This window comes from Anabrus simplex, chromosome 1 (assembly GCF_040414725.1).
Source record: "Anabrus simplex isolate iqAnaSimp1 chromosome 1, ASM4041472v1, whole genome shotgun sequence".
NCBI lineage: Eukaryota > Metazoa > Arthropoda > Insecta > Orthoptera > Tettigoniidae > Anabrus > Anabrus simplex.
Window position 1 is genome coordinate 1263293326 of NC_090265.1, and position 72089 is coordinate 1263365414.

Here is a 72089-nt window from a genome sequence, read left to right on the forward strand (position 1 = left end):
AAGAGGTCCGTCAGGGCATTGGCGAGTATCTCCCGTGCTTCCTGTAGGAGTATCGGAAGTATCTCATCTGGCCCCGGAGCCTTTATACGGTGAAACGTGTCGATTGCCCATTTTACATGGTTGTGTTTTATTATTCTGTTGGCACAGTTCCAGTCTCCTCTTCGAGCTCCGGTCTCTGTTCCAACCGTTTCTTCTTCTGTCATCTCCTCAGCCTCAGGAAAGTGACACGCCATTAGCATCTCCAGCGTATCCTTCCCCGCCTGAGTAAACGACCCATCTGGTTTCTCCAGTTCCCCACCTGATTTATATGGGTTGCTTTAAGAACTTTCTGGAGCCTTGCTGTTTCAGTGTGTGATTCCACTTTCTCACAGAAAAGTCTCCAAGATTTTATTTTTGCTCTTCGTATCTCTAGGTTATACTCACTGAGTTTCCTATGATATACGTCCCACATAGCAATTCTAGATGATATTCTATACAACATCCTAACCTTTTTTTCATTTTGGTTAGTTTGTTGTACCACCACTTTACTTTTTGGTGTTTTTCTTTTCTTTGAGAGGAATGAGTCTATAATGGCCTGTTCTAATAGTTCCACTGCCTCATCCAATTCTTTCTGTCCTCTCACGTTAGTTGGAATTTTTTGTACAGCCTTCCCTAGAACTTCTCTGTATCTATCCAAGTTAGTTCTTTTTGGGTCTCTGTACATCTCAGTCCCACATAGTCTCGCATCTATTGCAAATTGGATGTGCTGGTGGTCTGCCAATGATGGTTCCTCCAGCACCTTCCAGTCTTTAATAAAGTTTGCAATATGCGTAGTGCTTAGTGTAATGTCTATTACCTCCCTACGATTTTTATTTATAAATGTAGGCTTGTTTCCTAGGTTTAGTATCGTCAACTCAGTTTCGATAATAAACTCTACTAAAGACTCACCTCTTGCATTGCAGTTCGTGCTACCCCATGCAGTGTGGTGTGAATTTGCATCTGCTCCAAGGACTAGGTGTTCGCCTTTCCTCTTTGCGTTGCAAATTAGGTTCTCAAATTCGTCTGTTGGGGGAAGATCAGTTGAGTCATATGGGAGGTATGCAGAGCCTATGGTTATTTCTCTGGGACCTTCTCAATTTCCAAGTTTTATCTTGGCCGCCACTAAGTCCTTTGAACAATGTTCCTGCCACAGAAGGCATTTTAGTTTTCTGCTCACAAGTAAACATGTTCTAGGCATATTAGATGTAGTATCGTACATTAGCTTACCTCCAGATTTCGCCAGTCCTGCTACTCTGCCCTTAGCTACCCATGGCTCTTGTATAAGAGCCACATCGATAGTCTCGGACTTGAACTTCCTGACGAAATTGGCCACAGCTGATTTTTTATGTTGTAGGTTGACCTGTAGAACTTTCAGTACCATCCCTGCCAACTCTAGGTTTTGTTTTCCTTTAATTACTTGAAATATGATCTGCCCAAGTCCAAGCTTAGCCTTAAGGCTTCTCTTCTTGAGCTCTTCAAAATCTCTTTCATTAAGGGCCAAAACAATTGTCCTTCCTGTGTCATCAGTAGTTGTTGCATTCAGCACTCTCCACTCTTTCCTCGGAAGTTTGGTGTCATGCTGATGTATCCTGACAAGCACATCATCAACCTTCATCTTGTCAATTGGAGGAGGAAGCTTGGTGATGACCTTTGTAGTATTCAGCACTTTCTTGGCTTCTGCCACCTCCAAATTCTCCCCTTTCCAAGGGTTGCAATTGGCCACTGTCTGTTCCAGCCAGATTTTAGTCTCCGGATTTGCACAGATCAGTACCATTGCTCCACTTTCCAGCCCTGGAGATTCGAGGAAGTCTGGAAGGCACCCGTTCGACAGCGGTTTCATTTGCGCTATCAGAGCAGATGAAAGTTCCTTCACGTCTTCCTCCTTCAGTTTCCCGCCTGGAAAGGTTTTAGGTATTATTCCTACCTTGATTGAAGTTAGTATTTCCGAAAAGGACATGACCGTCCCTTCTTTCTGTTTCTTGGCGGACGGTTTTGTAGCCGAACTTGATGGCATAGTATCCCCCGACCTTGGCCTTTTGGGCGTTGTCGGAGGGATAGCCTCTCGCCGATCCCTGTTCCTTGGCTTCTTCTCCGTCCAAGTTCCAGCCGCTAATTTGGCTTCCTTCCTCGCTCTCTTCCTTTTCTTGTAATATGAACTGTTGCGAGGTGGTCTGTCGATATGAAATCTGTTGATTTACGATGCAGAAATCTTCAGTTCTGTCTCTACGGAGGTTCCTGGTTTGCTTGTGGTAACAATCTGCTGTACTGGAGCTTCTGTTGCCATTTCTTGTTTTGAGTCGGCAACAGCCTGTCCAATTGGGACTTCTGTCTCCACTTTTCATCTTGGCCTTGCTCCCGGATCTGCTCTTCTGGAACTTTCATGGATTCCCTTGATGTCGACGTTTATGAAGTTGGTTCTTTATAAGCATCCATATTTCAATCAATCATAGGGTTTTTTCCCTTTCTAGGGTCCTGAGCATCGTTTTCACCATCCGTGGTGATGTATACAGCTAGACATTGTTCTCCAGCAACTCAGGCATTCCGTAGCAGAGACCACGCCTCTCAGTCGTCCCCCCTGACCCGAACCTAGCCAGGTTTGTTCCCCCTTCAACAGGCCTACTCACGTTGTCTCCACTTGGCATTATCATGACTGAGTTCACAGCCATGACTTTCCCCCTAGGTTGGGATCGCCTCTTTCCCAACCCTCGGGTCGTCCAGGCTGCGTAGAGCAAAGTGATGTGTTGGTTCCAGCACCCCGCAGAGAGCCTTCACCTCAGTCACCAGCCCCACTTCACCTGAACCACCGTATCTATGTGGAGGAACCATGGATGCCTCTCTAGCATGTGTGGTCCAGGTCTCCACTTCCAAGCCTTGACTTGGGCTAGTAACAATCGCAATGCCTCAAGACGTTTTCCGACAATACCTGTTTTTGGTCCGCGGAGGGTATTTTATTTCCCTCAGACCCTTCTATCCGCCACCTGGGACGCGCCCGATAGGGGAACAGGTAAGAAAACCCATACGGAATCGCGCACCGTACCCTGAACTGTTTCGTCATGCAACGGAACTTTTTGAAATGCGTGAGATTTTCCGTTATCTCAGTACCGACTATTTTGGCCATTCAAATAACCTTTCAGATGGAACCATGCTTTATCACTCATAAAAGTAAGTGTGGGATCCACAATTCCGTCGTGTAAGGATTGAAATATCCGCCTGCAAAACTTACAGCGCGCATCCGGGTTAGTACGATTTAATTTATGAACCGCAGATATTTTGCACGGACGAATCTTGTTCATTTTAAGTCCTTTACAAGCAGAACCTATAGACTTGTCACATTCTTGGGAGAGCCACTAGATCGATATTCGGGCTCAGTTCCATCCTCGCCTCGGGTATCTTGAAGCCGTTCCGCGTTGACGCCTCGTTTAGGGCAATATATATAGAGACGATTGTAATGTTTTGGTTACGTATGCAAACCGTAGCTGCCACTGCTTGTGTATTATCTATAACAGCTTCTGCAAAGGGAATTGTACACTTAATTAATAATGTTGACCCACTGTATCCGTCTTCGCGGTTATGGCAAAGTACATGGTAGCCTGGGAATGTAACTGTTGTTCGTTGTCGAAACCATGTCTCTGAGATAGCTGCGATTGAGATATTTTCAGTTTGTGATAACCGTTGTAAGGATTCTTTATTCGTACTAGCAGACCGAGCGTTCCACTGAGAATTTTAAACTCCATCATTAGACGTGAAAAGACTCGCAATCATATCATGAATAACAGTCGGACTGAAGGTTGCTGGTGAGGACTGAACCTGGGTGAACCTGGCATCCTGGTATGTGGTTGAGGAGGATATGGATTATGAGATACAGGACTGTACGATATATATTGAGGAATAAATAATCGTTCTGAGACCGGAGGAAATTGAGGTTGATGAAGTGGATGTAGGGTAGGTCTCGGTGACTTGTACTGATTGACAAACTGGGCTGATGGGTATTTAATACTTGAATTCTGTTGCTGAATATGTTGATGTGGTTGTTGGTGTCGTCGTTGCTGTTGCGGCTGCTGCTGCTGTTGTATTTGTTGTATCTGAAGTGCTGGTGGATGTTGACGACAAATATCCCCTTTGTGTAGTTGAAAATGAAGAATGTTGCTCACGAGGTAACTGTTCCAATGGATGTCACATCTGATCGTACAGGGGCTGGTGGTTCTAGTGGGGTTATTACGTGTTGTGCTCAGACGGGAGGGAATTCTTGGTGGCATTGCCAGTTAAATGTGGGCTTATTTGCAGCCATCGCATATCGTCGGCTATTGTATATAAACTGAGTGCACTTTCTTGTGAAATGTTATTGTGAACCATTAATGTTATATTTCGACCCACTTTTAATATTCTGGACATTCCCGGTCGGTAGACAGGTGAGGTCCTTGACAGTGAACACAGACAGGAGCTACAGTTTCGAGACACGATCTTATATCGTGAGGGCCACTACAGCGACTGCAGTGTTGATTACTACGACATTGTGACGTAGAATGCTTGAACCGTAAACATCGTTCACATAGTAATACTGAGCGAACGTAAGGTTGAATGGCACAGCGTGTGCCTAGAATATAAACATTTGGTGATAGGCACTGTGCTCGGAGCGTGATTAAGCAGACCGGTATTGGGCGGGATTCCCCAGTCGATGCCTTCCTTGTAAAGCTTTTAATGTTCACGGTAGGGACTTCGCATTGAGCTTCTTGTAAAAGGTCTTTTTCACTGAGTGAAATATCTACGTCCTTAATAATTCCAAGCCTATGAATAACATTGCGAGGGATATATACATCAAGACGTCTATCTTTAAAAATCGGAGATTCTACTAGGTGACTGGCTATTGAACCTGATACAGTTTTCACACGTAATCTATTGCGTCCCGTTTTCGAAATGTATATGATGTTTTCTTTGGAACAAATACTTTCTTGGAATATTACCCTACCTATTGCCATTAGATGCAAATTACTCACAGATTTTTTTCTGTTCCTTCTATAATTACAAAGAAAGGGCCATTATCAGTGTTAGAATAACGGTTATTTTGACTACGACGGGGTTTCAACTGGTTAAGCACATGGGGAACCTCAAATGACTGAAATATTATTCACACACTCCATTCGCTCCGTATTGGCAGGTAACTACCCATTTCAGTGTTCCATCTGGGACTATCGCTGAATCTACAACGTATTAATGATTTGTTGGCACGAAAGCGTTTAGGTTGATGGCACATTGGATCACATACATCGGATGGAAAAAACACATTACCATATTAATGGTCGTTGTATAGGTTCGGTATTAGATGTGTTGGTTGTTATATTTCCTTGTGGTTGATGAATTTAATTTGACGGTTCCATTGGGGCGGCTGCTTGTTCATACAGAGGATGTTGTTGCACTTCCAGTAGAGACATATGTTCAGGTTGGGCTTCACCATAAAACGTCTGAGGGGCAGAATGCACTACCTGCCCGATATCGGGAGGATCACTCATATTCTACTTTCTGTTGCACTAAACTGCTATAAGCTATGGAGTGAGTAAACACGTTCCACTGCACTGAGTTCACACTTGGAGAGATAGCACGATAAACACGACAACCTGCTTGACCGGCTGTACGCTGTAAACTTTCTCTCCACAACTTGTGAAACCCTGAGAAATTGAAGTGTTTATTGTTTTAAGAAGAAGTGCCGGTACATCTGGACAAACATCCTAATCAGAAGGAAAATGGAAGAGGTCCGACACTTCGAAGAAATAAGGTATTCGCAAAAGAAAGGTAAGGGCCAGGAAGGGCATGAAAATAAAAGACTCGCCAAGCATCGCAATCCTAACACCGTTGGGATCGGAAGAGAACAACAGTTAACCAAGGGAGGTCGGATAGGAAAGATAAATGTGACGAGCCTGCCGCAAGTAAGACGAAGCAATGTCAGTCTAAGCCAGGGGGACCCATGGTCGCTAACCCTTGCTTCCAATATGAAACCCCTGATTCCCCTTTTAGTCAACTTCTACGACAGGCAGCGGATATCGTAGGTGTATTCTACAACCCCCATCCGCAAGGTGATATCCGATTCGGACAAGGGACAAGAGCACATAAATACGCATACATACAGTAGATAGAGCAGTCCGGCACAAATAAATAGTAGCTATGCCACAGTGAGTTAGAGTCATCGTGCGTATCACATTAGAGCCCAACTTTGATCAATAAAAAAGACAAATAATTTTAAAAGCACAGCTGTATTTTTTAAAATAATTCTTCAGTGATGGAAGATTGTTAAAGTTAAGCATGCTTTCAAAGGCGATAGATTTAACGACCCTCACTGTAACGCAATATTTTCAATTCATGACGACAATGTTTGACTTCTGCGCAAGTTTTTAACATGATGAATTAGGTGGAATAATCTGACTATTTAAGGGGAGATCACACAAAAAACAGAGTCGTCATGGAAAACTTGCTAATGAAACTCAAACAGCCATAGTTCACCCTATAAAAACTATTTTGGAGTTAATAAATTTCTTGAAAACAAGTTTAGGATTCAAGTATTGTTAGCGAAATTTCAAACTGACGAATTGGAAGCAAGATTTGGGCAGTACAGGGAAATGAGTGGTGCCTGCTACCATATTTTAGTGAAGCAAATCCTTGAGCCAGAACGAAAATCAAAAGCCATAACGGTAATAAATGCATACTCTGCTAAACACGCAGCCGTCCCTGTTAGTGACATTTCACTAAGTAAGTGTGTGGACTGCATGAGCTCAGATTTTAAAACTTTCAAACCTACAGATTTTTCACATTTTGAAAAGGTGGTAGTTGAGTTAAGTGATGTTATTGAGTCTGAAAAAATTGTGTTAAGTCTAGTTTATATTGGTGGATATATTTGTAAAATAATCATAAAAATGTGTACATGTATAAGTTGTCAAAATGTTTTATTGTTAAATAATAATAATGTAACGTCAGATGTGTTAATCCAGAGGACAATTATTATTTCAATATAATCGACAGGGGAGCTATGAAATATCCATAAGATTTTATTGTTAACATTTTGATCACGCAATTTAAATTATTTAGTGCACTTATAATTGATCAATATGAATCGATGTTTTTACATAAGGATTCTCAGAGAAACATTCTGATTTTTCTTGTCAACAATGTTCTGGAAAATGAAAACGGCATGTTTGAAACATGCAGGGATTGTAGTAGTAGTTTTAAATATTTCGTAGAAAAATGTAGGCCTAAATACAGTATATGTTTTGTAATATATTATTGAATAAGTATAGAAACGTTCTCGCAGACAAACTCATGGCTAAGAAAACTAAATCCTCAAGTAAGGGTGTCCATATATCGGCAAAGAAAAGAAAAATTGATAAACTGAAACATTAAGAATTGTTAGATAAGTTTTAAGCTGAAGTCTAATTTCTAAGAAATGTTCCAGACTATTGTTGTGAATTGCCATAATGTATTTGCCTAGTAACATTAAAACTATTTTATACGTATTATGGGTTTTAATCTTTTACACGAAATCGTGTTCCGTTACAAATGACAGATGCCAGCTCCATTTTACGTAAAGAAATGTACGTAAACTGCTCCGCCAGTTCCTCCCCACCCCCCACCCCGCATAAAACTCATGTAGTACACAAGCCTAAATAAAACCACAATTGAAGGCGTGTTGAATTATATCGTTAAGGTTCAATAAATGAACAATATCATGGTGACAGTGAGAGCGGGCCGTACACTACCATGCTGAATGTGGGCCACTTTCGTGACGTCACGGTCCGAGCCTTGTTGCCTGTCTATCTAGTGCGGCCTTGGTTCATTGCACTGAAACTGCACCTTGATCACTTCTTTTTTTAAATGGCGTGTGGCCTCCGAAGAGCCCGAGTGCAGGTCTTTCGAATTGACGCCGCATAGGCGACCTGCGCGTCTATGAGAATGTGGCCCTACCTGTGATGAATTCTAATGCAGAAGACGGCACACACACCCAGCCCCCGAGCCTTTGGAATTAACGAATGAAGGTTAAAATCCCCGACCCGGCCGGGAACCGAACCCGGGGCCCTCTGGACCAAAGGCCAGCACGCTAACCATTTAGCCATGGAGCCGGGCACCTTGATCACTGAATAGACACTGTTGAGAGGGAACCTTATGCTTCGTCGTAGAGGTTCAGAAGGGAGAGGGGTGCTTTATAGCCAAGTGGCATAGTCACTAGCTTCTCACCAAGGCAGCCACAATTTGAATCCCAGTCAATGCATGTGTGACGTTTTCAAATGAAATGTCGTGTCCCTTGGTTCAGTTTCCACATAAAACTGGAGGTCCCGTGTCTAGAACCACGGTATCAACAATCACGTAAAACTGCATGCTTGCTTGCTTGTTCTGCATTTCATGACAGTCAAGCGATTATAACAGGTGCTTGAAGGAAAGACGTGAAAGATGCGGAGATAATCCAGTATTGGGGAAGAACCTTCGTACAATCGTACAGTGCCAGATACAACAAACTTTGATCAGGTAATATGGGTGTACTGTAAGTGTAAACATCAGCTGACTAGCCTACATAATTATGTATACATGTGAATTAATTCCATCATTCCTCCACATGGGGTTGGCGTCAGGAAGGGCATCCGGCCGTAAAGACAGGGCAAAATCCACATATGCGACGCAGTTCGTACCCGTGGCGCCACAGGTGTGGGAAGAAGCGGTAGGAAAAGAAAGAAAGAAAGAAAGAAAGAAAGAAATTCCATGTCCGATAGAGTTGCCCTAACTTTGACTTAACGGTAAGTATTGTTGGTGTCTACTATTGTAGTCTTCGATCACTCACAGCATAACTGGTCATTCTGTAGAATTCATTTTCATGTAACTCTTTGATATAAAGAACTTTATTTCATGATAACGGATGAGTACACTTCACTTCCTATAGATTTTTTCTTTTCTCTGAAAGAAACAGATTTAAAAGGAAAATAAATTGTACCAAAATATCAATTATCTGACAACAAATAGCTTCTTAGAGTATACTCATGCTAATGTTTCCAAGTAATGTTCTTTTATAAAGGACAGATTACAACCAGGTAGTCAACCCCAACGACAGATTTATCAACTCTATAAATAAGGGAGTCTTGCTTGGCTCTTAAAATCTCCTCTCCATTTTAACTGAAGAGGCTTTGGGACTCTTCTTTCTTCTCCTTCTCCTGCATCAGATATGATGAACATTTTACGAAAGGCATGTTTGACGCGCGTTGTATTTCAGCTGTCACAAAATATAAAAACAAAAAATGCCAGTATGGCGCTATTGTGATACTATTGTCTCCACAAGGGTGGAGAGTAGAAGAAAGGGTGGCGATGCGGGACGGGAGCGGGAAGTGACACGCTACAGCTTGTCACAGTAGCTGAGGTTGAAGGCCTAGAACATGTTTCGCTTGAGATTCAACGCAGAAAAATTGAATCAAGGAAATGAGAAGATGAGGGAGCAGTGGGGAAAATGAGCAAAACAAATGGCTCTACGCAAAAGAAAAGAGCTTATAATTGGATTTTAGAACATTGAAGCTTCATTTAGGTTTCTCCCACAGATTTCAATCGAGGAACAGTCCCACCTACAGCTAATGTAACTTTCTGGATGAACATTTACAAAGCCATAATTCAACAAAATCGGTTATCAGTGAATTTAAAATCAGTAGATAAAATAGTACTCAATGACACGTGTGATATGTTTATGGTAATGTATCTGCAAACACATCAGTATGGCGGACAATCAAATTTGTACGGTAATAATAATACAGAGAAATGAGTGACGGATTATGACAGTGCCGGGGTGCAATACGACCGGGAAAAACAAAACGCAGTAGGTATACTATGTGTCTCTCTAATTAGATTGCTATTGTTAATAGTCTGTGTCTTTTTGGGCTCTATTCGGTAATCATGTAGATTTTAAGGGAAAAAATAATAAGCCCCTCTTCACTCTAATCGGAAGTGGAAGAGGTCTGGCCTTTCAAGTTTTTCTTCGCCACTGAGAGCTTGTATTCGGGAGATAGTGCGATCAAATCCCACTGCTGGCAGCCCTGAAGATGGTTTTCGGTGGTTTCCCATGTTCACACCTGGCAAATGCTGGGGATGTACCTTAATTAAGGCCACGGCCGCTTCCTTCCCACTCTTAGCACTTTCCTGTCCTGTCGTCGCCCTAAGACCTATCTGTGTCAGTGCGACGTAAAAGCCAATTATGAAGTACTATACAGTATCGATGGTTAATGATCTGCCTGAAACGAGATTTTCAAACTGCGCGGCGGATTTAATATTGTCAGTCTGGTGTCATTTTCTGAAATATTGGAAATGCGACCTCCCAGATTGAATTAAAAAGAGAGACGGCTTAGAAATTCAGAAGAATATGGGAGTTCCCGTATAATACGTTAGAGTCGACAACCCTAGTCGGAGCAAAAGGATATTTGGTAGTGGTGGTGATGGTGGTGATTATTGTTTTAAGTGGAAGTAGCCATCCTCTCTTAACAAGAATCAGAAGCGAAAAATGAAAAAATTAGCAACACTTCGAAAAATGAAAGTGTCAGCACGAGAAAGGGAAAGACCACGAAAGTGGTGAAAACGAAAAAGAGTCTCCAGGCCTCGGGGGTGGAAGAGAGTAAGAGATGACCAAGGGGCGTTCAATAAGAAAAATTTAAGTGTGGAGCCTGGCACAAGTAAGTGGAAGCAATGTCAGACTCAGGTAGAGGAACCGTGGTCGCTCTGAGAACTGGAATGGCGTTCACTCACACTTGTGATATGAGAAGAAACCCAACCAATACGACTGAAGATGTTGTCAACCCCCTGAGGGTGGGAGTCGGAGCATATTTCAGAAAATGACACCAGACTGACAACTGAAACTCAGACCCACGCTTCCAAGTAGAGAGTGCCAGGTCCACATTTTAGTCACCGGGACCTAGCGAACCTAATACCGTCGTGTCGAAAGACGACAAGAATTGACTAAGGGAGGTCAGATAGGAAAGTTGAAAGTAAAAAAGTTGGCAAAATTAAATTGATTCATTACCGTCCTCAGCTAAAGGACCCGTGGTTACCAACCCGCCCTTCCAATTTAAGATCACTTGGAGTTCTTCCCTGTAGTCACCTCCTTCGACTGGCAGGAGATATCATGGATGCATTCTACCACTCCCATCCTCAGGGGGTAGACATATCCAGTAATCGGGAGATACTGGGTTCGAGCCCCACTGTCGGCAGCCCTGAAGATGGTTTTCCGTGGTTTCCCATTTTCACACCAGGCAAATGCCGGGGCTGTACCTTAATTAAGGCCACGGCCGCTTCCTTCCATTTCCTAGGCCTTTCCTATCCCATCGTCGCTATAAGACATATCTGTGTCGGTGCGACGTAAAGCAACTAGCAAAAAAGGGGGGGGGGGGTGTTGGGTAGACAACATTTTCAGTCGTATTGCTTGGGTTTCTTCTCATATAACGAGTGTGAGTGAACCCTATTCCAGTTCTCAGTCTAGAAGTAAGATATTTGGACTGACTAAAAGGAAAGCGAGGAGCCTGATATAACCCAGTTGAAGCCACACCTGACTCTTGCAGGGGTACCGTGGTCTCTACTACCGTCCCTCAAATTGAGAGCTTTGGAGATGTCAGCTCGCTCGGTTGGGTATGAACTCATGGTTAGTGTCTCATTGATCATATTATAATCATTCCCTAATTAATATATACCACCAAATCTTGAAGTTACTGTCATATAACTTAAATTCTCAATATACTGCAAAAAGTCCACAAAATGCTATAGCTCCCATGAGGTGGCTCGTTTCTTTCTACGATGTTAAAAAAAAAGCGCTGCAACAGAGGACTGGCGGTAAAATGTAGTAGCAGTAAGTGGCTATCACTTTAACGATTAGTGCGGCTACGTGTCGTTCTATCGACAACATAAGCACCAGTCTGTTAGGAACAGAGATTTCAGCACTCACTTGATGGACGATACTGCTGCTTATATCCACCGGGATGACGATGGAGAATTCATGACTTTATCAGCGTGTGACGCTTCCCAGAAATAAGTACAGAGATGGGCAATTACAGCAATGCGACCTTTCTCATGGCTTTGCAACATTCTTCATTTTCTTATCGATACCTTAAAGCACACTAGTTCTATGTCCACTTTTAACAAGTTGTGGGAAATCACAAAACAAAACTTGAAATTGATATTTCATTATAATCCATTGTTTCTATATGCTATTACACTGATTTTTTATGAAACATAATGCATCTGAGCCGTAATTCTAAAGAATTTAAGTGAAAACTCTCAAAATTTTCTTATTTTAATGTGTTTTTTTGCACTTAAGTCGGTACGTAGCACAACTGAGCACTAACAAGTATACCATTTTTGGACATAGTACTAACAGTTTTATTATGTGTCACAAAGGCGTAAACAGGATATTTTCAACAAATACAATACTTTAACCGCAAGGAAAAACATTTATGACATTTGATAAGGCATTCCACCTTCCTCACCACAAATCCAGCAATATATGCCACAACATCACTCACAAATGGGGACAATTGTTCGAATGCTGGATGAGTACAGTAGTCATGATCAAAATCTGGAATGAGTGGGATATTTGAAAACCTATCCTATGATACTGCGAGAATTGCAGCTTGGAGCTCGATAAACTTAATATCGATACTTTGAATACAATAAAATGTTCAATGGAATATCAAATGTAAAAAAGACACAGAACAGAAAGACCACCACTTGGTACGTTCTAATCATCCTTGCCCGCTGTCGGTGTCCATACAGCTTCAACACAGACATCCTTTTCAGAAGGCAAATTTTTGATGAATCCCTTTTACTCAGATGGGATTGCACCACTCTTCACCAGATTCAACAAATCTTTCTTTTTCTGAATTGAAATGGACAGCTGAGCACTGTATTTTACTTTCAGAAAAACGTTTGCCCAATCAATTTTACATGGATTCATCACAATCTCGTGGAAATCGTCCTTCACACCATACTTGAAGTGAATTGTCGAACAATTTTCTTGGAAACTAAACCACTTTACGTGAAGCCAATTCACTTTCTCATTCATAGAACCACTTGTTCGATTCTTCATGACTTGTTTTGTCAGCTGTTCTAAGTCGTACACACTGTTGTAGCTCGGTTGAATGACAGTATAAGGCCGAGGCTTCTTTCTGGCCATTTCTATTACAAGTTTATACTCGTGTGGAGTATGAATAGTTTTGTGTTTTCGACATTTCTCTATTGCGGCATGAATTGAGTTAGCCTCAAGGTAGCAATGGCCACTCTCCATACATTTCAAGTTAGAGTGCATTTTGGTATTCATTGTGTAGAGCAAAGCAGAAAGTACATTTGGTTCCTATTCTGCCCACCACATGTAGCAGCATACAGGAATAAATGCTCAATTTCCGGATGCAATTGCTTAATGTAACTCAGCAGGCAGCTGCCAATTTCTGCATTCCCTTTCCTACCATGAGCCTCATTCCACAAGTAGCAGGTTCCATTCTTGAATGAATCATAAGCTATAAAGTTAAAACTGAGAGTTTTATCTTATAGTAAATTTGGAAGTCCCCTGCAAAGGGTATTTGGAGTATCGCTTGCAGGTCAAAACTTCCACACACAAACTTTGGATTGTCATCCGCAGTTTAGGTACCTTCTTCCTTCATTTATCGTATACCGAGCTCGATAGCTGCAGTCGCTTAAGTGCGGCCAGTATCCAGTATTCGGGAGATAGTAGGTTCGAACCCCACTGTCGGCAGCACTGAAAATGGTTTTCCGTGGTTTCCCATTTTCACACCAGGCAAATGCTGGGGCTGTACCTTAATTAAGGCCACGGCCGCTTCCTTCCCACTCCTAGTCCTTTCCTATCCCATCATCGCCATAAGACCTATCTGTGTCGGTGCGACGTAAAGCAACTAGCATTTATCGTATTTGAAGCTTACGAGTGATGTGCTCCAAGTAGTCCGAGTTGGTGGTAGTTGTCTTGATGCGTTCTGCCTCAGTGCACTTCGAGCATTGATCCTTCTTCGGGGTGAAAATGGCTAAGGATGGTTCGAACTTATTAAAAATCGCCCGGAATACAGATTCTCATACCTGAGGGCGATTCGCACCCTTGCTGTACAGGTAATGTAAGGTTCGTATTTTTATGTCCGGTGTCAAGTAGAGACGATTGCTCTTCTTTCTACAGTAGTGAGCAGGAACTTTCGGAAACGAGTTATGAAGACACGAGCGTGGCGAACAACTCATTCTGGAGTTGCATTTGGAGCTGGTCGCCCAGCCCTCCGATCTCGCCCTAAGTAGGATCCGTGAGGGCTCTTATACTGCAAATCCGCGTTTACCACACTCTTTGAAGTAGCAAAGGTATTCAGAAAAATCTTTGACATACTCGAACTGCATTTCCAGATACATTTGGCAACGTATACTTCCTACTGATTTCGTTATTGAATTCCGAATCAGGTTGCCTTATTTTCTTCCGCTGAACAGGTTGCTCACTAACATAGTTGTACAACATACTCTTTTGGCGTTCGTTATTTTCGAAACCATAACATTCGTCGAACAGTGTTTGTTGGTGTTCTCGAGTAATGTTCGTTAGGCATCTGAACCTACATGCAATGTCATCCAGCTGTAACTTTTGCCATCCTGCCGATTTACCTTTTTGACGTTTCTCTTCCAGTTTGCAGGGTATACAAAACGTCATCTTTTCCGATTCCAACTCATCCAACCACCTGCACAATTGGTCTGCCTCTGTTCTCATTTCTAATCATATGCAAAATAAATACATTAATACAGCCTTCAGTACAAATATGAGGTTTTGATTGTTTTCACAGGTAAAGAATGAGTTTAATAAGATGATAACTTACCGATTTAGTGTGTAGTATAACAACTATAAAAGCAGTCTTCACAGTCAATATTGACACCATGCCACTAATTCACGATTAACACCTACAGCTATTATACGAGCCAGAACAATTACAATATCTCTCACAAACTGCTGTATAGGACCGCCAAAACAACACGTACCAAGGCCAATAATGAATCAAGAACGTGATCTACGTCCATTCTTGTTTCTTGAAGTAAATGCACTCAGATACAATGTCCGGACATAGCACAATTGAGCACGTGAGACCTGACAACAAGGAAGATATCAGGACATAGTACTTGTGTGCGCTTGTAAAGAAGACAGGGTAGGACATAGTAATTTTAGGTTTCTCGATTTTTCTCGCATTTCCCACTCGGTATGGACAAAGAACAACTGTGCATTCAATGCGTTTCTCATGACCAATCTGGTGGTACCAGTATGTCGATATCCCAAAAAAGTGGACATAGCACTTGTGTGCTTTAAGGTATCGTTATGTGGAAACTTGGTGCTAATTTGAAGTAATTTCGTGAGCTCATCCGAGATGGCGCTGCTCTTTCTAGGCACAATCCCTATGGAGATGAGCTGCATGTACATATTTCACCACATATCCATCTGGCCAGTCTTAAATTTATGAGAATCGAACCTAGGCCCACGAAGACGGCAGCCAATAGTGCTAACCATTACGCTACGGAGGTGGACAACTTAGTGGTGAAGGAGGAGATTGTTGCTTGACGCGAAAACAACTTTAATAGGAGGTTGTTGTTTAACGGGAAAAGAGAAAAAAGGAAGAGGGAAGGGAAGAGATGCGACCACTCTAAGAGTGGAAGTGTTGGCAAAATTAAAGGAAAGGCTATCGAAGACGTTGAATTGAACAACTCCCTTAGGCAGTAGCGCTGATTAAGAGGGGAGTGGGGGAGGGCAGGCGCCTCCTCCACTTTCTGGAGAAAATTAGGAATTTTAGGAATTATTAAAAACAGCAATTTGTACAATCCCTGTTGTCTTATCAGCTAATTCTTTCCTTTAATTATTATCACAATTATTAGCGGAAATACGCACAAAACATTCTTCGTCCCGGCTAACCGATGTGTATAGCGCCACAGCAAGTAGTGGTGACTTTGCATGTCCTGTGAAGAAGGGTAGCAGAGGTATATACTTTTTGCCAAGGTCATGGACACTATGGTACGGTTCACCCGCTTGCCGCGTGAATTCGTCCGTCTGGTAGTCTCTTTAGTGTCTGTTAGTTTCTTTTTTTTTTTCTAGTGGTTTTACGTAGCACCGACACAGGTAGGTCTTATGGCGACGATGGGATAGGAAAGGCCTAGGAGTCGGAAGGAAGCGGCCGTGGCCTTAACTAAGGTACAGCCCCAGCATTTGCCTGATGGGAAAATCGGAAACCACGGAAAACCATCTTTAGGGCAGCCGACAGTGGGATTCGAACCCACTATCTCCCGGATGCAAGCTCACAGCCGCGCGCCTCTAACGGCCAACTCGCACCGTATGTTAGTTTCTTAGTGTGTAGTCCAATACTAAATGATTTTAATTGTATAATCACACCGTTTGTAATAAATGTGTAATATTGTTCCTTTGATGAAAGTTTTATTGTATAGTATTGAATCAAAATCTCAAAACAAAAAACTATTATTTCTTTCTTAATCTGCTTACCGTCCAGGGTTGGTTTTTCTCTCGGACTCACCGAGGGATCCCAACTCTATCGCCTCAAGGGCAGTGTCTTGGAGCTTCAGACTCTGGGTCGGGGGGATACAACTGAGTAGGATGACCAGTACCTCGCCCTGGTGGCCTCACCTGCTATGCTGAACAGGGGCCTTGTGGGAGGATGTGAAGATTGGAAGGGATAGGCAAGGAGGAGGGAAGGAAGGGGCTGTGGCCTTAAGTTAGGTATTATCCTGGTATTTGCCTGGGGGAGAATTGGGAAGCCACGAAAAACCACTTCGAGGATGGCTGAGGTGAGAATCGAAACCACCTCTACTCACTTGACCTCCCAGGTTGAGTGGAGCCTGTTCCAGCCCTCGTACCACTTTTCAAATTTCGTGGCAGAGGAGGGAATCGAACCCGGGCTTCCGGGGGTGGCAGCTAATCTCGTTAACCACTACACCACAGAGGCGGACATAGTTTGTTGATATAAACGTAAATTTTACTTAATTTAAATGTATGCATTGTTCTTCTATTTTATTACTCCTTCGGTGTTTGTGGTGAGCAGAGTTTTTCAAAACTAAAGCTGACCAAGACATACTTACGCACTGTAATGAAACGAGAATGATTCACTGGGCTGTCAACGTTGTCCATAGAAGAGGATAGCCCAGAGGATCTCAACTTGTTTCTACGTTCAAAAAGCTGAACATGATTAAGTTAACATGATTAAGTTCTAGACTAGGCTCCCAGTGCTTTAATGATATCAATATCCACAAACTTCTCCTTCTCTTTGGCTTACTGACGTACTGGCCTTCGGATCAGAGAGCTCTGGCTTCAATTCCCGGCCAGGCAGGTATTTTAGCTACGTATGGATGATACCTCTGTCTGGGAGACTGGGTGTTTGTATTTGTCATAATACACTTCTCTTCATCTACAAACAATCACCGCCACAGAATTACTCAGTATGAATACATCCCTACACATAGACTTGGCGTCAGGAAGCAAATCCGGCAGTAAAACTGAGCCAAAGTGCCGACCTCAATGAACTGGGATACGTCTAGGATGAAAAGAAGAATATTTATCAACTTCTTTCTGGCCTTTCTTTTCTGGTTTGCTGGGGTCGGCACTTGATGCAAAACTGGTTCAGTTTTATGGCTGGATGCCCTTACTGACGACATCCCTACCTTGAGGAATTTATTCACAATTGTTGAAGGCTGAAGTTTGTACCCCCTCCTTCTGAATGTTTATATAGAACAGACCGTAAAGGAAATCAAAGAGGAATTTGGAAAGGGAATCAAAATCCAAGGAGAGGAAATCAAAACCCTGAGATTTAACGATGTTATTGTTATTTTATCCAATACCGCAGAAGATTCAGAGAAATTGCTGAATGGTATGGATGGAGTCTTGGGTAAGAAATACAAGATGAAAATAAATAAATCCAAAATAAAAGTAATGGAGTGCAGTCGAAGTCAGATGATGCAGGTAATATTAGATTAGGAAAGGAAGTAGATGAATATTTTTACTTGGGTGTTAAAATAACTAACGATGGCAGAAGTAAGGACATAAAATGCAGACTAGCACAAGCAAGGAAGGCCTTTCTTAAGAAAAAAATGGTTACTTCGAACATTGATATAGGGATTAGAAAGATGTTTCTGAAGACTTTCGCCTGGAGCGTGGCATTGTGTGGAAGTGACACATGGACGATAACTAGCTAAGAAAGAAAGAGAATAGAAGCTTTTGAAATGTAGTGCTACAGAAGAATGCTGAAGGTGAGATGGATATGTCGAATCACGAATTAAGAGGTACTGAATCGAATTGGTGATAGGAGATCGATTTGGCTAAATTTGACGAGAAGAAGAGATGGAGTGATAGGACACATCTTAAGACAGCCAGTACTTGTTCATTTAGTTATTGAGGGAAGTGTAGGCGATAAGAACGGTAAGACCACGTATGAATATGATAAGCAGATTAGAGCAGATGTAAGATGCAGAAAGATATAGAAATTAAAACGTTAGTACAGGATAGGGTAACATGCAGAGCTGCATCAAACCAGTCCATGAACTGATGACTCAAACAACAATAGCGTGTTTCTGTGGTTCTTGGTAGTGTGTTGTGTTGTATGTGGATAAAAATGTGTAGCTTATTAAGACGAGCAGACACACTCAATTTCATCCGGGAATCTAACTCGGGGCCCTCTGAACCTAAGGCCTCGACGCTGACCATTCAGCCAAGAAGTCAGATTATTAATACTGTTCAACAATTAGATATGTTAATGTGCATCAGCCATTTCCTGTTCCAATAAACAAGTCAACGTTGTTTAACAACAGTAATTAAACGTTTTGAATGACAGTTTTACACACTCTTCACCGTTCTTTTTGGTGCGATGGGTGTTGGATATTGAACCTTTATGCCAAGAGCGCCAAGCTTTCTTGGTCAGGTCCTGGGTGATGCCTGCCGTCGTTGGCCATTCCATCTTAGCTACATTAGTCCACTGTCTACTAGGTCTCCCGTAGACAACTAGGCCATGCGTAGACATCATCCACGAGCTGGCGATCTTCAGATATTGTAGACCCTAGAATCCTAGATATTCACTCATGGCACGACCTCACCATTGACCTAGATGTTGGGTGTGGTGGGTCCAGTGGTGAGAGCGATTCTTGTTTCTTTTTTGCTAGGGGCTTTACGTCGCGCCGACACAGATAGGTCTTATGGCGACGATGGGATAGGAAAGGCCTAGGAGTTGGAAGGAAGCGGCCGTGGCCTTAATTAAGGTACAGCCCCAGCATTTGCCTGGTGTGAAAATGGGAAACCACGGAAAACCATCTTCAGGGCTGCCGACAGTGGGATTCGATCCTACTATCTCCCGGATGCAAGCTCACAGCCGAGCGCCTCTACGCACAGCCAACTCGCCCACTGTTGACACCAAACAGAGGGAATAAATGCAGAGTTCCGCATCTTTGAAGAATGAATAAATGCATCGGCAAAAGAAAGGAAAACGGACAAGTACGGTGTGAATAGGAAAGAATTCATACCGTCCCAGTCGGAAGAAAACAAGAGTTGACCAAAAAGGTCAGACAGGGAAGATTAAAGTTAAGAGTTTGGTGCAAGTAAGTTGAAGCACTGCCAGGGTCAGCTAGGGGACTAGTGGCCGCCAGTCCACTCTTCCAAGTTGAAACCTCTCGTCCCTCTCTTAGACGCCTAGAGGATACGTGGGTGTACTCTACCACCCCACCCACAGGAGAAACCTAGCTGTATCTCTCAGAGGGGATGATCTGGGAAGATATGTTTTATGTAGTGTGTAAGCAGACCGCAAGGTTTTAAAAGATGACACTCGGCGAAGTGATGGCAGCAGCCAGGCGGATAATGATATGCCACCACGCCGTAACGGAGGCATTACTCTCGCGCGGGTTCTGTCTCGTCACTCCCGGCCGCACACTGGGGCATCTATCACGTATCCCATCCAGCGTGCATGATGGAAGCGAAGATCAGCTACTTACCTACAGTCTCTTCCAGAATTTACATCAATTCGTGGTTAAATATCTTACACAAAGTTCATATCAGATTGAACGCTAATTCATGAGAGATTAAGAAGTTTGAGATATCCATCTGATTGACATTAATTTCCTCTATTCAACAATCTCCATTATATTAAATACGGTATTGAATGGACGATAGCATTTTTTTCCCCCGACAGTCAATTATTACAGTAATATTGTGAAAGACAATATTAAAGATAAAGTCCGTCTCTGTGCTGAAGTGGTTAGTGTGATTAGAGTAGAACTGAGTAGAGGGGGTTCGATTCCCTCCTCAGCCATCCTCGAAGTGGTTTTCCGTGGTTTCCCATGCAACGGCCGCTTCCTTCCCTCTTCCTTGTTTATCCTTTCTATTCTTCCTATTCTCCCAAAAGCCTCTTTTTCAGCATAACAAGTGAGGCCACCTGGGTGAGATACTGGTCCTCCTTCCTAGTTGTATACCACGACCCAAAGTCTCACGCTCCAGGACACTACCCTTGAGGCGGTAGAGGTGGGAGCCCTCGCTGAGTCCGAGGGACAAACCAACCCTGGAGGATAAACGGATTAAGAAAGAAAGAAAGAAAGAAAGAAAGAAAGAAAGAATAAAAAACTGACATTTAAATGATAAATAATAGCCTATAATATAATATAATATAATATAATATAATATAATATAATATAATATAATATAATATAATATAATATAATATGTGTCAACAATACACTTGATTTACATATCATTATATACCGAGCGGGTTGGCCGTGCGGTTAGGGTCCCGTAACTGTAAGCTTGCATTGGGGAGATGGTAGGATCGAATCCCACCGTCGGCAGCCCTGAAAATGGTTTTACGTGGTTTCCGATTTTCACACCGGGCACCTTAATTTATGTCACAGCTGCTACTTTTTCAGTCCAAGCCCTTTCTCATTCTTCCATTTCGAAATCCTTTGATGTGTTAGTGCGACGTTAAACCACTAGCAGCCGGGCTGAGTGGCTCAGACGGTTATGGCGCTGGCCTTCTAATGCCAACTTGGCAGGTTCGATCCTGGCTCAGTCCGGTGGTATTTGAAGGTGCTCAAATACGACAGCCCCGTGTCGGTAGATTTACTGGCACGTAAAAGAACTCCTGCGGGACTAAATTCCGGCACCTCGCCGCCTCCGAAGACCGTAAAAATAGTTAGTGGGACGTAAAGCAAATAGCATTATTATTATTATTATTATTATTAAACCACTAGCATACCATTAAAAGGCTTACATTATTTGTATGAAAACCTCGTTCATTGTTTTCAAAATATATTTGAAATATGGATATAGGAAATTACCGAAAGACGTGTTGTACGATAATTTTAACGACTGTTTCACTGTGCCGTATTACATTTAGGCGATTATGTTTTTTTAATGTTTTTTAAATTAAAATGCTCTTTATTCGAGGCGTCGACCTAAGAAGATCCTCTGCCTCTACTTTGCACCATATGTTATGAATCTGCGTGTATATGGAAATGGCGACGATGGGATAGGAAAGGCCTAGGAGTTGGAAGGAAGCGGCCGTGGCCTTAATTAAGGTACAGCCCCAGCATTTGGCGAAAGTGTAAAGTGTTGAATGTGAGGAAAGGAACATTAAGGACGACACAAACACCCAGTCCCCAGGCCAGGGATATTAATCATTTACAATTAAAAACAACTGACCCGGCCGGGAATCGACCCTAGGGCCGCCGGGTGACAGGCAGACGCGTTGCCCTCTACACCGCGGGGCCGGACAGATTATATTTTACTAACTTTTTATCTGACGCTTCTCTATATCGATTTTGAAATTTTCGTGTTTTGAGAAGGACACACGTTCATTTTATACACTTTCTTGACCAGCTTGAAGTGGTATGTTCCACATCTTCAGTACAAAGAATAGTCCGGCTCTATGGCTAAATGGTTAGCGTGCTGGCCTCGGTCCATGGGGTTCCGGGTTCGATTCCCGGCCGGGTAGGGGATTTTAACCTTCATTGGTTAATTAAGATGGCTCGGGGGATGGGTGTGTGTGCTGTCTTCATCATCAGAATTTATCATAGGTAGGGCCCCACCCTCATGGACATGCAGGTCGCCTATACGGCGTCGACTCCTCGAAGACCACACGTCACTATTATTATAGTACGAAGAATATAGTGCGGATGGAAAGACAGTTACTCCCACGACCTTTGGCTCCTACCTGGTAGTGGTGCTGATTATTGTTTTAGGAAGAAGGCAACTGTCCGCCTCTGTGGTGTAGTGTTTAGTGTGATTAGCTACCACCCCCGGAGACCCGGAGATTAAGAAAGAAAGAGTTTCAACAGCTGAAATTAGTACCATTGTATATTGTTATGTCTTCTTTCCAAGAAAAATACTATGAACCTCCCACGAGGTTTTATAAAGAAAAATACGTTTCTCTCAGCCAAGTCGTTGACGCATTTCCGCCATGATGACATAGGTACCGGCATGATGTCGAACTACGTATTATCCGCACACTTTATCTTGGTGCATTTACACCCTAGTGCTGAATTGGTCGACCTCGGCGATCTTCGAGATTCGTACTGGCAACCTTTGAAACACAAACTATGAATCGCTTAAGCATCGTTATGCGACATCTGGCGTACACTTTACGTACTAGTACTGTTGTTGTTTACACAACAAAGCCAAGGTATAGAATTCATGCTAGGAACAAGATTCGCATCGAGAAATATTTTATAATGTTATATAATGTGTATGCGACATAGTTGTTGGCTTAAGATGATAACGGTTTAGAAATTTCATATCGATCGATCATATTCTCGATTCAATTCAGATTTAATTTTCATTCAGTTGGCAGCACCAGGCAGCACTATCGATACCGGGACAGCTCCCTCCTTACTCCTCACCCCCGTGCACAAATGCACCAAGATAAAGTGTGCGGAAAATACATCGTGGCTTCTGTTGCCTTCCACATTTGTATTTGAGAGACTTAAACTGTATCAGTTACGGGTTACAAGAAAAATGCAATGATGACCATCCGAACTGTTCGGTGAAAGGCACTGTACTATCTTTCAGTGGGTTACGTGAATGATGTTGATCCACGAATATCACTGTAATATTTGTCACAAATGGAAGACAATCATTGATTTTACTCAAATAAAGTCTCAGATCGGAGCTTGATTAAGAAATACCGTCGTAACTAGCAAGAAATATGTATACATATTTACTGGCTCTAAACAGGAATCCATTATGTTGCATTTCGCTGCTTGCGCCGTCTTTTGTTTATTTCTTGAGGTCCAGGGCTGGCACCGATGAATGGGACTGCTATGTCTGTGATTTGTTATCTTTGTCCATATGTCTTGCATTCCGCTGCTCGCGGCGTCGTTTGTTTTTTCTTGAGGTCCAGGGCTGGCACCGATGAATGGGAGTGCAGGTATTTTGTTGAAAGAAAAATAATATTATCCCTGGACCAATAAATCGTTTAATGAATCAGTTAGTGCACATGAAGTGACAGCCCATCAAATTACATCGAATGAGAAAAATCAATAAAACGACACTGAAGAACTTCAGTGAGCAAAGACATTACAGACGACAGTGTTGGACAAACAAAACACTTATGGAAGCGCTGCGACGTAGCAGAAATAGTAGTTGTAAGGCAGTAAAGTATGTATATTTTCTAAAATAAAATTCGTATTATTTCTTAATCAACCTTCGATTTGAGACTTTATTTGAGTAGAAGCAATTACTATCTTCCATTTGTGACAAATATTACAGTGATATTTCGTGGATCAACATCATTTACGTAACCTTTCAGTAAAATGAATGAAGCATCTTTTTCCAGTCTGAGGTTTATGTCTTTCGCTAAGCACTAGACAAAGCAGCCCACCTGGGGCTATGGTCGGTAACGTGTGAAGTCTATATGGTCTGACATCGTGGTTATCCGGTTCGAGTCCCGTTCGTTGTTAATATTTTCACCATCAGAATGTTGGCCGGCAGGGTAGGGAGGTGGTGTTATAGAATTTATAATCACTATATTCGGAGTCAACTCAAGTCCTAAGCGGTCTCTTTGATGTATAAGTTATATAAAAGCCGCTTGCCTTATCCGCTAGGTTCAGGACAAGAGCAATGAAGAAAGGAAAAGAGGGCAAGTTCTCATCCACGGATGGATATTTTCCTCTGTTCTTCACTTGACTACCGGTAAAACATCAAAGGGACCGCTTAGGACTTGGGCTGATGTCGACTATAGAATGCATGCCAAGAGTTTGGATTAAATTCAAAACCTTTCCGCAGTGCTCATATGGAGCGAGGGCATATGGCGCTGTTGATGGTGATTCGTTTCGGGCAGCTGTATGTCGCTTTCTAAGGAGTACCTGGAAAGTGTAACTTTTATTTATAATATATAGACTATTAATAGTCCATTTAGAAATTTCCAATTACTTTATAGATAGTATTTCGACTGTTGAAGACAGGCTTACGTACTAGTGAGCATGACCGTATTGAAAAAGGAAGTGCCAGCGACACGAGGGATCTCTTGCTTTTAGAAGGAGATTTCCATTCATCTGGCGAGACGTATGATAGTAATAAGTTCATGTGAGCTTTTTGTCGTGATCGGCCTCCTGCAGCACTGGACACCATGCTGGTCGCTATGATTGTGTCTGACACGTATGCTCATTACCATTACACTCGTAATCACACTTGCTACACAGTCTCTGGTGGCCGGGCACTCCACCACACAATTTATAGCTGCGGTAATTATTCGCGAAGTCACACAATTCTCAGGAGAGACGAGACTAAACCTAACACCATCTGCATCCCACATGAACGGATTGGTACTAGGAATTAGCTTCCGTGTCCACCACTAATCAATACGCAACACAGTCAATACATCAATCTACCAAGGTAATAATAATAATGTTATTTGCTTTACGTCCCACTTTTGATGTTTTCGGAGACGCCGAGGTGCCGGAATTTGGTCCCGCAGGAGTTCTTCTACGTGCAAGTAAATCTACCGACACGAGGCTGACTTACTTGGGCACCTTCAAATATACCATAACACCGGACTGATCCAGGATCGAGCCTGCCAATTTGTGGTCAGAAGGCCAGCGCCTCAACTGCCTGAGCCACTCAGCACGGCTACCAAGATAACTTTTATAAATAAAGATGTAGCATAAATAGCTTAACGTTCTTGACTATTCTGAAGACAAAAGAGAGTTGTAGCCCTCAGTGGTAGAATGTCTGCCCCCAGATCCCAAGATCAATGGTTCGAACCCGGCAGAGGTAACTGAATTCTCGAAGAGTGTAAAATAGTCCATTCGACACTCCATGTCGTACGATGACGGCATGTAAAAGAACTCTGGTGACACCTTACCGGACAAAATTAAAATTCAGCTACATACCACCCAAGACGGATCCATTTTTCTGTCTTCTGGTATAGTACAGAAGATTAGAACGTCTAAATTGGAGAAATTTGAGAAAATTGAGAATATGGTTACACGTAGATCTGGGATTTTAAGGTAAATGCCTACTTTGTTCCTTAAGAAATAACATGAATATTTTTAAATATGTTGACGTTTCATGATAAATCCCTTATATTTATACAGTTTTATAGTGCCCTAAAATGCTCATTTGGACATCTAGAGCCTATTCTAGTATTTTAGTGCCTGAAATGGCTAATTTGTACATTTAAAATGTTCAACTTCTGTAATTGTTAAAACCATATAATGGGCATCTCTGTATGAAGTGTAGAACAGTAAAGGGTGGGTTTTCACAGAAACTCGATCTTTCCAGATAAGTGTCGCCAAAGGAAGGCTGAGGGACGGGAGAGGGGGGAATTTTTTTTTGCTAGGAGCTTTACGTCGCGCCGACACAGATAGGTCTTATGGCGACGATGGGATAGGAAAGGCCTAGGAGTTGGAAGGAAGCGGCCGTGGCCTTAATTAAGATACAGCCCCAGCATTTGCCTGGTGTGAAAATGGGAAACCACGGAAAACCATTTTCAGGGCTGCCGATAGTGGGATTCGAACCTACTATCGCCCGGATGCAAGCTCACAGCCGCGCGCCTCTATGCGCAGAGGGGGGAATTAAGCTCAAAAGAATAAGGAGCAGGTAGTAAGATGAGACATAATGTGTCAAGTCGCCAGTGAAAGAACATGTTTCAGTGAATATAGTTCGTCATGCCTAAAACGAAATCGTTACAGAGTGCGCTTATACAACAATTACTTAAACAATTTCCAGGGTTGACTTTTGATGGCAAGATTATTTTATTCCAGTAATTCAATAAACAGGTATGTGCGTATGCCATACTGTACATTTCTTATTAATCTAAATCTAACGTTTTGAGATTGGCTCCTCTAATTAATTTTATAGACTTCGTCCAGTGGCCTGGGTTCGATTTCAAGTACTGGCAGTAATTTAGAAAGCTATGATGTCTGAAACAGCGTTGACCCACTTTCGTGAGGACAATTGGGAAGCTACAGTAGAAGCGGTCACGGGGGAAGGCAATACGGCTGAGGGATGTGTCGTGCTGACCACAAGACCACCCAATATCTGTAGGCCATGAGCTGGGCAGCAGTCTTTACTGAAAGCCAAGGCCCTTCAAGGCCTGTAGTGTTCTTGCTCTTAATTAACTTTTGAGTATGTTAACAGTGGCTTAAATGAAATAGTTCAAAATTACAAATGTTATTCAATAGCTATTCACCTTTTCTATTCCTCATCTTAGTCTCTAATTTTTATCTCTTTATTGTGTTTTAGATTTCACAAGAGAAAAAGTGCCACCTTCAACAGCATGCAGATTGTGCCAGTCACAAAGTGAAAGCGGAGGCATGAAAAGTAACATTAGACATTCTCTGTTCATACAAACGATATCTCCCACAATCCATAACGGTTTCTATGCTGGTATGTGTTAAGATCTAGTTGCAGCAAGTATCTCCTGGAACGCTGAGCCTAATCCGGTTTTCACACATTTTTTTTTTTTTACAGAAATACACCAAGCAGTACATACCATCAGCATCTAAATTAAAGAACTACTTAGATATTTGTTACAATGAGATCATTTTGTTAATCAGGGAGGATATTAGGGAGTCTTGCATATGGTTGTGTGTGGACGAAACCACCGACTCTGTGGGTAGGTACGAGTACATTGGTAATCTTATTGTAGGAAAACTGGAACCCAATCAGGCTTCTACTGGTCACCTTCTTTGCTCTAAGCAGCTCGAGAAAGTCAATAGTTAACCCGGGAGAAGTCGCATGGCGGCGAAAAGACCGCAGTAATGGTAAAGATGGTATCGCTTGGAATATAGGTAACATATGACGATCATCCTCTATCATATCGTTGGCGGGGATGTAGGCGGGGCTCTCACACGGGTGAATAACTGACTTTGCCATCTAGCGAGTCATAGCAGCCAGTATTTCGTCGGTGCGGTGCTTTCGACCGCATGCGAGCTCCCGCGTATTTGTTTAGTGCGGTCAGTTCCACAGCGTGCGACTTCCGAAGCGCCGGGTTTTATTGGCAGAAATGGATGCAGATAGCATACGAAAATTGTTGGTCAGTGTCGAAAAAAATAGCTACAGGAGAATGAACGCCTGCAAATTGAACAGGATTTGGTTAGAAGACAACTCTTTCTTGAAGAGGGGTTCGAGGAAGATGTTGATTTACCCAAAGAAGATGATGAGGCTGATAATGTACGAGGGCTGGAACTTAAATAGTGGCAACACTGCTGTGGAGACGCTATGCAACGGAATCTAATATTGTCCCTGATAGCACACGTTGGTTACATACCTACCTTACCTCAGAGCAAATGGACTCGCCCTTCCCACATCACCTGCGTGCGCACAAGCGAGGGAAACACAGTCAATTGTGAGCTAGCGGTCTAACGTAACGTAGTCACTACGTTTTCCAAATAAGAACAACGGAGTTGGATCAAGATTGAATGTGCCAGAGGTCGTACAGCACGACAGTGTCATCAAGGTCTTCAAGAGGCTTGCGGAGAATCTGCATTGCCTTACATAACAGTGGCACATTTGGTAAACGCCTTCAACGATGGTCGGCAAACTGTGGCGCACATTCATCGGGCAGGTCGTCCTACGAGTGAAGAAGAAGTGCATGCTCTTGCCGCGTTACTAGACAGTGATCAAAACCAGACGATTCGTGACAATCGCTTCAGAACTGTTGCAGAGGTTCGAAAGGCAGTAGACCGCTCCATTCGCACCATCAACAGAACAGGCTCTGGTAAAGGTATACTACGACTTCCACATCGCTGGAAACGGGTTTTACACAACACTGGGGACCACAGTGAAGGACAGTAAAGGTTGCTAACATGTAACTCTTTTGTATCTGTTGTACAAAAATAGTTGCCACTATTTAAGTTCCAACCTTCGTAGAACTCATACTTGTGCCAGGCTCCTCACTTTCATCTGTCCTATCCGACCTCTCTTGGTCTTGTTCTTTTCCGACTCCGACGGTATTACGTATGGAGTTCTAGGGAGTCTTTCATTTTCACGCCCTTCTTGGTCCTTGTCTTCCTTTGGCTGATATCTTCATTTTTCGAAGTGTTGGATCCATTCCATTATTTCCCGTGATTAGTGTTATATAGAGGATGGTTGCCTAGTTGTACTTCCTCTCAAAACAATAATCACCACCATCGTAGAAATCAGTGATCATGATAATGATTATGAAGAGTCTACAGAATCTGAGGATGAAATGTCTCAAGTAGACTCCAATGAAGATCAACCGCTACTCGAAAACATTGGTGGAAACGTTAAAACAAGATGGAATTATTTTATAAATCCTAGAGCTGGTAGAGGAAGGGCTAGAAGAAGGAAAATTGTAACGCATCAGCCAGGTCCGACAGGCCAAGCTTGACATGCCACTACCACTACCATATTAGAATCTTGGGAGATATTTTTCCCCAAACAGCATCTTGGAGGAAATTGTAAACTTCACAAATATTTGGATAAAAAAAAACAGGGCAAATTTTCTAGGGAGAGAAATGCTAGTGATGCAACATTGGCAGCAATAAAAGCAGTGATAGGTCTCTTAACATGAAAAATGATGAAAAAGTTTGTATTTGTGTTTGCATTTTATTAAATATCAAGAGCAAAGTAAACAATAACTAACAATTAGCGAAAATCAATACTAAGGTATGCAAAAAACCGGTGTGTATGGAGTTATCTGAGATCAATATAGGTGCGGTCTTTTCGACCGCGTGCGATTTCTCGCGTAGCAAATTTAATGCGATTGCGCACTTCAACAAGGGGTTGCAATGGTTGTATCCTGGAAGTCTTGATGATTCTAAAGTCCTTCTCCTTGTCTCCGATGCTGCTTCCTACATGATTGCTACTACACCTCTCTTCAAAACTTACTACCCTTCTTTAATTCATGTTACTTGCATTAACTATGCTTTGCATAGACTCGCAGAAACAACTAGGGCCGAGCTTCCTGCAGTAAATACTCCCATTTCAGCAATGAAACTCCCCTCGATTCCCCTTCCACCACAGCCAATCATCACCCGTTGGGATTCCACACACAACCATATGCAAGACTCCCTAATATCCTCCCTGACTGACAAAATTATCTCATTGTAACATATTACGGTATATCTTGGGGAAGTCATGACTGTGGTATACAATGTGCCTGTAACGGGCAACTCTGCGTGTGTGTCGTCTCTCAAAGAGCTGCTAAAGGATTATTCCAGTGTTCAGAGAGACATTGCGTATATCCGTGCAAATTTTTCATTTCTTCCAGTGACCAGTACAAAAATGGAGAAAAAAAAAAAAGGAAACGGTCTCAAACAGCAATACGTTGTAATTGAGGAATTTGAGAAAAACATACAAAGTGGTAGGGGTTAAAATAAGAGACACGTGGTCTAGTGTACTGCAGAAGAATACAGGTTATTCAGTGCTGGAAAGTGTACATCGAGTAATGGATGGGGGAAAGGTAGACTTACCCAGTGAAATTGAACTGAAAAATGTAGGTAAATTGTCCTATGCCTCTCAAACATCTGCGAGTGTGGAGCGCTTTTTTTTCTGCTAACAAAATGATTTTAACAGACAAAATTCAACCTGACTGTGAAAAATTTGGAGAAGATTATTGTTATGTAGTACAAAGCAAATTACGAGTGAAAGTGCTGTAGGAATGTTCCTCATAAATAAATAAACACCGTTATGGGGTGCGTACAGTGCGGTAATTGTGTCCAGTGATTTTAGTAATAATGTTTTAGACCAGTATTGATTATTTTTCATATAATCCATAACTGTTTTTGATAAATGTATTTTTAATTCTGTCTTAATATTGCAGTTATTTCTGTTAAGAATAGGTTTACCACGTTTCTTAAAGTAAGAAAGAAGGATCACGTTACAGTTTAAGTGTATGCTGTAATGTTTTAAAGTGTACTTTCTGTCAATTTACACATTTTAAACCATAATTTAAGTGCCTATTTTTCTTTTAAAAGCCTATTTACTTGTTTTTAAAGCATACTTTAGGTGCTTAAAATTAGTCTAAATTTTTTTGTCTGGTTACAAGTAGAGAAAACTTTCTCAAATTGAAGTGTCAATAACGGACTTTTAAATTCATATAATTTGTTTCATCTGTTCATAATGTCACCAATTCGTAGTCATTAACAAGTTTACGCCACGTAAACAGTAATGTGCATTACTGTGTACGCATGGTTAAAAGTGATTTGATCTGTGTTTATTCTTGTAGAACGAAACATGTCATTCATACAATGCGAAGTGAGATTTTACAGGTATTTTATATTGTTATAACTTTTATATTTCGTGTTCCGTCAGACTGAAAACTTAAAAGTTATAAAAACATGGAATTAAGGCATGTGTAATCCCTATTTGACATTTATTTTCCACAAATGGTATGTGTTCATAGCTTGAAATCACCAACAGTTTTTTAAACTAGAAACATGTCATTAATTAGGGAATACTTGGATAATTCATTCAATATTAAATATAACAAGTTCATTAAATGATCGGTTTACGAAAGTCCTTCCCAGCAAATACGGCAGTGTTTCCAAGTTCTTCTTCAATTCGTAAAAGTTGATTATACTTGCACAACCTCTCAGATCTGCAAGGTGCTCCAGTTTTGATCTGACCCGTACACAATCCCACCACAAGGTCCGCGATGAACGTATCCTCTGTCTCGCCAGAACGATGAGACACCATAGTGCCCCACCCATTCTGCTTGGCAAGCTTGTGAGCTTTTATCGACTCTGTGACAGTACCAATTTGATTTACTTTCAATAACAGGCAATTGCAGGCCTGCTTGCTAGCTGCCATCTCTATGCGTGTGGGATTGGTCACCGTCAAATCATCACCAACAATCTGTATCGGTACTGAACAGGTAAATTTGGACCAAGCATCGAAGTGGTCTTGATCAAATGGATCTTCAATCGACACGATTGGAAATTCGTTTATGTAACTTGTATAAAGTTCTCCTAACTGATCCATAGTTATCCACTTACTTTTATCGGAATTTGGATTCTTGAAGTCCAAGTCGTAAAGCCCATCTTTATAGAACTCAGACGCTGCTACATCCATGCCAATCTCTACTCTCCCAGTATAACCAGCCTTTTCGATTGCATCTGTAATTAGTTTAAGGGCGTCTTTGGGATCTGATATATTGGGAGCAAAGCCACCTTCGTCTCCTACAGCTGTAGCATCCAAACCGAACTGATCTTTGATTACCTTCTTTAACTGATGATACACCTCGGTGCCAATCTTCATTGCCTCGGTAAATGTTCGTGCTCCAGTGGGGAGAATCATGAACTCCTGCATTGCTAATTTATTCCCAGCGTGTGATCCGCCATTAATGACGTTGAATGCTGGAACTGGAAGAATCACATGATTGTAACCTGCCAAATCAGCTATATGTTTATAAAGAGGAGTGCACTTCCTGGCTGCTCCTGCTTTACATACAGCCAATGAAATTCCTAATATTGCATTAGCACCTAGATTTGATTTGTTTTCTGTACCATCTAAGCTCAACATAAAGTCATCAATTTCTTTCTGCTCTGTTGGCTCAAAACCTCTCCTCAGTAACGATGGTACGATAATTTTATTGATGTTATCCACTGCAGTTTGCACGCCTTTCCCGTCATAATTGGACTTATCATTGTCACGGAGTTCGAGAGCTTCATGAACACCAGTACTAGCACCCGATGGAACAGCAGCACGGAAGAGTCCAAGATCTGTTAATAAATCAACCTCAACCGTTGGATTACCCCGAGAATCGAAGATCTGACGCGCCATACATTTCTGCAGTGGCATGTCGGTGGAACTTGTCCTTACATTCACAATTTTAGTCAGTCTTTTTCCAGCTGGAAACAAATTCTTAATTTTATGATTCAGTATATCGATGCAATGTACACGTATAATAAACAAGTGTGAAACATACACACTGATGAGTAACTAGGGTAATAAATTATGCTCTTTCCGCTCCCTAGCAACGCCTTATATTGTTATTTCACTCACTAGTCGCAAGAAGCGAAATATCGTGTTGCTAAACGTACGTGTTTAATTTTGACAATATATACACTGGAGGCAGCACTGACGTTGAATTTGATCAAAATCTTTTCATATGCAGGAGGGTGATCCGAAAGCTAAGCAATGCAGTCACGAATCACAATTCAGTAAATGCTATTTATCTCTCGATAAGCTAAGTATTTCACTTTATTGTAGTCGCAGCAAATGTACATGATTTTTGTTTTTTCTTGACGTCTATTTCAACCGACACGAATCCACTGAATACAATAACAACAGGTGCAGTTTTCAACGAGAACTGGTATTGTTTCATTTACGGTGACAGATTAACAGATGAACTGGAGGATGTACATCCAAGACCAACTACAATATCTCAGACGTCTTGCTCATACCTAGACCAGCTACAATTATCAGATCGGAATGCATAAGTCTATATCAGAGTAAATAGCTGTGAGCCTTGGCCATGCGTTGCGAGGATATTGGGTCTTGTTTATATTGCGCCTGGTTTGTATTTCGCACATGTCCGAGCGGAAGATATTATCATGTTGCTTGAATTCGTGATTTCAATATCTGTTGGTTAATTTGCATGTGTTCAATAATGTTATGGTTACTTTCAAAAGCGATATGTTAATTTCCGATGCGTTAATTATATGTATATAATTACATGGTATTTAGAATTTACTGCTGCCGTATCTTGAGTGCTGCTTGGTGGTTCACTTGCTTCTTTTGTTGTGTCATGGGGGAAATGTTTTAAGGGTAAAACTGTGATAGATACTTGTAATGAGTCATAACTGTTCTGTGTCTTGTCGATGCAATTGTGAATATATCAACACCACAACTTTCAGATATCCAAAGACAAATTAATCATTAATAGGAAAATAGGTTATGGCAATCACCGTGATTATATTGAAGTGACTCGTATTACTCCGGTGTATACTGAAGATTTTTATACCAATTTATTCGAAGGTTCCCTGTGTATTGTAGAAAGGAACCTCATCATATTTCATTCTGTTGATCAAAAATGGTTTGATGTGTCCATTATCAATATTGATGTCCCTTTGTTGCATTCCCTTGTTGGTGGGGGTGGTAGAATAACACCCACAGTATCTCCTCCTGGGTATAGTGCGCATTGGTATCACCTAAATATCACTATAAAATTTGTCACAAATGGAACATAATAATTACTTTTACACATATCAAAAAATCCCTGGCAAATTAAGAAATATATGTTTTTTGGAGAATATTGATACGTACTTTACTACTTTACAAGTACATTTGGTGTTGCGCTCACAGTGACACACGTATGTTTTTTGTCTTACACTTTGAACAATTTCGTGTGTGATATCTGTGTTCACTGAAGTTCTTTGTTTTCGTTTCATTCTTCACTTGTCAATGACATCATTTCATGAATTGTATCGCGATATGCAATATTTAATAGGCGACAAAATGATATGGCCAATGTACATAAGAAAAATTCAGTGGACTAGTGATTTCGTTCGAACAGAAATAAAAATATTTATTGGTCCAGGGATCATGCTATTTTTCTTTTGACCTCCATTTTGCTGTTTGTACTGGCCAAAGATAATGAGAATCTACAGACATAGCACTCCCATTCCACGGTGCTAGCCCTGGACCTGAATAAAGTAACAAAAGACGTCACCAGCAGCGAATGGACAAAGATAATGAGAATCCACAGACATAGCCCTCCCATTCCACGGTGCTAGCCCTGGACCTGAAGAAAGTAACAAAAGACGGCACCAGCAGCGTAGTACGACATAAACCAGTCCTGTCTACAAGCCTTAAATATGTTTTCATATTTCTCAAATAACGACGGTATTTCTTAATTTGCCAGGGATTTTTCACTTGATATGTGTAAAAGCAATTATTATGTTCCATTTGTGACAAATTTTATAGTGATATTTGGGTGATACCTTTGCGCATCATACCCTCTCCTCCTTGTTGTAAGGGGTGACTAAAAGGGTTCCCAAAGGTTGTCGACTTGGGAGCGTGGGTTGGCGACCACAATGCCCTTAGCTGAGTTCTGGGATTTTTATTAACAAATACATCGCAATTGGAAAATATCCCGGTGGCAGTGATCATTTACGGTAGTATGATCATAAAGTTAACACATAATTACCCAACAACAGCAACAACTACTGCTACTACTACTACCACAACAAGAGTACAACAAGCAATTCCATGAAAAGAAAATATTACAAGAAATATCACCAGATTAACAATACAACACCGTCATTTACAAATTCAAACGTACCATAAGTATTTCGAATTTTTTACACTATCATACCGTTGCAAATACAAAACGTTCATATACAAATTCACACATACCTTAAATAATTCAGATGCGTTAATACTTTAATACTACGATTTACAGTGGATTGAGCATTACGTTAAAATATGCCACCGTCACATAAACATTTACACGCAATTTACAGTACACAGGACTCAATTCATGAAGCATTTTACATTTTTGGGAAAAGGCTCTAAGACAGCTGCGGGTAATGAATTCAAATAATCAGTTCCCCGATTTAGGAACGAATATTTACTATAGTTAGAGCCGAAGTCATAGACAGCACTTAAACATAAGTGGAACCATTGAGTAATAAGGGATCACTTATAGTAAATATTCATTTGTAAGAACTTGTGTCGAAGTACATGCATATAGTATAGAACAAGCAGATCGACGCAGTTTCTGAGCAGAATATGAATGGCTTGGAAAAAAAATCTTGTGGATAATGCAAAGTACGAAAATGCCCAGTTTTTTTTTTTCTTAATATAATATGCTTGTAGTTATTCAGGTACTCGAACGTGTACGAATATTTCTCCAAATGTAAAATATCTAGCCTTACAACACTTTTAATTATTTGACAGATATATCCGCAGCCCTTACATGGTAGTATGCCTAATTACTTCTACAATAATATTTAAATAGTATGTTTTGATGTTTGATGCCATGATTTCAGAAACATATGATATAATCCGACAAACGATTGGTTGATTAACCTGATATAATTAGTACAAACCAACCCTGAATTATATGGTGGTACTGCAACACGTTCATTTTTCTGAGAAATAAGGATTGATCTTTACTTTTCTATAGGCCTAGAGTCTTGATAACTTATCAATTTGTAACATGTGTCCAATTAATTACGCATAATAATAATAATAATAATAATAATAATAATAATAATAATAATCTGAAATTAAGAGGTGGCATAAAATCTCAAAACAATATCTTCATTAATGGTGAGATAGTTGAGTCCTCTAGAGGTTATGTTCACTCTCTCAATCAAAGGAAAAAGAATATTCTTAACTGTCACTTTACTAAAACAAAAACCGGGCGAGTTGGCCGTGCGGTTAGGGGCGCGCGGCTGTGGGCTTGCATCCGGGAGATGGTGGGTTCGAGGCCCATTGTCGGCAGCCCTGTATATGGGTTTTCCGTGGTTTCCCATTTTCACTCCAGGCAAATGCTCGGGCTGTACCTTAATTAACGCCACGGCTGCTTCTTTCCCAATCCTGGGCCTTTCCTATCCCTTCGTCGCCATAAGACCAGTCGGTGTCGGTGCGACGTAAAGCCAATTGCAAATAATAACCCTTCCTTAAATTGTTGGTCACATTACATTTCGACAGGATTTTCCATCACTGCTTTGTGCACAGAAAGCATTCTGTGAATGAAATGCAACATATTGAGCAAAATCATTATCCTCCAACTTGCTGCAACATAACACTTAAGTGTGTGTGTGGGAGGTCCACTTATAGCAATAAGTGGGGCACTTAAGTAGGTAATATGAAATGAAACCTGGCTTATAAGGTTCACTTATGTAGAAGTGCTGTATATGAATTCGGCCCTTAGTATTCTGCGATCTACCTTTTACTTTATTCGGATGATCTCTCCTGCATATGTAAGAGAGCTTTTCTAGTCGACTGTTCATCTCTCCCCAAACTGGCTTATTCGTATAGGTATTATACGTGGCACATAACCGTGTTCGTTTCCTTCTAGTCCCCAGCGTCTTCCACCCAAGTTTTTGTATCATACTTGTCTGACTACTTCTAGGACTGAAATCATTCAGCACGAATCTTGCAGCCTTTCGCTGTACCATTTCAAGTTCATTAATGAGTCCTGTTTGGAATGGATCCTATACGGCTGCTCCTTATTCCGGGACTGGCTTGAGTGGTACATAGCCCTGCGCCTTCGCCTGGGAACTGCTGTCCTTTAGCACCCTCACTACGAAGTTTAAGGACTTGTACGATTTAGAAATTACACTTCCTACGTGGGTGTCCCATTTTATATCTATCTTTACGTGAATTACTAAGTACTTGCATGAGTCACCCACTACAAGAGCGTCCGATTCAAGAAAATATTGAAAGTCCCCTTGCCTATGTGTCTTTCCCACTGATCTCTATACCTGGATGGCTGGTAGCTTGGGTAGCAGTAAGCCGAATAGAAGATGACTGGCGTCGTAAGATGGCAGCGAGCGCATGGTGCAATAGACCACGAGGAGCGCGCTTGCTTTGTTTATGCTTAGTTCAGTGACGCCAGGCCTCTTGATTGTAGTTTCACGAGTGTTCTGTGCTGTGTTATTGCAAAGTAAATAGTAGTGTATTTTACGAATTTAGGTTCGTTGCCTTGTAGTATGCTTGTGAATTACAAGATTAAATTTAAATATGTATGTGTTTATCTGAAATATGAATGAAGAAACATTCTACGGGGTATTAACATACTGCAGTATTCAGCTTATGGATGTACAAACAGAACCGATCAGCAGAAGGAGAAATCATTTCATCGGGGAGTTTTAATAATAATGTTATTTGCTTTACGTCCCACTAACTACTTTTTTAAGGTCTTCGGAGACGCCGAGGTGCCGGAATTTAGTCCCGCAGGAGTTCTTTTACGTGCCAGTAAATCTACCGACACGGGGCTGTCGTATTTGAGCACCTTCAAACACCACCGGACTGAGCCAGGATCGAACCTGCCAAGTTGGGGTTAGAAGGCCAGCGCCTTAACCGTCTGAGCCACTCAGCCCGGCTCGGGGAGTTTTATACTGTACATAAGAATCTTCCTAGGGTAGTGTTTTGAGTTTTAGGTTTATTGTATCTTATTTCGCATATTCCGGGAGCAAAATGGCAATTAATTTTTGTAGGTTTCCTTTCTCGAGACCCGAACATCTAAGATCATCGATTAGGAGTATCAGGCGGGAGAATTGGGAGACTTCTAAAACAGCTGTTCTCTGCTCGGATCACTTAGAGGAAGACTGTTTTGATAGAAATGGACAAACTGTACACCTTAGAAGTGATGTACAGCCAACTGTTTTCAATTTTGCTGAACATTAACTGCAAGTAAAGATTTACTTATATATTTTTTTCTCATAATTAAACTGACGGTTTCGATGAAATAATTGACGTGAACTTATAACAGTCTTAGAAAATGAAGTCTGGAGGAATTCTAGACCTTATTTACATCAGTAATAATTATGGGTTTCAGACACTGGAGTGGTGGGAGAAGGGAAAGTGTGGTGGGTGTTTGGGGCTATTCCATTATACTATTCGTGGTATTTGGGACTCTTTTAACTGGTGTTACATATTTCTGATGATGACTATCAATATCACTTTGCTAGCTGAATTTAATTAAAGAGGTCTGTAATAGTACATTAAGCTGTAGATAATGTGATATATTGACTAGTTTTGAATATTTGCTGGTTTTATAAATGTGTACATTTGCTTCAATGATATTTTAATTTGATAATATGCGCGTTATTTCTTGGAAACAGGAAACAGAAATTCATTATCAAGCACCGATTACGATATGTCGAATCTAGGCCTGTATATTGAGCTACGTATATAGGTACATCATTTTAAGAATGCATAATTTCGTGGAATACATGTATACAATTTACAGCAATGTTTCCAGAAACTGGTTTTCACTCGTATTGTGTTACCGATCGCTAATTGCATGTATTCAGCACCTAAGTTAATATTTGCCGGCCGTTATTATACACTCATTTTTATTGCTATCCCGGAGATTTACTGACCTCGGAATGACGTGTCAGTGATCCCAATGTCCTTATGCTTTGAGTGAACATGTCTCTATATTTTAATTATTCCAATGCGCCATTAATTGCGACCTAAAATTGACTATATTATCATTGCTTCCCCATAAGGAGAGCTCGAGGTTGGGTACGCCAACATGGCGAACCGCGCGTTCAACTTGGCGTACTTTCTCCTGCAGCGGAGACCTGCCATCAGCGATCCATGTATAGAGATCAGTGGTCTTTCCCATTCTTATGAGACTGCATTTTCGGGAATTTAGCATATTTTCATTTTGTTGTCGAGTACACAATTTTGGAGTATAGTTAGATCGACTTGTAATAACCTATTACCGCCAACATTCTGTATTATTCTGTATATTATGCAGTCGTCCGCAAACAATCTGTATTCACTTCGAATTTCGTTCGGCAGATCGTTGATAACCGCCGTAAATAGCAGAGGCCCTGTAACACTACCCTGTACTACTCCCAACGTTATAGAAACTTCGCAGGAATATTTGATTCGCACCTTTACCCTCTGCGTGCGGTCTGTCAAAAATTCCCGGATCCAAAGAACCACCCATTTTATCAATGTTCATTTCCACCAATTTTCGGATCAGAATGTTATGTGATACTACATCAAATGCTTTAGCAAAATCAAGTACAGTAGCTCCAACTTGGACACTTTTGTCTAATGACTCGCTAATACCTTGAAAGAGCGACAACATCTGGCTCTCGCAGGATACCCTTTTCTAAAACCATGTTGACGGCTATTAATCCAAGAACTTTTCTCGCATTGTTCCCTTAGATATTCCGAAATGAGATGTTCCATTTGTTTGCATACAATGGACGTAAGATTAATGGCTCTATAGTTGACCATTGGCAGCCTGTTTAAAAATCGGGACTACAGCTGCTTTCTTCCAGTCATCTGGAATTTGCGTATTGTTGAGAGACACAGTAAATAGTATTTCCAAATAGTGTAGAATAACTGTACCACCTACTTCAGAACCTCCCCAGCAATATTATCATGACCGTACGGACATTGACATCAGAGTTTTGAAATAGATAGGAGAACGCCTCAATGGAAGAACTTAGAGGGTGCGCGTGGGAGAAACGCTATCTTCTCCAATAAACGTTACGTCTGATGTGGCTTAGGGTAGCGTTATTGGGCCAATTCTTTTCATACTTTTCATGAATAATATGCCTGATTCGATAAAATTGGAAGTGCGTCTCTTTGCTGATGATTGCGTCATATACCGGGAGATAACAACAAAGGAGGAAGAACAATTCAGCAGGATTTAGATACGATTTTAAAATGGGCGCGTGAAAATCGAATGAAAATCCACAGCGGAAAAAGCAAGAAATTTTGTATCAGTAAAAAGCAAATGACAGGAAAGAGGGATTACGAACGTGAAAGGAAAATTGTTGTTGAAGTTGATAGTTGTAATTAGGTGTTGCTATAAGAAAAGACTTGAACTCGTTAGAGCAAGTGGAAAATGTAGTTAACAAATCCTGGAGATCGTCACATTTTATTATGAAAATATCAAGAAAGCTAATCCTGGTGCCAAAAGTAAAGCTTATTAATGTTTGGTAAGTCCGATTCACGAATATGGAGCTATTATTATTTGTAATAATAGGTCTAGAGGTAATGTTGAAAAAATGTAATGTGATATTTGGTGTAGGAAATATGATACTCAACAGTCTTTTAAAGATCAAGTATTCCAAAATCTCACGAGATAATACTAATAATAATAATAATAATAATAATAATAATAATAATAATAATAATAATAATAATAATAATAATAATTCTTGAGAGAGGCAGCAACTTAATGAAGTCAATATTGGATCCACAGTAATTATTTAGCGTACGGCTTATACAGACAATATCAGTAATATATATACATATTTACAGATGTGAAACAAAGTAATTTGTATTTCAAAACTGAATATCAAATTTTTCAATCCACCGTACAGCATATGGAGTTACCAGCAGGAAGTCATGTTCATCACCGTATGATGAATAATCTTGTGGGGAGCTCCCCAGTCACAGTCTGGATTAGGTAGCTTTTTCCACTTATGGAGAGCGGCTCTGCATCGGCCATGTCCTGTTCTGATTCTATTCAGGGCAGTCCAGGTCTTGCCTGGTAGGTGGGATCCGCTTGGAAGTCTGGGACCTGAGAAGAAGGTATGCAGGTACACATCTGTTGCTGCTTCCCATCTACCTTTCCACTCATCAAGAGATTTAAAATCCTTAGCATCCATGCCAGCAGCATTATGCAGATTTGGATGGCGTGATTTTAGTCTATTAAGATTCAAAAGTGGCAGGTCACTATGCACGGGTAGACAAGAATTTCTCAAGATCTTGTGAAATTCCTTCTTAAGGGCATTAGATTGGCGTAGATCAGGTGAAATCCACAGTAATAATTAAGTAATAATGATATTTATGACGTATTCGTTCGTTAATAACAATCAGTACGATGCTATAATTAATTTTTGGGGTGAATAATAATAATTATAATAAGCATTTAGTGAAAAGTGAAGTGATCCTATTTTGATAACCCGAATGAGTAGAAATCCCGTCAATGTGTTTGATAATGAGGAAATAGTATACCTTAATTGGAGTAGCATTAGTGTAGGGCCAGAGAAACAAATTGGAATTATGTCACAATAAAATACCAGAGCCATTTCTTTAAGTGCGCAAGCAACGGTCAATGTGTGTAAGACTTGATGTTGAATATTTGATGGTCCAATAAGAAGTATTATAATGAGCATTATACGTAATAATGTCCCGAAAGGACAAGATGAGATAAAAAGGGGGTATTTCAATGCCAGCGGATAAGCTGAAGATAATAGTGAAAATAAGCAGATGAGAGGCGATATGCAGAGCTCTATAAACGGGAGCCAAAAAAGGATGAATTCTGGAATATGAATACAAAGTGAATTCGACGAAATGGATATGAAAATGAATTAAAAATAAATACTCATCAAGGAAGCTGTAGGACCAAAATTATGTGAGATAATCCTACGCAAGTCACCATCGCGTATCTATTGGTAAGACAAACATAAGGCTCATGAATTCGTAAGTTATGCTAATTGAAGCAACAATAATACCCAATTGTTTACACTGGGGGAGTTTAGAAAGGGTAGTAAAATATAATAATAATGATAATAATAATAATAATAATAATAATAAATTTGATTAACTTGGAGAGTTTTCTTTCATGTTCTATGGATTGGATATCAATTTTCTTGTGAAGATAGCACGTGAGATGTCATAGATTTTATTGTATATTAGTGAATGACCATGGAAAGGTAAAACTCAGAATTTCAGTGATAATGAATCAACCGGCACTGAAATTAACTGACGTCGTAGATTAGTTAACTACGCAATTCAGTAAGCCTTATATTGTCAGTAGATTAACGCGTGAATTGGCATGTAAATAAATTATCAATAGGATATGTTTGTATGTCAGCTGTGTTCACATTTGTTAGAGTAGGTGATGTTTAACTGAGTTTTCCCAGTATCATAATAATTTGTGTTTTTTTTAGGTGAAAGATTTTACCCACCATTGCTCATTAGTGTTAGATAAATATGACACCTTGCGTTAAATTAGTTAAACTTCGTCTTTGATTCACTATTATACTCGTGCAACAAACACAACAAATAATCAGCTCTGAGCAGCATATCCAGTTTTGTATAATTTATTCATGTGTAAAATGAGGACAGGTTGGTCGCGAATGTACAAGTGTTATTGGTGGGTAATTATGAGTGTATAAATATTCCATGTTCTTACGAGACATATACGATCAACTCGTGTCATTCAGTATGTAAACAATGGCTGTTCAGTTGACCAGGTAGTAAAAATAAATATACGATATTGACCTCGTAAATTAAATGGTCCATACCGTGTTAATGATATCAACTTTGTGAATTTGTAATAAAGGTAATCGGTAGTCGTGGCAATGCATCTATATATATAAAATGAGAGTTTTGTCTGTACATTACTCAGAATTTGAAAAGAATAGTATTTTTATATCGGTCATGTCCATAGTAACAAGGAAATGCATTTTTTACTTTTCCGTAATTTCTGACTGTCTGTCTGTCTGTCTGTCTGTCTGTCTGTCTGTCTGTATGTACACGCATCACAAGAAAACGGCTGAAGAGAATTTAATAAAATTTGGTATGTGAAGTCGGGGGATGAGCCCCTACAATCTAGGCCATAAATCATTTTACTCACGCTGAGTGAAATGGTAGTTTAGGGGAAGGCCTAAAATTTAATCATCAAATATTTATATTATTAGTGGTCCTATCGATAAATACTACATAACTAAAGTTATATAGAATTAAATTTCCGATCATTTATGTCATACATTGTTACCGCACCGGCTTTGATAACACAAATATTCATGAATTTGTATTTTTGTTGCCAAGTCCATATCGACGCCGAACCACGAGAAAATGGGTTAACAGAATTTAATGAAAGTTGGTATATAGAGTCGGGGAATAAGAAACTATAGTCTAAACTATAAACAGTTTTATGCACCCTGTATGAAACTGTAGTTTAGGGGTAGACGTCTCAAATTTAATTTTTAAATACCTATGCTATCGGTCCTATCGAAAAGTACTACATAACGAAAGTTATAGAGAATGCAATTTCCGACCATTTATGTTTTATTCAATTTTATCGTGCCGACTATGATAAGAGTGGTATTTCAGAGTCGGAAGAAAACTAAATGTGAAGGCCTACAATATTGAAAGCGCGTAACATTGAACAACAATAACATTACATTGACCATTGTTTGTTTTGATGGGCTTTGTGTCTTCTGTTGCCACACATCTACGATAGTTAGGATGAAAATCGCCTTACGTCGCACCGACACAGATAGGTCTTAATGGCGACGATGGGATAGGAAAGGGCTAGGAGTGTGAAGAAAGCGGCCTTGATCTTAATTAAGATACAGACCCAGCATTTGCCTGGTGTGAAAATGGGAAGCCACGGAATACCTTCTTCAGGGTTGCCGACAGTGGGGTTCGAATCCACCGGATGCACGCTCACAGCTGCGCGTCCCTAACCACACGGCCAACTCGCCCAGTCGTACCGAGTGTGATAGCCTGCCTGAATATTGGCGGGAAGTAGCTGGGGAGTTGGATAACTTTCTTCTTTAGCATGCTATTCTTCTGGTTCATGAATTTTCTGACACTACTGGTACATAACACACTGGTTCATCATAGCATTCGAGCTATTCAATCCGTACTCTGAGGCACTGATTGGAATGAGCAGTTTGCATATTTAAGAGAATTATGGCAGAGGAGTGATGACGAGTGTCTGCGGCCTGGTCATTCCTGCTCTGGAACTTTGCACTGTTAGACTACTACTACAGTAGTTGCTTTACGTCGCGCCGACACAGATAGGCCTTACGGCGACGATCGGACAGGGAAGGGCTGGGAGTAGGAAGGAAGCGGCCGTGGCCTTAATTAAGGTACAGCCCCAGCATTTGCCTGGTGTGAAAATGGGAAACCACGGAAAACCATGCACTCTTCGATTGGCACCGTAGTGCTGTTCGTTAAAAGTGAGAAAATGTGCGGTTTTTAATTTGATCGAGTATTTTATATAACACTGTCTGGCTCCATGGCTAAATGGATAGCGTGCTGGCCTTTGTTCCAGAGGTCCCGGGTTCGATTCCCGGCCGGGTTGGAGATTTTAACCTTAAATGGCTAATTCCCTTGGCTCGGGAACTGGGTGTTCGTGCTGTCCCCAACATCCCTGCAACTCATACCACACATAACACTATCCTCCACCACAATAACACGCAGTTACCTACACATGGCAGATGCCGCCCACCCTCTTCGGACGGTCTGCCTTACAAGGGCTGCACCCGGCTAGAAATAGCCACACGAAATTATTATTATTATTATTATTATTATTATTATTATTATTATTATTATTATTATTATTTTAACATCGCTACTTTCCTACTGACGTTTTTGTAATGGCCTTTGTTTACTTCAGTTAGGAAAACCACAAGGCCAGTCTTTCTGAGAATCCCGTAGCAAAGCGCGGGTACATCAGCTAGTTATGTAATATAGTTTAATACAGTCAGATGGTGACATTCAGCAATGACAGGTTATAGGAGCCATATTAATACCATAATCAGTAAATCATATTAAAATGTAGTGGGAGTGACGACGCCACAGGGTGTGATGTCCTGAGGTCAAACATTACACAAGAAAGGAAAGTGATCTTACATCCAGTTAATGTGCAGAGGTAAAATATTAATTAAAATGTATAATTCATTATGCAGCTATAAGTGGTTACGTTTGAATCAAGTTACATAGGTGTTAAATCTTTGTGTAAGTCCATGAGTGTTTGAAATTATTGAATTTGGGTGGAGAGAAGTTTGAATCTCTGTTTGACAATTAAATTAAGCCCTTAACTAACATGTAATCACATCAACATGAATGTAATTGCTGGAGAAGTAGATCATACTTGAACACTTTCATAATTGTGACACTTTGTCACGCTTATAGAGGGTATATTTTGTTTGATTAAATTCCCTTTTATTTTTATTGTTCTTCAATTTTTACGCCCTCCGTGGCGCTTCCTTGACCGATATCTTCATTTTTTGAAGTGTCGGATTCCTTCCATTTTTCTCTCTGATTATTGTTATACAGAGAATGGCTGCTTAGTTTTACTTCCTCTTAAAACAATAATCACCACCAACAAGGTTCCCGATTCGATTCCCGGCCAGGCCAAGGATTTTATCTGTGTATTGTTAATTCCTTACAAATAGGATTGGTTCGAAATGGTATCCAGCCATAAAACTGGGCCGATTGTATATCACGTTCCGACCCCATTAAATGAGGGGAAAGGCCAGGAAGAATAATAATATTGTAGTTGATCTTGTACAGACCGCAAGACTACTATCGAATCAGAGGAAAATGGCGCGATCATAGATGTAGTTCGCATATGGCTGTTCTTCGTTGCGTCTGAAGGTTAACGAATTTTGACGTACGGTATATACGGAGTCCATTAACACATTGTTACTGTTAGTACAATATAGCGTTAGTGTACTGAATGTAGTGAATATAAAAGTGTATACATATTGCCGCGCAAAATATTTAACGAAAAGGATCTTGAATACTACGTATACAACTAAGGTTAAGTTATAAGTAGGTTCCCACCTTCCAATACTTATCAATTTCTATACAATAGTTTTATTAATTACATAATATGAACCAGCTTAATCTCTAGGACATGTTTCCATAATCGGAACGAAACATGTCCTAGAGATTAAGCTGGTTTATATTATGTAATTAATAAAACTATTGTATAGAAATTGATAAGTATTGGAAGGTGGGAACCTACTTATAACTTAACCTTAGTTGCGTTGAGCCAATACGGGATAAAATATGAGATTTATAAGCTACTACGTATACGGTGGAAGGTGATACTGATGCAGATACTCCAACATTCAAATTCTTTAAAGATCTTGTATTTAACGGAGAAGTGATTAATATACACACAACAGGAAAATTTCCAATTGGCTGGTTGATAGCTCAGGCGACAGAGCGCTGGCGTTCTGAATTCAAGTTGGCGGGTACGATCCCTGCTCAGGTGGTGGTAGTGATTATTGTTTTAAGATGAAGTATAACTAGGCAATCATCCTCGATTAACATCAATAAGAGGGAGAAATGGAAGGGGTCCAACACTTCGAAAAATGAAGATATCGGCCAAAGAAAGACAAGGGAAACGAAGGGCGTAAAATGCAAGACCCCCTAGCCCTCGAATGCTCCAATAGCGTCGGGGTCGGGAAAGAACAAGAGTTCACCAACAGAGGTCTTATAGGATAGATGAAAGTGAAGACCCTGGCACAAGTAGGTGGAAGCAATGCCAGGACTCAGCTAAGGGCTCCTGCCTGTCGTAAGAGGCGACTAAAAGGGTCCGCAGGGGATCCCAACTTCGGAGCGTGGGCTGGCGACCAAGGAGTCCTCAGCTGAATCCTGACATTGCTTCCATTTACCTGTGCCAGGTTCCTCACTTTCATCTATTCTATCCAACCTCCCTTGGTCAACTCTGGTTCTTTTCCGAACCCGACGGTATAACGTTTGCGGATCCTAGGGAGTCTTTCATTTTCATGCCCTTCGTGGCCCTTGTCTTTCTTTGGCTGATATCTAAATTTTCGAATGTCAGATCCCTTCCATTTTCCTCTCCGATTAGTACGGCTCGGATGTTTCAGACCTAAAAAAGTCCAAATAAGCAAGCAAATATGACCTCAAAAGTTACGAAATTTGACCTAAAAATTAAAAAATATGACCCGAAAATGATTAATCAAAATAAGGCCACTTTAAAATAAATTATAAATTGAAACGCAGTTCCTTTGATACATATTTGATAACTAAATCCTTTATTCTTACTTTCATATTAATTGTCTGAATATACATGTTTAGCAGTTATTCACAGTCTATTATCGGTGATTCACTTATCAAACATTTGCGAATGCATACTGCACTCTTTAATTCAATGGCGTTGCACATCAGGTTTACTTTAAATACGGGCTGTACTGTGCGAGAGCATTAGTTACCTGTGAGATTGGACGGAGTGACTGGGAGCGGGTCAAGAATGCCCTTACTATGACGAAGATGCCTGTATCAACAGCTCACTGCGGTTGAACGAGGACGTATAATAGGGTTACGTGAAGGTGGACTTTTCTTCCGCGCTATTGCAGAACGACTTCGCAGGAATGTCTCCACTGTGCATGCGTGCTGACGGCAGTGGTCACGAGAAAGTATGCTTGCAAGAAAACCGGGCTTCGGATGTCCCCGTGGCACCACCGAGAGGGAGAACCGTCGTATTCGGGGTATGGTTGTGCCGCAGCGGACTGCATCTGCAGCAGTATTTCGAGGGGGAGTTGGCAACACAGTGACGCAACGAACTGTTCGAAATCACTGTCCACGCCTTCAGTGGTGTCAAGCGAGAGCTCATTGGAGAATGGAGTGGTGGTCCGTTGTGTTTTCCTATGAAAGCCGGTTCTGCCTTGGTGTCAGTGATGACCGTGTGTTAATTAGAAGGAGGCCGGTTGATCGCCTGCATTTTACCTGTCTGCGCGTCGACACACTGGACCTACACCGGGTGTTCTGGTCTGGGGAGCAATTTGCTATACCAGCAGGACCACTCTCGTGGTTATCCCACGCACCCTGACTGCAGATGTGTACGTCTGTCTGGTGATTCGACCTGTTGTGCTGCCATTCATGAACAGTATTCCCGAGGGTATTTTCCAACAGGATAATGCACGGCCCCATGCCGCTGTTGTAACCCAACGTGCTATACAGAGTGTCTACATGTTGCCTTGGCCTGTTCGATCTCCGATCTGTCCCCAATCGAGCACGTATGGGACAGCATTGGACGACAACTCCAGCGTCATACAAAACCGGCATAAACAGTCCCTGTATGACCGACCAAGTGCAACATGCATGGAACTCCATCCAACAAGTTGACACCCGGCACCTGTACGACACAATGCTTGCAGGTTTGCATGCCTGCATTCAACAGTCAGGCGATTACAGTGGTTGTAAATGGACCAGCATAGTACATTTGCAATGGCTTTTCTCGCGGGGATAATAGCCTGTAGTCTTGTAAATTTAACCAATTAAATGTTGTTACCTAGGCTGATATATTGCCAAAATTTCCGTATTCTACATTCCTTATTTCATGGTGTTTGGATATTTCTTTCCGCCAGTGTATTTGTGAACGTTTAAGCCCAAATTTATTTAATATTATCCAAATGCGTTAAAGATTAAACTGAACACCACGAAACGAATTAATTAGACCTCTTTCAGTGCATTATGGTAGGGTGGCAGGGCGTATAGTGCAAAATGACATACCTTTCCTCATTCTTCTCCGCGGGTGGAATTGAAGTGTTTGACAAGATTCGTCTTCAAAGCATCAGGCGCGAAAGACCTCTGATTATCACTTAACATATTCTTGTAAGACTCCTTTCTACGTCACAAGACATAATTGGTGCATATTTAAATAATATTATATTACTGCTGTCGAGTATGCACTCATCTTGAAGTGTACCTTCTCTTTTAAGAACATAATTTATCTTACACACACGGCCAAAACCGTCATTTCGATTAAGCACGTTTTTAACTTTTCGTTTTACACTGTCGCCAACTATTCCATCCCTGAAAGTTCAAACACTTCTCACAATTTCGATACTCGCATGAATTTCTAAGCTAGCAGCTTCTAAACGAGTAATTGCACTCTATATAATACCAAAGTTCGACTTAGTATATGCTAGACTTCCTGCCAAGTGTTGGAAAACTATTCCCGCGCAATTTTGATAGAAGAGGCATGATTTTTGTTGAAGCCGTTAACAATGATTTTGTTGGGCAACGATTCATGTCCCCATTTAGAATGAACTGGCTGTGGAGATAGCGGTGTCGAAAGAGCTAACTCCTTGAAAATCACAACCCGCAGTGGTGCTTTCAGAACAATTTTTTTTTGACGTTAGATATTAATTTATCGACTTCAGGAAAATGTCCACGAATTTCTTCTACCATCCGCAAGGCAAGTGAGGTGAGTCATTCTTGGATAAAATATCTGGAGGCCTTCAGCAGCTTTCAGCACGTACGGAGCAGCATCAGTAACAAAGAGAAGAACGTTTTCCCGCTTAATTTCATCCTTTCACAATTTTTAGTGCATTATCAAAAATAATTGCAATCGTTGAATTATTTGTTCTCTCTAAAACTTCCTAGGTTAGTAGAAATATATCCCCAGTTCGATCAGCATGGAGTGTTCCAATAATTCCATTCCCTACATATATCTAACTGCAGTTGTCCGTCATCTCATCAATAGATATTCATATCTTATTGCCTGCTACTGCGTCGTATTTGGTTAAGAGTATCTTCGTAGCAACGCGATAAATAGTTTTTTCGCAGTGTTCATCCTATAGGAACATATTTCTTTGCGTATTTCTTCAGGAAGTTCTTGAAATGGAGATTATTAACCTTGTTTAGAGGAATGTTTGCAGACACCATCATCTCACAAAGTTCCATTGAAGAATCCGAAGATCCGTCCATCGCTGATGATGTAACAGCCTTATCGCATATCAATTGCTGCCTCTTGTTATCGACGTGTTGTCGTTTGACTTTGGTGCTGCGTTACAATGTTGTTGCACATTAAAACGTTTTCACCCACGACTTTCAAATTACACAACTTGCAAAATAGAACTAAACCGTCTGTATCTTCTCCAAATTCATTAACAAAGCTTCGAAACTTAACACTAGTAGAAGACTTTTCCTTAGGTGTACTGAATGTGTACGGGGATATGTTTCACTGTAAACTGACGCTTGTGTAAGTGAAAGGAGGTTCAAGTTCTAATATCTAAACAAATACAAGTGAGCGATTGCCAAAAGTAATTAGCTCACTGCTGGGATGGGTTTTCAGGATTATTTCTCTCTCTACCTAGTAGACTGGGTTGTCAAGTACAACGGGTGGGGTAAAAGGTGCAGTGGGGTCTATGGACTTCGTTCCATACAAAGGGTATTGCACTTGTATTAACTGCAGATGTGATACCGAGAAACAGTTTTGTAAACATTAGTTTGCATTCGATAAGTTGAAGATGATTTTGCACAGCTATAGTTGTCGTCAAACGCCGAATTATGACCAAAATATGACGTTTCTTCGACAATAGCTCAAAATAGGAACTTACGACAAAACTAGCTAAAATATGCGATTATATGACAAAGAAAAATCACTTAATGTGACCATGATCACCTGATTTGCATCAGGCAAGAAAATAGAGACAAAGAAAAAATATAACTTTTCTTAACATCCGAGCCCTACTGATTAATGTTACATAAAGGATGTTTGTCTAGTTGTACTTCCTCTTAAAACAATAATCACCACCATCCACTGTATCTCCTGCCTGTGATAAGGGGCGACAAAGTGGGACAGGGGCTATGAACTTTGGAGCGTAGGTTGGCGAACACGATTTCTCTAGCTGAGTCTGGTATTGCTCCCACTTACTTGTGTCAGGCTCCTCGCTTCCATCTTTAATATCCGACTAATTTTCTCTCTGATTGGTAGGTCCCGGGTTCTTATGTAAATACATATTCCATTCCTTTACTTGTAGACAACTGAAAATGAAAAAGTTGGTGAATTGTGGTTCTGATGTGGTTACATCTGTGTTTCATTTCACATACCTACTTTTACATATTCTTAGTAATATTACATATGTTTACATATTATGTGAAGAATGTAACTTTTTCACATATCTAGTTAATTATTCAAAATATTAAAAATTTCCCCACCTCGTTTAATTTTCAGACTGCAGTAGAATAATTGGTGAATTTCATCTCGTATAAAATATATTTCAATTCTTAAAGTTTGCTTTAAAATTAATTTAAAATTGGGATTTCTAATTGTTTTTCTGTGAAATACAGTAGGTCCCAGTGCCTCAGATGCATATAAGAGCACTAATCCTTTCTCAGAATCTGGGATGGCTAGGTGCCTTCTATTGGTCAGAGTTTGTAACGACTCCATGCAGTCTTGAAATGAAATCTGCGTTATTCAAGCTCCCTATCTGTTTGCAAGATCATTAGTGGTGAACAAGAAGAACCCCTGGAAGATACTTCACCCAGCTAGTTTTATTTCTTAAATATGGACCGGTGACTTCCTGCGATGTTGAACGGTCCTTCTTAGCATACAAGAGAATTTTATTGGAACCGCGCCAAAACATCACAATGGAAAACGTGGAGAAATACTTGGTTACACACTGCGCATCAGGAAAAAATGTTTATTTGTATTAATTAATAGGGGTTTAAAGACAGATACTATATAAACTTTATTTAGTAACATTTATTTGCTTCAGAGTATGAGGCCAACAGGAAATTAGCTACAACTATAATGTATAATAACCTCCACGGTTAATAGTGCATAACATTTCTTTTAATATTTGAAGTATTTTGGTTATGCCTTTAATTGGATTATTTAATATTGTCAAATTTAGAGAACAGTAGACTATATACACTCTTTAAAGCAACAGCGATGACTTGGCATAAAATACGGAGGTATTAGAACAATTTTATTTTCTCATACCGTAACCATAAGCCGTAAGAAAAGGAATACATGGACACTTTTGTAAATTTAGTGCATTAATACTATTACATATTTTATGAATATTAAATATGTAATTACATACACCGGCGGATAACATATCTAAACACCATGAAATAAGGAATGTAGAATACGGAAATTTTGGCAATATATTTGTCGAGGTAACACATTCAACTAACTAACGCTCTCGCACAGTACAGCCCGTATTTAAAATAAACCTAATGTGCAACGTCATGGGGCCGCTACTAGCGCCAAGCTAATGAGATTTGCGGGAAATTTGAATCAGCGTCATCTTTCAGACGTACAAACATTAATGTCCGCGCGAATAAAGCCATCGCAAATTTGCCATGCTGGTCCAGTCATAATCGGTGTAATCGCCTGACTGGTGAATGCAGGCATGCAAACGTGCGTGCACTGTGTCGTACAGGTGCCGGATGTCAACTTATGGGATGGAGTTCCATGCCTGTTACACTTGGTCATCAATACAGGGACGGGTAATGATGGTTGTGGATGATTCTGGAGTTATCGTCCAATGATGTCCCACACGTGCTCGGGAACGTTCGGAGCCCGGTCTTCTTGCGAGCGTACCTTCTCGTGACCACTACCGCCTGCACGCATGCACATTGGAGACATTCCTGTCAAGTCGTTCTCCAGTAGCGTGGAAGGAAAATCCACCTTCACGTAGCCTATTCTACGGTCTCGTTCAACCGCAGTGAGCTGTTGATACTAGTATCTTCGTCGTCATAAAGGCATTCTTGACCCACTCACAGTCACTCCGTCCAATCTCACAGGTAACTAACGCTCCCGCACAGTACAGCCCGTATTTAAAGTAAACCTGATGTGCAACGCCATGGGGCCGCTACTAGCGCCAAGCTAATGAGATTTGTAGGAAATTTGAATCAACGTCATCTTTCAGATGTATAAACATGCCTACCAACGTTCGTTAATCTGGATATATTTTCCGCCAGTGTATTTCATTAATATTACATTTTATATACTAGTTTCGCACTTTTATATTACATAAACAAACGGGCCCTACTGATTAGTGTTATTAGAGGATGCTTGCCCAGTCGCACTTCCCATAAAACAATAATAACCACCACCACCACCACCAACATATGTTGAGAATTTCGAACTGAAATTTGTATTAAGAGTAGATTTCTTTCCAACCGAAAGTGTTGAACCCATTCGTGTTCTCGAGAAAAAACACAAACATCGGCTGAAATATCAACATCACAATCATAGTTATTAAGGATCAGAAACGAAACTAAATTTGCGTGCATAAAGAAACGGGACATTAACAAACAAATTCTACGCGTTCATTTAAACCTAAGCAACTTCTAGCATCACACTCAAGGGGCATCCTACTCTAACTTTTTACACAATTACGTTAAAAAGGAAGCAATCAGGAAACAGAAGGTCACTGACAGTAAAATACGTAACCTAATCAACAAACAGAAAAGATTAGAAAAAATACCCACGACAAACTGGCTAATTTTCACCCTAATCAATCAGACACTACCTTTCCAAAGAATTAAATCAGTTTTAGAGAAGGGACTAAAATTCAATTGCCGGGATCTCTGTAACGGAAACAACATAAAACAGCTAATCACTAACGTAGAAATTGCTTGCGGCAAACTCCCCTTACCACAAAGTGAAATAACAAAAACGTAGCTAGCTACCAACGAAGCCCTAAAAATAGTCACACGAGAAAATTCCACCAATCTACCGAATTGTGCCACTCAATACTCGGCATCGAAAACAGTTGAGAACAAAATAAAATACGACAATATAATCGTCACAAAAGCAGATAAAGGGAACACAACAGTCATAATGAGAAAAGACGAGTACATAGAAAAAACAATAGAACTTATCAACAACAACAAAAATAAATTTCAGAACGAAATAAAACAAGCTATCAAGAAAACAAACATACTTTATTCTCACAAAACAAGATAAAGAAGGATCTAACATAAAAATCCCAAACTCTCCACACTAACAGCTCTCCCCAAAATACACAAAAACTCGTGTCCAGTTAGAACAATAGTAAATTTTAAAGATGCGCCAAGTTACAATTTAAGGAAACAACGCAACCAAATTCTAAAAGAATAAATTTCATTTAAAGAAGATAGATCAGTTAAAAACAACCTAGAACAAATTAAAGGACTAAATAAAGTAAAAATAACAGCAAACACACGTATGATATTTTTTGACATCACTAACATGTACACCAATGTTCCTATAAATGAATCCATTCAAATTACAGAAAATATTCTAAATAAGACACTTCACTACAAGAAACCAAAAAATGAATACTTAGAAAAACGTTAAACCAACATTGCTTCACATTCAACGACAAAATCTATTGTCAAAAGAAGAGTTAGCCATGGGCTCACATTTATCAGGCATAATAACGAAAATTTTTCTAAATAAATTCGAAAATATTTTCTCACCCGGCCACCATTCTAAAGAAATCGTACACTGGGGCAGATATGTAGATGACGCTTTGTGCATATACGATAATGTCGTCATAATTGCACGTCAGTTAATAAACACACTAAATTATTTACACAAGTCAATCAGGCTCATAATGGAACCAAAAACTAACAAGAAAATAAACTATTTAGACATCACAGTCAGTAGGAATAATGGCAACCTATCATACAAAGTATACGGAAAGCGCACTCAGACATCACACACTATTGACAACGAATCGAACCACCCTTACACACACAAAGTAGCAGGACTGAATACAATAATAAAATAAATAAATAGCCTTATAAATCACCTAAGGGCTATGGCCTCCTGCAATGCAGGGACAATGCTCACGTGCCAGTTTAACTCATCAGATGAGCAGGTCCTGAGGAACATTATTATATAGGTTATTTCCTAGTTTGTTTCGTGGGAACGTACTACTGCATTTTGTACAATGATACACAGACCTATTTCCATACGAATGAGCACAACGGACTTCAATGAAGAGATACAAACAATTAAACAAATCGCGAAAGAAAACAACCACCCTCCGCGCACAATAGATAAACTATTAAATAAAGAAAAGAAAAATACCTGAGAAACCACCACACACTAAAAAGGAAAATAAGCCATTCTCAACTACATTAACAAGAACACATGCAAGTAGCTAATGTTTGTCTAACCCGTGTCCCGTTTCCCTACGGAGTCGGGTATGAGGTGAAATGAATTTGTCATGGCAAGTTTTTATGACCGGATGACCTTCCCGACGTCAACCTCATAAGAAAATTAATGAGATGAAATTAATGACGTGATATATGATAGTATGTAGGGAGAGGGTGAAATCCCGTCCAAAAGGCCTAAAAGTAGCCTTTTGAACGAACAACACTCTGCAGAAACACATCAGCAAATGCAACCTAAATAAAAAAGACCCCCTCTCCAAGTTACGACTCTAAAAACTCAAGTACCAAGAACCTAACTGCAGTGCCACAACTATAGGACAAAGAAGACATAATTTACACACAAGATACAGGTGGTGGTGGTGGTGGTGGTGATTATTGTTTTAAGAGGAAGTAACACGATCAGATACCATCGGCATTCAGCTTTCGGAGAACTTATATATGACAGTCCACAACATTTCACAGACATCAACACAGATCTAAACAATTTACACATTCAAAATTAAAGTAAATCTTTCAATATTAAGGAAACAATCGAAATTTACATCGTAAAAAATGCTAACCAAACTAACTTAGTGATCATACACATTTAAAGTTATTCCCTCTTCGCCCCACCTACTTATCATCCAGACAGCATTTACACTTTTTTGCATTAGCGCTAAATGAGCACCACAGGAGGAAACCTCTGATTTAAAAGTCTGGAATGTGGGTTAGGATATTATTAGCAAATTTCTATAAAATTTACGCACGATCTTTTTAGATTATCAATTATCACTAAACGTAACTTTTTACAAGAAACTCTCTAATTCAATTCCATACTTTATTTGGTAAAATCCTTAGCTCGCATTTCTCCCTAATACAAAAAATACATTAGAACATTAGGAAATGAAGAAGCAACATACTCCTCATCTCTCAATAGACAGAACCATGGCCCACAACACTTTCCCCAGTTCACCTAATTCCCTTCCCCTCCACACGGAGAAGAATTGATAAAAAAAGCAAAACCTTTGAAAATTAAAGGAATTAATGGAAATTTAAAAGCAAAGGTAAATGAAGAGATGATCAAAAATCTATAAAATGCTCCCCCCCTTTCGCCCTACTCAATTTACACCTGGGCAACATTTATACTCTTTGAATTAGCGCTTAAAGACATTTAGATTAAAATTTATCATTAAAAACAATACCTTACAAGATACTCTCTAATTCTATTCCATACTTTATTTAACCCAAATCATCAACTTACATTACTCCATAATAAATAAAATACATTAGAAAAGAAAGAATGTTAATAACGTTCTCTCTCCTCTTCAACAGATAGAAAGAAGGATCCACAACGCTACCCTCAATCCACCCCCTGCTTCTGCCCCCCTCTCCGTGGAACAGTATCAACTCTCATTTTTATAGCTTCTTGATGCAAACAGTGATAAGGTACTATACCCTAACCCATTGTTTTTAACACATCCCTAGAAATCTTATCAATCCCAGCCGCTTTTCTAGCTTTCAACTTTTGTATCCTTTTTGTAAATGTCTTTATTATCAAAGGTTTATGTCAGTACTTCGCCAGTATATTGATCTATCTACATAATATTTTACCACTGGAACATAAAAATGAACAATGCATAATAATAAGAAGACGAATCTGAGTACCTTACGTACGGTACAGCGAATCCCTGTACTATTAATTTCCTAAAAATCCACCAGGAGTCAAGTCCATAGGGTCTGACACCGTGATAAGCGGTTCGAATCCCACTGATGGAAAAGAATTTCGGCATCAGAATGTTAGACAGGAGAGGTCGGAGAATACTCGATCTAATCAATAGATTGCATGCGAAAAGCCTGGATTCAATTCCAAACCGCTCCACTGTGTTCATATGGAGAAAGGACATACGACGTTGCCGATGGTAATTCGTCCACCGAATGGGGACTTAGAGCCTTGAGCAAACGCATTGGTGTTTTTTGTTCTTTTTGCTATTTGTTTTACGTCGCACCGACACAGATATAGCGCAATCTTTCCTGCACACTGACCTCTCTGTTTCTCTACTTGAGTTGCAAACCTGGCTTCGTGTTACATCCACAGTAGTGCCGGTGTGCAATTTTTCTCCTTACGTTTCATTGCTACTGACCACTGTTAAACTCTATTGTCTCGCTACACTTATTATCTTTTATAATTCCAGACAACTCTCCACGTTAAATGAAACCATATTCACACACAGTTAACTTAGACTATCAGCTCATATACAACCCATCTCCACATATTAACTTTATCACGCAACCTCACGATTGTTTACAAAGTTACCACACATGCCCTCGCAACTTTGAATCACAATCATCCTGCAACCACTTGTATTCTTACCATTAGCTTTACTTTTATCACCTATCCAATTTACAATCACTCTCTTCCTTATTCACTAGTCAAATACCCGCCTCATCTTGATTACAGCCTTCCAATACCATCTAGTGCCAGAACTTAATATACACACTTTACCGCCTACTAATTTAACTACTTAATCACTCTTGTCACCGTTTCGAATAACACACACACTCCACTATACTCATGTGATACAAAATTTACTTCCTACTGCTGACTGATTTTGTTTGCTTCTTGCCACTATACCTTCGTCCAATTTGTTCTTCTTACCCCGTATCTGTCTTAGGCTCAAGCTTCTCCCTTTCGCCAAGGCACCTCTTGCTTCTTCTTCCTGCCTCCCAGCCGTATTTTCACTTCGTTTATGAGCACTTGTCACATCTCGTGTTTCCGCCCCCACAATCACTCCCTGTATCTTCCTTTCCCTCTCACACTGGCCTCCATCATCAGCTCCTTAACTAATGCCCTGGTCTCCCTGGTCTACTTCCTTAACTCCCTCCTCATCTCAGTTGCTGCTTCCCTGGCTCCTTCTACGATGGATTTGAAGATAGCATTCACTCCTTCCTCTGTCCTGCTAATTTCTTCTTGCTGCAAGCTCTGTTCCAATGCCCTATTTTCTTTGGTTTTTCTTTGTCCCCATGCCCGCCTTCACTAACTTTGCTGTTTCTGACTTGCCTTTCTTTCACTCTCTTCCCCATAACCATTTCGCTTTTCATATTCTCTTCCATTTCTCGTTATTTCATCACTGTCCAAAATCTAGTCCATTGTCCATTGGTTACCACTAATTGTTGACCCTTAATGTAGGCTCTTAACCCTTGCATTTCAGCCCTGACCAAATGTTTCTTCAGAGTGTTCATATTCTTTACCTCTTCCCATATATCTTTAAATCCAAATTTTTGTGTTCCGTATATTGTCTGCGCCTCTCATCACTACTTCCGCCATCAGGGTGGAAAACAGCTTCACTTTTATCGGCCTATTACCCCGTTTTTTACCTATCCTTTCCACATCATCAATATCAACTTCACTGAAGTTAGTTTTCATCATTTTCTGGATGACGTCCACAACTTTGTAGGTTGTAAGCACTTTGTCCTCACTTTTTCCTCCGGCACTACATATATAAATAAGCATTTCTTCCTGCGTTCTTGGCTACTGTCTTCTATTTCTGCCTTCAGCTTCACCACCTCTTCCTCCATCTCCCTTATTTTTACCTTCAGTGATATAATTTCTCTCTCGCTGATTTCCACTTTGTTCATTGTTTCGTCTGATTTTCCCTGTATGTAACGCCTCATATGTTCAAATTCTTTCACTTGTTTCTTCATCATATTCTTAATCTTCTCAAACGGACATACTTCTTTCACAACTTCTTTAACCACTCTTCTTATGACCTCCACGTCTTCCCAGTTGCCACTGGAAGTCGGGCCGGGGTTAACCTCCACAACCCCTATAGCTAGCAGTACCATGATCACTTCTGCCACCAGTATCATCTCGCCCATCATTCTTGTTTCCACTTTACCTCCTTCATTCCTGGCTGTTTCCTTCTTCCATCTCCCCTGCCATCTTCCAATAACTACCCGATATTGATCCACACTAATCATCTTCTTCTTCCCTCCCGTCTTACTTTTCCACACACCGGTCACACCCCACACCGGCTCTACCGGCACCTCGACTAGGTTAGACTCCCTGAATTAAATCAGTTCCGGATAAATCCAAACAATCGTGACTCAGAGTTATGGCTGAGATATGAAAATAATTTTAAACGGGAACAAGAATGATGTAATTGAATATTTTTAGTGTTTTACAACGGAGGTACATAAACGAAACCTGACCCAATTCTATGTGAGTTGAAATGAGGGTTGCCTTCTTTTCGTTTATAAATTACAAGAGGATGATGTGCCATCAGTTCTGGTGAATTTTAAAAGGACTAGTGCTTTAGAGCTTTAAGAGTATCATACAAATATCACTGTGCCTACTCAACGATTCAGGTGGATCACTTGGAGTTGAAATGTTGTTCGAGAAATGTATTTGTTGGCATGTTTTACAAAATGGACTGTGGTTTATTATGATGATGCATAGTACTTCATATAAGGTTAATAATGTTATTCGTTGACATCTATTTATCTTATTTACTGCCCGAAGTGCATACTTATTCATGTTTTGAGTTAATGAGTTGCATTTCGTGACGTTCGACTTGTGATGTTTTCTTTAGGTGACTCAGAATAAACACGTTTAATATTCTCTTTAACCTCTCATGTTGCTCACTTGTGTCGGCCATGTTTTCGCTGGGTTACAGTCTGATGAAAAATTTAGTTAGTCTTGGTCTTGCCTGACGAGTCGGGTACCCGATTTCGAAATCGATTCCAAGGAACTAGTAGCACCATCTATGATGCAGATACGTAAACACGTGAAGCACGAATGTGTTCTCTAATGTGAGTTCGTTTTGTTTTATAACCGGGGGCCTAGGTATTCCACAAAAGTATGGTCTTGTACATTACAAGTTACTAGTGTGGGTTCTTGTAATGTATGGAGTTGTACATTTCTGTTCCACAAAAGATTCATAGTCTCTTGTATATTACTAGTGAATTGTTACAAGTTTTACAAGTGACAACATATCAATAAACATACTACGTCATAGCATGAATCAGCTGTTTATCTTCATATTCCATTCGTTCAATTAGGTTATGCTTGCCTCATTAATCTTAATATCGTATTTTAAGTTAAGTTATGTAGCAAAGATTCAAAGAACTCTAATATTTCTGTGAATTTCTCAATGCTACAATGTTATTTTTCAGTTTATTTCTTTGATGATAGGAAATTACTCCGTTATTATCACCCATTCTGTTCTTCCGCGATCCTCGCATATGTTACACGATAGTCTGATATACGCATCCACCTTGGTCTGTCATTTGGAATCGGATGTCGCTAATAACGACATTCGGCCGCCAAACTGAATAGTTACGAAATTGCACACTCTGCATGAAATTTTAAAATGGTGTCAAGGAAAGGAAGTTATTCATTTTTAAGGAAATAGAAAAGATATTCATTTCGGTGCATTCAGCGAGAGTCTGAAAAAACAAGACAAAATAAAGGGTTGGATGGAAATATTTGATTTGGAAAAGCTCATGGAGCTTTTGAGGGGAAAAGTTGGATTAATGATTGGAATTATTGGAATTAATGATTCCAGGAATGTCCTTCTTGGAGCATGTTTGTTCAGTATTTTCAGGTCAAGGAACAATTTGAGGAAATTTTATATCATTTATTGCAGCTACCACAGAATGTATTGACCTACAGACCGAAGATTTTGCCATCCCCTGCATATGTGCAATACCATGGTACTGACCACAATTTCCTAGCCAAAGCAGTGTTGTTAGTAGGCCTAACTGTTGTTTAGCAGAGAGAGATTTATTTCTGTTCATAGGATGTTTCAACCTATGATAAATATCCATCAAAAGTTCTTCCACTTGTATTGTGCTTAACCTAAAACTCTCATAGTATTCAAATAGTGTTAAACTGGAAGTTTATTCTTTCCCTATACAGACAGTAGTTTTCATTTTCATTACCATCACTATCACTTCTGCTAGACCACATATTTATCAAAATGTATCTGAAATAAGTATATTTAAATAGCACTAGTACATTGATACATTATTGTCCTTTCACTGGTAGAGAATAGTTCCCAATTCACTAGTAAATTACAAGTACTAGTACTTTTCTGGAACATACCTATAAAAATTCACTGGTAATTTGTGAGTATGGAGTTGTAAAGTACAACTGTAGAAAATTCTTTTGTGGAACAGAAACTCTGGTATTTGTACTAGTTACTAGAGAATTTACTTTTAATGTACAAGACCATACTTTTGTGGAATAGGCCTCAGGTCTCTTTACAAGCCATGCCTGCTCTCATTAAAGTGCCCTAGAGTTATACTTTAATACGACTGTAATTTGATGAGAATATATGATTCTCTGATTGAAACTAATCAAATTGTGTGGATTGTCAGTACATCGAAACTTGTACGGCATTATGACCTAATATAAATTCTGTACTATTTCAATAAAATACAATAAAATTTTACTAAAGAGACTAACCTTAGCTAGGGTTAAGCAGTGATAAAAACACATATAGTAATTCTAACACTTTCTCATGATAATATTTAGTAGTAGTATGAAATGTGCATTGCAAATTAAAGATAACGAAAAACAGGTACGCTACAAAAAAGGTTGTGTACTTATTACAAATGGGACTTAATTCCACAGACTTTATACATTTATACCAGCGATATTTGGAAACCACATTAGAAGCAGAATACAGTATAAGCATAAGTAACAAAGTCGATTGCTACACCAAGTGTCGAAATGTGTAATGTTATTTCCAGACTTCTTCTTCCACCGCTTTTCCCATACCTCTGGGTCGCGGGTGGGAACTGTGTAGCACATGTGGATTTGGCCCTGTTTTATGGCCGGATGCCCTTCCTGACGCCAACCCTATATGGAGGGATGTAATTAGTATTGCGTGTTTCTGTGGTGGTTGGTAGTATGGTGTATTGTGTGAATTTGAAGAGGAGAATGTTGGGACAAACACAAACACCCAGTCTCTGAGCCAGAAGAAATAATCAGGCGCGATTAAAATCCCCGGCTCGGCCGGAAATCGAACCTGGAACTCTCTGAACTGAAGGCCTCGGTGGTGACCGTTCAGCCAAGGAGTCGGACAATGTTATTTCCAGACTACCAAATTAAATTGTTATTTCATTATTATGTGGCATAACTCATTCATAACAACCAATAAAACATTTAATTCAAATGGGTGTATTGTATACTAAAGGAATAGTTAATATTGCCCACTCAGATTTTCCACAATTATATACGGATGACTCACTCTACTGAGTGCGCCCAGCACGCTTTGGTAACGTCATCGCGGAACTGATTCCTCGCATGCGACTTTGAATGTGCCCTCGGAGTCGAAGGAACCAATTCTCCCGATTCCAGGCGTCATTCGCGCACATCACTAATGAGAGGTATTCCATCGGGAAACAACCTAGCATGCGAAGAATGCCCGAATCATGTCTTTACCATGGAAATACCTATAACGAACCACCCACGATCAAAAATATGTTAGATGTAACTCCCCAATTTCAGGTATAATAGTGGTGGTGGTGGTGATTATTGTCTTACTGGCAATCATCCTCTGTTAACATAAATCAGAGGGAAAAGTGAAGGTATTGGCCAAAGAAAGAAAAGGATCACAAAGAGCATGAAAATGAAGAGCCTCCATACGTAATACCGTTGGGGTCGGAAATGAACAAGAGTTGACCAAGGGAGGTCGGACAGTATATATCAAGGTGAGGAGTCTGTCACAAGTGGAAACAATTCCAAGACCCAGCTTAAGGCGCCCTGGCCACCAAACCAAGCTCTATAGTTAAGAGGCCCTAGGACCCCTTTTATTCGCCTTTTAAGAAAGGCAGGGGATACCGTGGGTGTTATTTTACCGCCCGCACCCAAAGGGAGATCACGTATAAGAATTCTATATTGTACTTATAGATGGCGGTTAGTTTTATTGCATATGCCAGGATAGTGAACATGATTCATATTGTGCCCTACTGGACTCTGAAGTTCCGGCCAGGCGAAAGCCGGTCTCGAACCCAGAGTACAGTAGTGAAAGAACTCTCACAGACGTGAGCTGGTGCACATAGTCTTACCTGAACATATTCCTCTTCACTCAGCCGGATAAGCGTTCTTCTCAGGGATAACATGGGGATAACGGTGCAACAAAAGATAAACACGAGGATATGTGACTACTCAGGTAAGAATTCGCTAAATTAAAATAAAATCAAATAACTACCAGAAAACATCGCTGCATTCAAAGTTTTAAAAAAGGGAATTTATTACATAAAATTGAATTATTTACAGATCTAATAGCTTTCAAAATGCTTGGTCAAGATAATGCTGAGCCGATGACAACCAGTTCACTGCCTTCACGAAAACTGCTGTGCTGTAACAAGCATGTTACAATAGTGTAAGTAACGAAGTTTAGAAAGATGGATATCTTCTGAAATACACATCCCACAGTGATTCCCATAAAATTTACTATGCCTCGCGCCGTCGAACCCCGGTGTAAACAAATATCAACACAGAATGTACAGTGACCTGACTCGGTCACGAACCCTAGTCCCATGACGAGTAAGGCGTATAAGATCCATATGCAAACACTATAAAAGGAACATAACTAAAATATCCACGGGTGTCAATATCAAACGGGCCAGTGTTAAAAATTAACGTAGAACAAATAGGACATAAAAAAGATCTCTTCCTGCTTTCAAAACATCAAGGTCCTCCTCCCCTTCGCACACTTGACAAGCTGCAGACGACAATAACCAATTCTCAAGACTGTGACGTCCGGCGCAGCACCCTCACCCCTGCAACCACTTCACCAGCGACAGTCCACATAATGGATGAGCTCAGCTGACTGCCAGAAAAAAACATCTCGCCTCTCAAAATACCTCACGTAACCTGGCTGCTAAAAAGTACTCTTTTAAATACACCTGGGCGATCTGCCCTCATCTCAATATCACCAGCGATATAACTCATCTTATTTCCGCCTCCCATGGGCTCAACCTTGATACGACAAAGACACAAATCAATATGCGATAAACACCTGACCCTAATCAGGCATCTCTCATGCAGCCAATACACTCTCAAACTGTGCCGGGCTTTCTCATCTCAAATACATGCAGTCAGCTATCTGCATAATGCTAATATCTCTCAAATATTCGGACTCGCTCGCCCTGTCAGTGACGCTGGGTGAATTACGAGTTCCATGCTGGTCTCAACTATACGTATCTACGTCTGCAGAAACAAATGCCTAACTGCGATATAATAAAAAGTGCCTGTCTGTAAGACTCACCTACCATGACCAAAGGAGTTCGATCCGACCCATAAAAAACACACGTCCATAAAAGAATACAATCGAAATGAAATATAAACACGCTAACAAGGAATCTACAAAATATCATCTATCCTAATGTACGGGGTTCGAGCTTGAGGCCTAGCTCTTAATTACAAGGAAAATTCTCCTACCATAACTAATCTGTTGACTGACGGCCCCCCATATTCCTATCTAAATTTAAATGACATGCTTGAAACAGAATTGGAAAGCTCTGACCTTATGTTATCGATGACATGACGGAGCGGCCCTCCCTGTGGACCACTGAATTTACCACATCATGATAGACTGTGGCGCTGGCATCAGATACTGTTGACCACTTGGAGACATTCTTTCTTGTGTGGCTCCTTCGTACAGCTCCCTAGGTAGTTGGAAGATGTCCCCTTCGGCGTCGCGCTGATCAGGTGCTCCCAACGTTCCTGGATCGATGCCCGTTGTCGTGTTGGCCTCAGCTCCTGGTTGTGGCTTCCTCGCAATGATGATGTCAAACACTCGTTCTGACTTGATGCTGGGGTAACTGGAAACAAATTCATTCATTACAGACTGTTCAAATTCGATGCCTGTTTCCACTCCTATCGTGTCTCACACGTTACATTGACCAAGCCTCGTTCAGAGTTTTAACCTGGTACACAATAGTTTCTTCACTCCTCTCAGTCACTGTTATTTCACCCTCTCACTCGGACAACCTGTCGTTTCTGGATTCCTACTCTGAGCCAATATTAATTCTAGCCTTTCGTCAGTAATACCTTGACCTCACAGAAATATGAAGCTACTAGTTCAATAGTTTCTTACAGGCAGCACCTCATCTCCCCATAGCATATCCTCACAGGTAAAATCTTAAATTCAGCTGAATATTCAAGTTGATTACTTACTTCCTCGCAGATACAGCAGTACTAGTAGTATGTGCAGCTCGAAGACAAAGCGTTGTTCTCAGTACCAACACGCAGTATGACGACTCGTTCAAGCGGTCTTCTTGTCCAAGAATGAGACTGATATGCCAGGCGGCCTTATTTTATAATCCCGTTTTAGCGTCATCACGCCGCTTGGTCGCGTGCAATATACGCGCGCCCGCGAAGTTTTTTCCCGCACAAAGTACATCATGAGCTCTAATTAACGAATGCATTTATGAATGCAGCCCTAATGCATATCAAAATTAAGCAGAAATTATGCATGTTGCAATTCTTGTCTCAAATCCAATGCAACTCTTCCGTAACCAAAGATATTAATTTAATTCTTTCTTCCCTCCTAATATAAGTTTTGCCGGGATCTGGGAAGCGTCCCCAATCTTCATCAAGAGGCTTGGCTTGGGACATAACTCCTTTTAATGAGGTTCTGGAGATTTCTCATAATGACGCTCTAGCTCACTTCACACAAGAACGCGTCTTCTGGACTCCCTTTATGAAATATACTGTAAGACAATGGCTTCGTGGGTGGCCTTGTGATACTAATATCCAATACTAAAATCAATACAATTGTCCCATGAACCGTATGGTTCAATATACTTCGATGAAAGAAGGTATTTTGGCTAATCAGTTCAAATATGATGGTCTTCATTGCATTGTTTTTAAAACTTATATCTTGCGTAATTTTCAATCGTCCAAACCTTCTCGTTGTTTTTTAACAATCGCTGTGGAGGGTGACAGATCTCAAGGATCACGGCCGGCTGCGTTTCGCTAGCTAGAGCGACCCATCACGTCTTCTTCTACGCATCAAGTTGGCGTCCCTCTAGCTAACTCACCAGGAGCGCAGTGAGGGATCTAGTCGATCGTGCAAGGATGGACATAGTTTAAATAAAAATCAGGATGTAGGTAGTTTGAACTCATGCCGATAGGTATGGCTGTCATCATGGTGAATATGAGACAAACACTTCGCAGAAATAAACGGGGTTTTTTCTTTAAAAAGGACAAAAGTCGTGGTCGTGAGAGGTCATTGTATTTTTATTGTAAAGAAGACATAACAATATATAATTGGTACTAATTTCAGCAGTTGAAATATTATGACTTTCTCAATATTACTGCGAATGACAGAGGTAACAGAGGTAACAGAGGTAAGATCTGTGGTGTGCAAAACGGACAGGACGCCCTCAAGTGCTGCCAAATACATGTTGTATGTTTTTTCAAAATTCATTGTGCCAATAACAGCCGGCACACAAGAATTATATTGTTATCGTGTTAAAACAGCGACAGGGCCCCGCTACTTCTGCAGTTAAGCAACATTGGGCTTGGTCAGTACTCGGATGGGTGACCATTCAGGTCCACCACCTCCCGCTGGAAAAAAGTTTATTAAAAACGGACACACAGCTACGGTGCTATCGCGAGTTTATTCAGCCAAATTAACATTAATTAACAGATTACCATAGGAATGCCACTTTCCAATGAGGATTTTATTATTAATCATTATCACCAATGTCTATATTTATTATTCTTATACCTATTCCCCAAACAGCCCAGGTGAGGATCGCTAAAGCGAAACCGGTACTGGGATCTAATCCAGTTTACAGCTCAATTTGGTCGAACTAATTAGGAGCTGTATTACGGTCTAGGGACTACTTCAAGTAATGAAATTGTGGTACGGAGAGTCAAATAAACAGTTGATTATGCTTTTATGGAAGCAATGTAAGAAATAATGAATATTTTAGGTTCAAAGTTCAAAAATTTAAGTCTCAGACACATGCTACATATATTTCGGGATTTTAGGAATGAATTCCATTGCTTGACATAATTCATCTCCGCCCATTTTCCTGTTTTATCTTGTTTTGTTAAATTGCTTGATAATACAGAAAACAACACCTCCCACGGTTCTCTCATCACGTTAAAATGACAAATTTGGAATGTCGATAAAAATAAATAGGCTTATTTACAACTTATTCATGTTCAACATAAAAATATCAGTAATTTAAAAAATGAACATAAACTAGTTGACAGTTGAATGCTAGCCTAGTGAATGATGTCACTGGAGTAATGAAATATCACAAGTTACTAGACTGGTAACATTACTTAAAAAAGAAGTTTACCGGGACAAGTGAAATTTATATTGGTAACCAGTAACTGAGCTAATGAACAACCATTTTTGAGAAAGAGGCCCAACATGCATACATCTTCATTATAGACTGTTATGCCTTTCAGCGTTAAGTCTGCAAGCCTCAGTGAATTTACTAACCGCCGCCACAATCCTCTATATGTAACAGGATCTGTGGCCACGTTTATTTCCATACCTCTTATCTTTAAATAATTAGAAACTGAGTCTAGCCATCATCACGATCGTTATCTCCCTCTACTTCTCTTACCCTCCATGACCGAGTCCATTATCCTCCTAGGTAACCTACCCTCCTCAATTCACCCCTCATGACCCACCATCGAGGATAGTTTATGCGTACAGTTTCATGAATCGAGTTTACTGTAATTCCTAAATTAGCCTTTATCTCCTCACTCCAAGTATCCTCCTGCCATTGTTCCAACCGTTTTATATCAGTGATCATTCTCTCTCCTTTCATGTCTGTTACTTCTAACTTATGAATTAAGATTTCCTATGTCAATCCAGTTTCCGTAAAGAGCAAAGTTGGTCTGAACACGACCCGTGTAAGGTAATTACACATATGTACCTTATATTTCCAACGGTAGCTCAAATTGGAACTATCTTTCAATCCTTCAAGTCAACTGATGAGGATGATGGTGGTGGAGATTATTGTTTTGAGAGGAAGTACAACTAGTCAACCATCCTCATTAATCAGAGGGGAAAATGTAAGGGGTCCGACACTTCGAAAAATGAAGGTATCGCTTAAAAGCGTGAAAATGAAAGAGTCTGTAGGCTTCGTAACCTAATACCGTCGAGGTAGGTAAAGAACAAGAGTTGACCAAGAGAGGTCGGATAGGATAGATGAAAGTGAGGAACCTGGCACAAGTAAGTAGAAGAAATGCCAGGACTCAACTAAGGAATCCGTGCTCGCCAATCCACGCTCCCAAGTTAAAAGCCCTGGGCCCCTCTTAGTCGCTGCTTATTACACACAGGGACTACTGTGGGCGTTATTTTACCACCCCCACCCACAGGGGGAGATGACATTGAGGTAAGGAGAGAGAGAAACCCGACGCCAGCTCATAGTCTACCCTTCCCGAGTAACACCAATGCGTACCGAGCTCGATACCTGCAGTCGCTTAAGTGCGGACAGTATCCAGTATTCGAAAGATAGTAGGTTCGAACCCAACTGTCGGCAGTCCTGAAGATGGTTTTCCGTGGTTTCACATTTTCACAACAGGCAAATGCTGGGGCTGTACCTTAATTAAGGCCATAGCTGCTTCCTTCCCACACCTAGTCCTCTCCTATCCCATCGTCGCCATAAGACCTAACTGTGTCGGTGCGACGTAAAGCAAATTGTAAAAAAAGATATATTTGATGTTGGGATCCACAGATTTGTGACTACATGGGAGATGAATTATATTTTGATTTTAATTAAAATTATGATAAAACATGAAATGAGAATAACATACAATAGCCTACAATGTGCTCATTCTGTGTTTTTGTTGAGGGACTATACATTAGAATTGATTCCGTAGAATACGATGATGTTTATGAAGTCGTACATTATCCAGCTGAAGCCCACCTGTCGGCCATGACCGTTAAAGCGTCAAGTCTGACACCGTGGTTGGACCGCCCTTGGTGGAATACATTTTCACCATCAGAATGTTGGCCGGTAGGATAGTCACTAGTCACTAGATTGCGTTCCAAAACCCTGTATTCAATTCCAAATCTCTCAACAGTGTTCATTTCGAGTGAGGTCACATGACGCTGTTGATCGTGATTCGTACGCCGGATGGGGATGTTAGGTCTTGATCAGATCCCTTGGTGTTATTCGACAAGTGTAGGCTATATGCCAACATCGGGTTTCAGCCTCTCCCTTCCTCACTATCGACATCATCCCATATCTAGACGCGCCGGTGCCCATGGGGGTCAAATAAAAGACCTGCACCAGGTGAGCCGAACATGTCTCGGACACTCCCGGCGATAAAAGCCATACGATAAATAAATAATAATAACAACCGGCTGAATTTTTAAACTCTATTCATCTTTCAGGCATCCCACCTCATAAGTTAGACGTTAAAGTTGAATGTGACATAATATTCTTCTTCAAACCTAAATACTAAAGGTGTTTCGTGCAACGGAACGAGATTGTCTGATGTAAGGCTAGACAAAGGTGTTGTTCATGCAGTTCAGGAAGAACGTGTTTTGGAAATTCTAACATAGGTTTATTATTTGTCCTTAAAATGAGACAATTTCCTCTAAATTCAGCCTTCTCTCTTACAGTCGACAAGCTACAGGGACAAGTTTTACACAGAGTTGGAATAAACCGCTCCATTCCGGTGTTTAGCCATGGACAATTATACGCAGCTTTATTGAGAGTTCGCAGATGCATAGACGCCAAAATACAACTCTCGTCTACAATTGCACTCAAGGAAATAGCACGATACCTATTATGATTCGGTAAAGTTGACATATTGCACCCAAATTGCCCTTTATGTAGCCTTGGAACCGTTAAAGTGACGGTAATCTGGTCTAAGGTTCTATTTATGTAATATGGAAAGCGGAACTTTTATTCGTAAGATGTACACACTAACACGATCATTTTAATTTTACAATTACATTTGACAGAATAATTTTGACTGTCGTAGAGTGCATAGGCTACTAGTACAAACATAAAAAGAGTACATTTTGAATTATGCAAAGTTATACAAGATACGTCATCATCATCATCATCATCATCATCATCATCATCATCATCATCTGTTTACCCTCCAGGGTCGGCTTTTCCCTCGAACACAGCGAGGGATCCCACCTCTACCGCCTCAAGGGCAGTGTCCTGGAGCTTCAGACTCTTGGTCGGGGATACAACTCGGGAGAATGACTAGTACCTCGCCCAGGCGGCCTCACCTGCTATGCTGAACAGGGGCCTTGTGGAGGGATGGGAAGATTGGAACGGATAGGCAAGGAAGAGGGAAGGAAGCGGCTGTGGCCTTATGTTAGGTACCATCCCGGCATTCGCCTGGAGGAGAAGTGGGAAACCACGGAAAACCACTTCCAGGATGGCTGAGGTGGGAATCGAACCCACCTCTACTCAGTTGACCTCCCGAGGCTGAGTGGACCCCGTTCCAGCCCTCATACCACTTTTCAAATTTCGTGGCAGAGCCGGCAATCGAATCCGGGCCTCCGGGGGTGGCAGCGAATAACGCTAACCACTACACCACAGAGGTGGACTATACAAGATACGTAAGGTACGTAAATGCGAAGTGTTATACTGATTACGAAAATCCACATGGATTAACTTGTTTCTACGTAATAAGGAACTAGGTTGACGACGGAAGGGCGAGGGGGTAGTTCGATAGTTTTAACAATTGAGAAACCAAATAATTTACCTAAGCATTTTCAAGAAAAACAAAATAAAATATTTTAAAGGATTTTTTGTCGTGTAGAAAACTCTATGTTGTACTGAAACGCATTATACTAAAAATTATTTAAATCGCTTAATAATCAGTTGATGCATATATTGAGTTGTACTCGTTCAGGAAGTAGGTTGTAATATTCTTTTGAAAGAAGTGCTGTTAGTAGAATTCGTAAACTGGTGGAGTTCAAAAGTATTAAAACGCTGCTGTGCTGTGAAGAGAAAGAATGTGTTGAATTTAACAGTTCGATGGACGGAAATCTGAAATGGAGAGATTGAGAGAGAAAATAAATGGGGAACAAGTGTAGAATACGCGACGGTCGGTTCTTGCGTAAGCCTCTCTGTGTCTGTAAGCCTGGCGTTGTGCTCCGTATTTTAACTAACCAGCTTACGGGGACTATGCCGGTGACATTACCTGAGTCAAGATGAAATATGGCTTTATTTGCTCGTGGGATAAATATGAAGACTGAGAATGGAGATAAAGAGATTAGGCACTAGAATTTCAGTTTTAAAGCAGTGCACGGCCAATAGACAGGGTAACCACCCCGTGTGGTGGGGGTCAAGGAATACATCCACGGTTTTCCCTGTCTGTCGTAACAGCCGACTAAAAGGGGGCTCCAAGGCCTTCCAACTTAGGAGCATAGGTTGGCGAACACGCGGTCCCAGCTGAATGTGAGATTGCTTCCAATTATTTTTGCCAGCCTCCTCGCTTTCATCTTTTCTATCTGACCTTGGTCAACTCATGTTCCTTTCTACTTGATCTAGGCTTCTCACTTTCATCTATCCTGTCCAACCTCCCTTGGTCAAATCTTGTTCTTTTCCGACCCAGAGCATTTGAGACCTAGTGAGTCTTTCATTTTCACGCCCTTCGTGGCCCTTGCCTTCGTTTGTTCCATAACTTCATTTTTCGAAGTGCCGGACCCCTTCCATTTTTTCCCTCTGATTAGTGTTAATAGAAGTGTTGCCTAGTTGTACTTCACCACCGTTCGACTCGTTGGCTGAACGGTCAGCGTACTGGCCTTCGGTTCAGAGGGTCCCGGGTTCGATTCCCGGCCGGGTCGGGGATTTTCACCTTAATTGGTTAATTCCAATGGCACGGAGGCTGGGTGTATGTGCTGTCTTCATCATCATTTTATCCTCTTCATGACGCGCAGGTTGCCTACGGGAGTCAAATAGAAAGACCTGCACCTGGCGAGCCGAACCCGTCCTGGGATATCCCGGCACTAAAAACCACACGACATTTCACTTTTTTACTTCACCACCACCACACTGTAATCTCCGGTATCTTGTAAGTGCCTTTTCCACGGTTTCCTCCTTCATTATCACCACCCTCGAGCGACTCTCTTTCTCTTGCAGGAGTATACAATATAGTTTAACTAAAATGAGGGAACTACATTCTTTGAAGATGTTGTGAATGAACTTTAGGAAGTACACGCATTAGTAGCAGCAGGATTTTCTGGATAGGTTGTATAACGGTTTTGAGAGTTCTACAATACAACTGTTCAAATAACACTCGAGACAATTTCTTGTCCTTCCAAACATGGCACGGTCAAACAGT

The 72089-nt window shown here is 40.6% G+C and overlaps 1 protein-coding gene across 1 annotated transcript; it reads right to left on the reverse strand.

Moving 5' to 3' along the window:
* Positions 1 to 30967: 30967 nt before the first annotated feature.
* On the reverse strand, positions 30968 to 32272 carry LOC136858656 (enolase-like). Its single transcript, XM_067138373.2, has one exon. The coding sequence runs from the start codon at positions 32270 to 32272 to the stop codon at positions 30968 to 30970; it is 1305 nt and encodes a 434-aa protein (XP_066994474.1).
* Positions 32273 to 72089: the final 39817 nt, after the last annotated feature.

Coding starts and splice junctions, on each gene's coding strand:
- LOC136858656 (XM_067138373.2), bottom strand. CDS start 32,272: ATGCCACTGCAGAAATGTATGGCGCGTCAGATCTTCGATTCTCGGGGT.